This window comes from Silurus aristotelis (assembly GCF_946808225.1).
Source record: "Silurus aristotelis genome assembly, chromosome: 17".
In the NCBI taxonomy this organism is placed as follows: domain Eukaryota; kingdom Metazoa; phylum Chordata; class Actinopteri; order Siluriformes; family Siluridae; genus Silurus; species Silurus aristotelis.
The window spans coordinates 14,999,177-15,060,124 of NC_139590.1; the positions used below are offsets into that span (position 1 = coordinate 14,999,177).

The 60,948-nt window shown below is 39.3% G+C and overlaps 4 protein-coding genes across 4 annotated transcripts; all 4 read left to right on the forward strand.

The window, feature by feature from the left end:
- The first annotated feature begins 684 nt into the window (after positions 1–684).
- On the forward strand, positions 685–3,717 carry LOC310739689 (galectin-3-binding protein A-like). Its single transcript, XM_083565864.1, has 6 exons — positions 685–829; positions 951–1,037; positions 1,529–1,738; positions 1,858–1,989; positions 2,153–2,420; positions 2,497–3,717. Exons 2-6 carry the CDS (start codon positions 962–964, stop codon positions 3,533–3,535), a joined length of 1,725 nt encoding a protein of 574 aa, XP_083421990.1. The 5' UTR covers positions 685–829; positions 951–961; the 3' UTR covers positions 3,536–3,717.
- A 3,939-nt stretch (positions 3,718–7,656) lies between these two features.
- On the forward strand, positions 7,657–9,598 carry LOC310739932 (uncharacterized protein; the record flags this gene model as incomplete). Its single annotated transcript, XM_083566231.1, has 3 exons — positions 7,657–7,806; positions 8,181–8,276; positions 9,233–9,598. The coding sequence occupies 3 exons, from the start codon at positions 7,657–7,659 to the stop codon at positions 9,596–9,598; spliced, it is 612 nt and encodes a 203-aa protein (XP_083422357.1).
- Positions 9,599–24,346: 14,748 nt separating this feature from the next.
- On the forward strand, positions 24,347–30,629 carry timp2b (TIMP metallopeptidase inhibitor 2b). The gene is made up of 6 exons (XM_083566103.1): positions 24,347–24,481; positions 24,601–24,752; positions 29,087–29,187; positions 29,839–29,947; positions 30,046–30,170; positions 30,356–30,629. The coding sequence occupies exons 2-6, from the start codon at positions 24,626–24,628 to the stop codon at positions 30,551–30,553; spliced, it is 660 nt and encodes a 219-aa protein (XP_083422229.1). The 5' UTR covers positions 24,347–24,481; positions 24,601–24,625; the 3' UTR covers positions 30,554–30,629.
- Positions 30,630–32,681: 2,052 nt separating this feature from the next.
- On the forward strand, positions 32,682–56,216 carry usp36 (ubiquitin specific peptidase 36). Its single transcript, XM_083565781.1, has 21 exons — positions 32,682–32,823; positions 40,237–40,495; positions 40,735–40,956; positions 41,324–41,434; positions 41,899–42,001; positions 42,122–42,189; positions 43,735–43,805; positions 43,910–43,992; positions 44,089–44,200; positions 44,279–44,419; positions 44,957–45,057; positions 45,144–45,279; positions 45,485–45,823; positions 47,413–47,646; positions 48,755–48,927; positions 49,204–49,884; positions 49,977–50,164; positions 52,224–52,409; positions 53,284–53,399; positions 53,489–53,629; positions 54,591–56,216. Exons 2-20 carry the CDS (start codon positions 40,246–40,248, stop codon positions 53,618–53,620), a joined length of 3,447 nt encoding a protein of 1,148 aa, XP_083421907.1. The 5' UTR covers positions 32,682–32,823; positions 40,237–40,245; the 3' UTR covers positions 53,621–53,629; positions 54,591–56,216.
- The last annotated feature ends 4,732 nt before the right edge of the window (positions 56,217–60,948 follow it).

Below are 60,948 nucleotides of genomic sequence, written 5' to 3' on the forward strand. Positions count from 1 at the left end.
ACATAATTAAATCCCTAAACCCAGTAAAGTTTGAGTGCTCTGAATCTTGTACCGTGTTTTTACTGACTAGATGGCAGGTGGGTAAAGAGTCTATTACTGCAGTGGAAGAAGTCTTCAATGATGCTGGTGGCCGTTATGGATGCACTGGAGATTATAATAGAATGCAGTGATGGTAGCGTGACCACAGTGACCTTTTTTTTTATGTTAACACTATTCAATGTATGGTTTTGTGTCTAAAACTGTACAGCTCCCAAACCAGTGAGACAACTGGTCAAATGCTTTCTCTTGTACCCCTGATGTGGTAAGCATGCAATGATGGACATTAGCTCTTTTTAACCCCACAGGAAGTAGAGGCACTGCTGGTCTTATTGACATAGTAAATACATGTCAATAAGACCAGCAGTGCCTCTACTTCCTGTGGGGTTAAAAAGAGCTAATGTCCATCCTTGCATGGGAAATGGGAGAAAAAAAAATTCCCATTTCACCATGTGGTGGATTTTCTAAAATGCCATATAAACATATGCACTGCTCAACAATAAACCAAATGTTATTGTTGAAGGCATTTGCTTAGAAACTGAAAGTAATTTTTTTTTTATAGAAATACAAGTTCATACAAGTATTTTAGACCTGCCAACTTCCTCAACTTCCAAAATGAAGAATGTAATTTGATCTCAGCCCTTTATCTGAACATGCTAGACCACAATAAACCCGCCTTCTTCTGCATGTTTTTCGCTAAATCAAACTTACTGCAGCTCAGTGTACACAGGTTAACCTTTAAGTAAAATATTTGTTGACATAGGTTTCATTACTCTTCTCTATTCATCCCAAGGTAAGCTGTATTCCCCTTTCTCAGGAATAAACTCATATACAAATAGTTTTGTTTAGAATTGTATTACTTCTGTTGGATTTTTTTAAGGTTAAGTGATTGGTTTTGTGGTTTGTTTTTACAGTTTGTCGTAAAATGGTGTCATATAAAGTTTGCTTTCTCTGGACCCTACTGTCTCTTCATGTCTCAACCCATGGCTGGAATCTATTTGGTCAGTATTGTAAAAGCAGTATAACATTTTTTAGTGCATAAGTTTTTTTGTTGTAACAAATAGAACAAAAATCAAGGTTTTCTAAAAACATGTGTATGTCATACTTAATCAGAATCAGAATTAGAATCAGAATCAGGTTTATTGGCCAAGTGTGTTGACACACACAAGGAATTTGGTTCCAGCTGATAGTGACTCTCAAAGTTCAGACATAAATAAAAACTTTACATTCAGCTTGGACTATAAGACAAAACAGACAAGACAAGACAAAAACAGACTATAAAAGACAATACAGACAATGTGAGACAGTATAGACAGTGTGAATATTAAATAGGGATACAGGTTATATGACAGATCAGTAATGTACATATAGTTTGAGTGCATGGTAGTGCAAATGACAGTATTGTGCGACAGTAAAGTGTGAGTGCAGGGTAGTGCAAATGACAGTATTCTGACAGTATTCTAACAATAATTTGACATAATGTTATTTTCAGACATCCAGATAAAAGAAACACCCCAAGAAGGTGGATTGCGGTTGGTGGGGGGTGACCTGCGCAGTAATGGTCGTGTAGAGGTGTACCACAATGGCCAATGGGGGACAGTCTGTGATGACGATTGGGACCTGAATGAGGCCCAAATTGTTTGCCAGCAGCTTGGGTTCCCTGAAGCCATCTCAGCCGTAGCAGGAGGAAAATATGGAGAAGGCAAGTTATAAAAATTTATAGATTATAGAAATGTAAGTTAATTACATTTACTTCAACCCTGGTGAGGATAAATATAAATTCTGAATATATTTAATGATTGTAACGGAAATGCGCTTTAGGTTCTGGTCCTATTTGGCTTGATGATATGAAATGCAATGGGTACGAAAGCTTTTTGTCCAGCTGTCAATTTAAAGGCTGGGGTGTTACAGACTGTTCTCACAAAGAGGATGCAGGGGTGGTTTGTGAAAGTGGTAAGCCATCTCATAGTTAAATCTATCATATTTCTTCAGCATTCTGAGTTATGAAATAGATTTCTTCTATTACAAAAAATTGAATGCATTTTTTCTTTTTCTTTTTGCTCATTTAATGTTAGGGCTGCTTTGATTTGTTTTGAGTTGTTTCGAATAATTACAGCTAAAGATATGGACAACGGCCAAAAGTTCCAACTGGACCACAGCCTGGGCCTTTCTGAAGAGCTTGGGAGACTTTTTGATAGCAGGGACAACTGTGATCTCAGCGTTCAAGTTCGTGACCCCAGTGAAGCCCCAGCTGTATGGGAGACAATTTGTGCCCATAGGCTTATTTTCTATCTTTACCCTCAATTTAAAATCTCTAAAAGCTCCACCAATCTCACACTTGAAATTAGCCAAACCTGCCATCCTTATATCTCCAGTTTCTTGAGGTAAGTTCTACTGATTAAATGAACCCATCCAGTAAGATTCTTGATTTTAGGTCTCATAACTTGCAATTATTTGCAGGTATCTGTACACACGCAAGGTTGACGTCACCATCTCTTCAGCCCAGTGTCTACACCAGCTTTCCTTTACCTATGAGCTGCAGCATCTTTTGGAGGAGATCGGCAAAATCTTTACCTTGCTACTTCCTCAAGACAGTACTTTCCATAAGCAGGTGTCCCTGTTTGAGTATGGTTACCGTACAAACGACGTGCTGATTCTAGAAAATGTTCTCCAGTACCTCTCCTGGAACTTTAAATTTTTTGTTGATTCTCCAGCATGGAAAACTGTCCCCATGCATCTGTTGAAGGAGCTTATGTTTCGTTCAGACTTAGTAGTGGAGGATGAGTTTTCTGTACTTCAGGCCCTAGAAGAGGCCCTAGCAGAGAAAGGAGAGGCAGTTAGTTTAGAAGACAAGGTCAGTATACTGAGTCAAATTCGCTTCCCTATGATTCCTGTTGAAAAACTTTATGATATTCAATTTCACTCAGGCATGTATAAAAGCAATGAAGAATTTTACCGCAGTGCTTTGCTGAATGGATTTCAATTCAATACACTGAATTTCTCAAAGATCAGAGATCATTTTAATTACTTTGAAGACTATCTGCCCAGGATCTACACTGCTGAGCCATGGAGCATTGTAGTCAATGCCACTTTTGATAGTGGTTCTAGTCAAAACAGACAATATAACTATTATAGTCAAAGCTATAATTCTCGCTCATTTACCACCCCTGTCCATAACAGTGTGATTTACCAGGGCAAAACAATCAGTTGGCAAGCGCAGATTCTTCAAAACAGTTGGGAATGCTCTAACCAAGGTTTTGTATGTGACTCTTTGCCTCTTGCCAGACTTTATATCACATACAGCCTGAATACATATGCAAGCACTATTCGCTTCAACAACAAGCTGATTCTCTCATGCAAGGATGAAAATATTGTGTTTCATGTGCAAGATTTTAAAAATGACAAAGCGCTAATTCCAACCAACACCAGTATTGGTCTGGCCCATCCCTGCCCTGATGAGTATCGCTATACTTTTGTTGTGATTCCTGAGTATTTCTAATCACATTTTCCTGCACACTAATATGCTAATATGCTAAGATGCTTGCATTTCTTTTTTATATCTTCTTTTAAATGACTGACATTGATTTCTTTCAGTATTTCTGTAAACATTTCTCAGCTGTGAAATAATAAACATGATCAAATTCATCAAATGATCAAATTCAGATTGATGAATTATCCAAACATTGTGTGTCTGTTGACAAGTGTTTTCCATTATTGTGTTCTCACCGACCAGCTCTGCTGATTATGAGCAGAGAGCCACCTTTTCAGTTTAAAATGAAATAAAGTGTCAGTAAAGTACTGAAAATAAATAAATAAATAAATTATACATAAATAAATATCTTTATTTATTTATGTATAATTAATTTATTTATTTATTTTAATAACACTATACAAAAAAAAGAGGAAAAAAATAAATCTATTGATAAATGGATAAATAAAAGGTTTATTTGTACTCAGTGAACATAGTTCTCAGTGTACAGAAACTCAGTGTACATAGAATTATTAACATATAAACATAGACCTTATGTTGATAAAATATAAATATAAAAAAAAACATAAAAGGGGGTATTTAGCTAGGTTGAAATTGGGGGGGCTGGTCTTCTTTGTGAATCTTAAGCATTAGGACCATGCAATTAAAAAGAATAACTCGGTGCAAGACCTAACAGGTTTAAGAGTGTACAATGTAGTCACAGCCACAGCCACAGTCCCATTTTGTTGTTACATCAATTGCTCAGATAGCAGCTTTGAATTGATCTTAAACAGAAACAGCACGGTTTCTTTAAGGTCAGTACTGTATGAAAATGAGAGACATTTCTGAATTGCCTAAACTCCATCCTGTGTAAATAATTTGCATATTATATTTTAAGAATAGTGCTTAAGTTAGTTATATCTATGTGCACAATTCAATATTAAATCCTGACTCTGCATGTAATTCCACTCTAAATATAGGCTTTAGTAACTGTAGTTACAAATGAATTATTTACTGTACAGTATTGTTTTAATATTTCCAAACTAACAAAAAAGATAAAAATAATTTTTTTCTCTACAATACCTACTGTGTAATGGACCAGGCACTTGAAAGGTTTCATGTTGCATCTTAATTACTACTAGTAATCAAGACCGTAGTAATCAAGAAAAAAATTTTTTGGGAAACCTCTGTCTCGTCTTGGTCTCAGTCCCATTGGGACTTGGTCTTGTTTTGGTCTCAGACGAAGAGAACTCAGGATTTTATTTATACAAGTTCAGGGATTTCACTAGAATGCCAGTCTGTTTTTTTTTTTTTTTTTTAAACAATTGCAAACATAATATGCAAACTAAGAATACAAACTTTTAATAAACAAGAATTTAATATTAAGTGTCTTACATTTCAGACACAGTGTTAAAGTTCTGCAAAAAAATTAATTACAAACAAATACATACCAAACATGTTGTGAATTTTTTAAAACAACGTAAAATCTTGTCTGTAGATCACTCTTTCAACGACATGGTCATGACATTAATATTTCACATAGAGTATAATTACTACTATATTAATACTTCTATTATTATTATCATCCTATTATTGCTTTATTTTATGTTGACAGATTATTAATATATGTTGGTATTTACAGATTTCCTGCATTATAATTGTTAAATGTTTGGTATTGTTGCTTGCACAAAAATTGCAAAGTGTTAGATGGATGATAAAATGGAAAATAAGTATTTAATAAAGATGTTCATTTCAGTTTATTAGTGTTTGTGTTTGTTTGCTCATAATAACTGAAGAAATTTATTGCACATAAAATTCACCTTTGCAATGACATTTAATTATTATTTTATTATGTATTTAAAGGATTATGATTATACAGAACGTTCAGATAAATTTGAAAGTGCTGGTCTTGTCTTGTTCTTAGTCTTGACTTGGTCTCACATTTGCTTGGTGTTAATCTCTCAACCTCTCAAAGTCTTGATCTTGTCCTGGTCTGGACACACTCTGGTCTTGGACTTGACTTGGTTTTGATGTAGGTGGCCCTTGACTACATGTGGGAATAATCTATGTACATATATGTGTTTTGGATACAACCTTTGCTCTGAACATTAGGTTCTCATCTTTTGATACATACTGTAAGATATCCTTGATCACTAGCCTAGATTAGGTTGACTCAGAACACAGAACTCAGTTCTTGTCTTTATCCTTTTTTCCTACGCTTTATTGTGAGAAAACCCAAACTGTCGCCTTTTGGTATGGCTAACCTGCGTTTTGTTGTTCTCACAGTATGGTAATATGTATCTTGTTGCCATTAGTAGTTATAGTAATTTTGTTGTATGCTTCTAGAATAACCTTTTTGTATGCTTCTGTTGAGCATACCCTGAACTATCCTTTTGTGGCATTTGTTTTGCTCGTATACACACAGTGGTTCCTGTACTTCTGTTTTATCTTTTGCAGGCTCAACATGACCTTGTGGAGTTGTCTCTCCTAACTTTCTCTTCTGTTCACACACACACACACACACACACACACACACACACACACACACACACACACACACACACACACACCTGGAAGCCCTTCCTTTCTCTCTCCTTCTTTTTGGAAGTATATCTTCATGTGTGAGACAATAAACTTTGGAACTTCTCTCTGAGAGCTGCCTCGTGTGTTTTCATGGAGACTTCCCCAAGCACTTGTAGGAGAGCAGAGATCGAGAGGAAAGGCTGAATTCGGGGGTATCCTGTCTATACGACAGAAGGTGATCCTGTCCAGGGGGCAGATGATGAGATAATTCCTTACAGTTTTGGGGGCTCGTCCGGGATATCAGTATTCGGGTAAGTGCTGATTTGGTATCTTGTCATACCGTTCAAAGTGTAGGCACTTGCCTCGTGTGCTGATATCCGTATTTATGTCGTGCTGATTTGGTATCTTGTTATACCGTTCAAAGTGTAGGCACTGTTGTAAGAGAATTTGTTGTCGAGGTTGTACCGTCGACAGTAGCGCGCTAAAACGTCTCTATAGTCATAAGTAACTTGAAGACGTCAAAATTGTATTTAACCGCCTTATCTGTCTCGATTTCTGGCCTCCAACCTTTGTATTTAACATTGTCAGACAGTTGTACCTATATTGGATCATGGGTAATTCTTGAACAAAATATCCTAAACCAGGCCCTGAGGAAGCTCCTCGGGACTGGATGAATCGTTGTGGTCTCACCTTTTATATTACCCACTGGCTAGACAATTTAGCAGGGTGGACTGAGCCACAACCCCAATTTCTGACTTATCCTCATGGTGGTACCTTTAAACCTGAATATTTGACATCGGCTCATTCTCAGATTTATGCAGGGTAACCTTGATTTGTCTTAGGTAACAAATTGTAAGCAAGAAAACGGTGAAACCACGTCCAAATTCTTGAAACGGTTTAGAGAAACGTGGACATTATTGGGCGGACTGGAGTTAGATGAAAATACTTCTAAACTGTCGTCCAGAGGTGCAAAAGGTATTAAAATACCAACTCACTGACCGTAGCAATTCAGATAGTTAGAAAATCGCTTGCCTCACAGTAGCTGGAGGCGGTGGTGATCAAAGTGGATTTTACAAGAAAGGTCAGGGAAGGGGTCGGAGAAGAGGTCGGGGAAGAGGAAACATGCAGGGCGCTAATTCTTATCCCCGGAACCCCGGTGCCTGTCATTACTGTGGTAAGAACGGGCATTGGATAAAAGAATGTAGAACAGTCTATATGACGCATAGTGGCACCCACAGAGCGTAACTCCCACCATGCTGCATTGTACCTATGTGTCCCCACATGTTAACGAAAAGTCTTTTCTTGAACTATGTTTTGATGGCACAGTATATCCCTTTCTTTTTGATACAGGGCCTACAATGTCAGGGACCCATTTCTGGTCATTCTATTAGCTCTGTGGGTATTGAGGGGGTTGAGGGAGAAACACCATTTTCTTCGTCTGTACTCGTAACGTGTCCATCAGACACAAAAATCTTTCTGCATCACCATTTTGTTTTCATGCCTGATTGTCCTTTTATTCTCTTAGGCCGCGATCCAATAAATAGGCTGCATGTCTCTCTAACCTTTTCCGGTTATAAGCAGTTTCAGTTCCCGAATCTGCTCCGCTGTCATATCTGTCTGATTTATAAATGAATGACTGTTTTCTCTCTGCCACACAGAAATTACCACTTCCTTCTGCACTGGGAGAGTTGCCATCTCTTCTCTGGGCAGAGCCAAAGTTACAGGAAATAGACAAAATCTTGACCTCCCTGTTACAACAGAGAGTGGTCAAGCCGTGTGTAAGTTCATATAACACACCTGTTAATCCAGTCCCCAGACCGGACTGGCTAGCATTTGGCGCTTTACTCAAGACCTAAGAAAAATAATTGATGTTGTGGTTCCTGTCGCACCTGTTGTACATGACTTGGCCTCTATCATCACGTCCATTCTGTGCAATCATACGCACTTCTCTGTGATTGATTTGTGTTCTGCCTTTTTCAGTGTTCCCGTAGAAGAGCAGACGCAGCCTCTTTTTGCCTTCACGCACAGGGGACATCAGTACACGTGGACACGTCTGCCACAAGGATTCATTGACTCCCCTGCGGTCTTTTTCGCTGTGGTAAGGGATGCACTCCGTGATCTTGTTTTTCCCTCTGACTCTGTTTTCTTGCAGTATGCAGATGATCTCCTGGTCTTCGTGGCCTCTGAGGGCCTCTGTGAACAGGCTTCCCTCTGCCTTCTGCATCATCTGGCTAAAAAGGGATTCAAGGTATCCAGAACTAAACTCCCAGTTTTGTAGAACCACTGTAAATAAATCTAGCATTCAAACTTTTTTAAAGCAGCAAAAGGCTCCCTACAGATAGTGTACAAGTTGATCTTAACACACGGCGTCCCTCCACAAAGCATGCTCTCATAGCTTTCCTGGGACTGATCAACTACTGCCGACAATGGATACCTGATTGCTCTTACCACAACAAGCGTCTCTGCTCTGTGATCTTACACAACTATCCAATGCAGCACCCGTTAACGTGGACACCTGAGATGAATGAGGCGTATGAGGCTTTGCGGGTAGCTCTGTGTTCCGCTCCCGCTCTCGAACTTCCAAACTATCACAAGGTTTTTCACCTCTATGCGTTTGAACAGGACGGAACTGCCTCTGCTGTGTTGGCACGGGAGCATGGGGGGGCATGAGACCATGTGCGTTCCGGCCCAAAACACTTGACACCATGGCTCAGGGTTTACCTGCTTGTCTTTGGGCAGTGGCTGCCTGTGCTGTGATGGTACAAGATGCTGAAAAATTAGTGTTGTCTCATCCTATGATCTTGCACTCTCCGCATTAGGTGAAACAGGTCCTTCAGAACTTGCAAAACAAAACACATGACTGCTCAGAGAAAATCAGGATATGAAACTATCCTTTGTTCTACTAGTAACTTAGACATCAAAGGTACTTCCTCTTTCGACACTTTAGGTCATGCCCTTGTTTGCTTGATTTAAGCACAAGACGACACACTGCACAACAGCACACATGATTGCTGTTCTGAGATCATTCACCCGACTAGTATACGCCCAGATCTGTCTTTTACTCCTTTAGATAGGGGCGAGTCACTTTTTGTGGACGGCTCATGTTCAAAACCGTATGATGGTAAATTTCTGTGTGGTTATGCTGTCTGTTCCTTACCTGATGTCTCTGTTGAAGCTTATTCTTTGCCTTTTTCTTCTGTGCAGGCCACTGAACTCTTCGCCCTGACTCACGCATGTGTCCTTTCTGAAGGCAAAGATGTCATGATTTATGCCGACTCCCGATTCGCTTTTGGTATTGCGCATGATTTTGGCCGCATCTGGCAATCCCGTGGTTTCCGTTTGGCTGAAGGGAAACCCATCTCTCATTCGTCGTTAGTTCAAGATCTTATCACTGCCTGTCATCTTCCTCGGTCCCTGGATACCACTGAGGCTAAAGGCAATTCCTTGGCTGACCGAGTAGCTAAAAGTGTGGTGCAAGCTCAGGTGTTTTTCCCATCACTCAACGCTCCTATTAACACCTGTCTCCTTTCCTCCGCTCTCATTCCTGATTTACATTTACCGTCTGTCTAATCCTCAGCCACTCTCAATGATTCTGCCTTTTGGCAATCAAACAATGCCTATGTGGCCTCTGATGGCCTTTGGTACAGTGCAGATGGTCGCTTATGCCTTCCTTCTTACTGCGTCCCTTTCCTCGTGTGCAAGTTCCACGGTGTTACACATCGCGCTCGAAGAGGGGTGAAGGAGGATATGAACAGATTTTTTTTGTATAGCTAATTTAAACGGCATAAAAACATGAAAACCTCCCACTTTCATGAAACATGAAACATTAAAGCCTCCCACTGCCTACTGCTCCATTCTCTGAATAGCAGATTGACTTCTCACACAAATTAATTTATGGGCATCCATTTCCAACGCTTCGGAGAAAAGGTAAACCAGCAATAGGTACAACTGATCTGGATGTGCACATCGCTGAGCATTCTGCTGCCCTGATCGATACATTATCAAAACATTATAAACAAATTTCTGAATATACACCTGTCATTTCTCTAGCACCAACCGATACTTTTCAGGTGGGGGACATGGTTTTGATTAAATCTCTAAAACCTAAGCCATTGGGTGAATGTAAGTACCAAGGGCTAGCAGAAATAGTCGCGATCACACGCACAGGTGTGTTAACGGATCTTTTTCCACAGTAGAGCCACGCTACCAGAATCAAGAAATGTCCCATGGGAGGTGACCCCGTATCAAAAGAATGAATTTGCGTTCCTTGCATGTTACTATTTTTCTTTATGTTGCAGAAGCATAGCCTCTTTTGACCTCCTCATGAGTTCCTTAGGAGACATCTACCGGTTCCTGTTTCCTTCTATCAACGTGTTCTGTGACCCAGGAACGGCTCCTCAGACCCAGGGGTTCCCGCCCAGGCTCATCCACAAGACAACAACTTCTGGTTATATACTCTATTCGGTCATTGGGCGCCATACATTTCCTTGATAATCCCGATTGTCTTTGTTTTCCTGCTTTTTGGGACCATGTATTGTTCAATGTATCCATCATCATTTACCCGTATGCTTTCTGGTTAACAATCTGTCCCCCGTGTACCTGAATATTATCCTATTCCCATGCGACATGTTTGATTGGTTTAAATTGTGATTTATCCATTAATAGTTTATCATGGATAAAAGAGGGGAATTGTGGGAATAATCTTTGTACATATATGTGTTTTGGATACAACCTTTGCTCTGAACATTAGGGTTTCATCTTCTTAAACATACTGTAAGATATCCTTGATCACTAGTCCTAGATTAGGTTGACCCAGAACACTTAGTTCTTGTCTTTATCCTTTTTTCCTACGTTTCACTGTGAGAAAAACCAAACTGTCGCCTTTTGGTATGGCTAACATGCGTTTTGTTGTTCTCACAGTATGGTAATATGTATCTTGTTGCCATTATAGTAATTTTGTTGTATGCTTCTAGAATAACCTTTTTGTATGCTTCTGTTGAACATACCCTGAACTATCCTTTTGTGGCATTTGTTACTTTGCTCGTCACACACAGTGGTTCCTGCATTTCTTAAACAAGTATTAAACACAGGATATAATGTGTGTCTGCAATATAATTTAAAGAATGTAATGTTCTTTCCTCTGCTAATGTATTTTATAATTAGTCTTTAGTTTTTCTTACTGTCTAGACTATTTTGTGAGCAGGTTTTTGTTCCTTGTTTTGCAAATCGCTTAGTTTGAGAATCGTTTCCTCTGTCTGACTCCTATTTTACATGATTTAGCATTTCAAAGCAACAGTGCAAAACAACATACAAGCTGTTATTTATTCTATGAAAGCCCAATAGCTCCGGTCTTTCAAACAGTATACTATATACTATATAAACATTAAACATTTCCTATGTGGTCTAGTTTCTCGTAGCTGGTTTGGATAGAGATCTGGGTAATTTGGTGATCAAGTCAACATCATGAACGGTTCATTCTGTCGATTTCCTCAAACCATCCCTGAACCATTTTTGTACTGTAGTCATAGCGACATTTGTGTACAAAAACACTGTACCTGCTAACCTTGGCACAATTCATTCCAATTCACTTTATCTTTCTGGGTTAAAAAAATTATTCTTTAGAATCCTAAAGAAATCATAGTAAGTAGTACAGATCTACACCAATTAGGCACAACTTTATGGCCAGCGATCAGGTGTAACTTTATGACCACTTGTCTAATATTGTGTTGGTTCCGCTTTTGCTGGCAAAAAAAACAGTCCTAACCCATGAACAGCAATAACTTTTTCAGCAATTTAAGCTACAGTAACTCGTCTGTTGGATCGGACCACACGGGCCAGCCTTAGCTCCCCACCTGCATCAATGTGCCTTCGCTGTCCATGACCCTGTTGCCGGTTTATCACTGCTCCTTCCTTGTACCCCTTTTGATAGATACTGACCGCTGCAGACCGAGAACGAGTTGTCGGAGTTGTCCAGTTTTCCTGCTTCTAACACATCAACTTTAAGGACAAAATGTTCATTTGCTGCCTAATATATCCCACTAGATAGAACAGTGTAAGGAGATAATCATTGTTATTCGCTTCACCGTTCATAATGTTATAATGTCATAATGTTATGACTGATTGTTGAAAATCTGAATAAGAATCAGAATCAGGTTTATTGGCCAAGTGTGTTGACACACACAAGGAATTTGGTTCCAGCTGTTCATAAAACAGTCATAGTACATAATATTGTACAGTTCTATATAATATGAACCAAAAAATTACAATGAATTTACCATACTGTAAATAATATTACATCCATGTTCATTTTTCAGAATGCAGTACAAACTTTAGACACAAATAAATACAGTATTTCGTATAGTATTTTGTATGACTGAATCTTCTGTTCACACAAACTAATAAAAACCTATATTTTAGGTAAACATTTTCATAGAGTTTTTGCATATAATTTCTAAGAGCAGAGCTGTTTCCATTAGATGTTTCTATTTTATATAGTCAAAGTCAATTTTGAGTAATAGAAACATATTCATTCAGATTTCTTAACAAAAAAAGAAATTCCACTGTGCCATTTTATTTAGATCACTAATTTTTGAACTGAGCATGGTCAGGGTTAATGACATAATGAAAGACCCAGAGAGACTGTTGCGATACGACTGAGACACGATACTGAGATTGTGTGTTATCTGTCGGAATTCCCTGGAAATGTTTCACAAGTCCGGAGGGGAATAAACACTAAGTTTTGCATGCGTCAAAATTATAGGTTGCCCTCTGTGATATTGCAGCAATTGTTATAATACAAAATTGCACGTCTATTTGTTATTGCTACTGCTTGTTGCTACAATAAATGAAGCAGGACTTATCTGTGAGATTGCTTGGCCCTCTACTGGAGCAATACGGAGTTGCATCCTTCTGTGTGCTGTTAGCTAAACTTACTGTATATTGTACACGTATTTTACTTTCAGAATCAGACTACTCTCTAAAAATTAATCAATTAAACAAATAATTTGTTTTTATCTGACAATTTGGCTTTAACATTTATTATCCAGTAACACTCAGTAGTATAACTTGAGCCAGGACACTTTTGGACATAAAACTATTTCTTTATTTCTGTAATTATGCACAAAGTTTTAGTTCCCCCTAAGACAATTTAGTAGCAGAAGTCATAATAAAAATAAAAATCAAATCATGTGTTTTTATAATTGCTCATAAATAATTAATTTGTTTTAATTGTCAACCTGATGCACTGTACTCTACAGGAAAAGTGCTTATGATTTAAGGATCAACCTCTAAACATTTTGCTGGGTCACAGCTCACTTTGGGCAAGGTCGGAGTTGTGTAGTGAGAAGTTAATTCTGAAGTTGCACACATCAGATTTCAGACTTCAGATAACTTGCATTCGTTTTTTCTTGCACAATAACAGTTTGAGTACGTTACGGCCAAAAGTTTATACGTCCCTAAAGTTTTTCACAGCTCTACATGCCATGTTGCCATGCCTTTCTTGTGTTTTAAAATTAGGGGATCTACTTTTTTTCAAAATGATAGCTAAGAGACATCAGATATTTGGTGGGTCAAAAGTTGTATGGACAGGCCTTGAACTTGTTTGAACTTGCTTGAACATGAGTCAAATGCTGGATGTAGCCTTTCACATGTTTCTTACAATATGTTCTCTTCATTATTGTCTAATAATTTTGACAGTGTTACTCACTCTGGTATGTGGACCTCCTGGAAAAGCTTGGACTTGCTTTTTCGACACGTTCTGTAATATTTAGGTCAGGGCTTTGTATTGAGGGTGTCAGTACTTTTTGCTTTGTTGCTAAGACATTTTATTGTAATTCTGGAGCTGGTTAGGGCCATTGTCCCAATGAAAGACCCAGTTTTAATGCCTTGGCTAATGTTTGGGGGTGGTTCTGGATAATCTATATTATATACTATCTTCCTTAGACTGTCATCTTTTTTCTGAAGTGCGCCAGTCCCTTTTCCAGAATACTCAATAGCAGCATGATGCAATCCTCATGCTTCACAATGTCAATGGTCTCCTCCAATTTAAAAGCTTTGCTGCTTTTCCTCTATTTGGAGTTATCGATTATGGCCAAACAGTTGCAGTTTTGTTTCAACCGACTAAAGTTCAACACTCCAACACTCCTCCAAAAAAATCGAGAAAACTGTAAAACTCCACTCTGGCTTCTCCTTCACCACCCTCTTTTGTTGTTTTGGGGCTCAGTCGATCATTGGTCAGTGGTATATTCAGGCCTGAAGATTATTTTAATGATTTACATGGAAGAAAAAAATTTGTGGAATTTGACAGTATGATTTTCATCAATTTAATCAAATAAGATCAAAGGACAGAATCATATACATTACTATGTAAACGTTTTATCCACTTGTGAAAAAATGCTGTAAAAATAAAAATGCTTTCAAATATAAAATTGTTACTGTTTTATTATTTGGAAAAATGGAATAAACTAATAAATAAGCAAATAGAAGAAAAATCCCAATTAAATAATTTGGTGTGACCACCCTTTGCCTGCAAAACAGCATCAATCCTTCTAGTTACACTTGTGGAAAGTTTTTGAAGGAATTCGAAATTCAGGTGTGTTGTCCCAAACATCTTGAAGAACTAACCACCAATCTTCTGTGGATGAAGGCTGCCAAAGATCCTTCTGTCTCTTCATGTAATCCCATACAGGCTTGACACTGAGATCAGGTCTCTGTGGGGATCAAAACTATTATTTCCAGGACTCCTTGTTCATCTCTATGCTGAGAAGGTTCCTAATTATTGAATCAGACATCAATCAGACACTTCCCTGATGGTACAGCATTTAAAACACAATTAATCCTGACCAAATCTCCAATTTTATTTGAAGAAATGCAGCCCCCAACCTGCAAGGAACCTCCACCATGCTTCACTGTCACCTGCAAACATTCATTATTCTACCACTCTCAAGCCATTCTGCAAATACAACTTGCTTTCTGATACAGCCATTTCAGATATTGAATGATCAGTCCAAGCATTTGCTTCCATTTTCCTACACCCAATTTCCCATGTTTTTATGAATAGCCTTGCTTCCATGTCAGAGGAATGGCTTTTTCGCTGAAATTCACCACTTCTGGACAGAATTCTCCAGACAGGAAATTGATGTACCTGGGTTCCACTGGTTTCCATCAATTCTTCCAGAAGGAAAGTAAACACCCTAATATTGCCCATTTCTTTGTCATTTTTCAAAATAGCTTGAATGGCACATATTGAAATCCCAGTCTGCTTTGAAATCTTTGCCTGGGAAGACTCTTTGCTGATGCAGTATATCCACCGTGTGTCTTGTTGTTCTCAGACTTGCCATGGTGTATGACCTGTCACATGAAACTGTCTTCAACAACCTTACCTTGGTAGGAGTTTGGCTGTTCCTTACCATGTTCCAAGCCTCCATCACAGATGTTTCTGTTTCAGTCATTGACTGTAGTTCAACCTACATATGCAATCGATGATCATTAGCACCTGCTTGGTATAATTGGTTAATCATACACCTGACTGTACAAAGTGTGCAAAATTAAGAATTTTTTACAAGCTTTCTCACTTTACAGCATTTTTTCACAACTTCCTAAAACCTTTGCACAGGACTGTATACCTCGAGAAAACCTCTGTTTTAGACAAACTACATCCTACATGTGCATCTGGGCATGCAACTGTCTTTACTAGCACACAACTCTGCAATTATGTTTAAATGGAATCTATTATGTTAAATGGATTGTTTTGTGTACAATTAGCTTTTAACATTTTAAAGTACTTGATAACATTGGAAGATGCTTTGCCGAATCTTGTAAACAAGGTAAATAAGTAGGATTAACATTCATTCATTTTCTCCCGCTTATCCGTAATCCGGGTCGCAGGGGCAGCAGTCTAAGCAGGCCCCCGCCTTCGACTGCTGCCCAATCCTCACAGCACCGTCCCTTACGGTCCCTCCTGCAGGTGGTGAGCCCACGGGAAGGTGGCCCCACGTCACGGATCTTGATATTTCCCTCGTAAGGGACCCCCGGAGCATAGAGGGTTAAGGGCCTTGCTCAAGGGCCCAAGAGTGGCAGCTTGGCGATACCGGGGCTTGAACCCCAGACCTTCCGATCGGCAACCCAGCGCCTTAACCGCTAGAGCCACCACTCCCCCTTTACATTAACATTAACATTTACTGTTTAATTTAATGTTTTGCAGCCTGAAAATCTGTAAAAGTGTAAAGAAGAGGAAGAAGAAGAAGAAGAAGAAGAAGAGGAGGAGGAAATGTATGGACCACCTTCAGTTCCACTTGCAAAAAATGTGTTGTGCTTTGTGTCATGAGTCCTTTACTTTACCTTCTCCATACTATTCCCATTATTCTGGTGTAAGCTAAACTTGTTTTTTGTTTTGTTGAAAGAATCCTATTTCAGAACTGGGCAGGCTTTTCCATTCATTCTCTAGCAAAGTATAATTTTTCCTTTCTGTTCATGAGTGTAAGTAAAGTTTGTTTAAATATTAACACAATACATGTGCATGTACTAAATCGTCTTCTTTTGTTTAAATTATAATTACAAATACAAATTGAATGTAATTAAATGTAATATTATTAAACTTGTATGCTGAAAATTTCTGTTGTATTTTGTGCTTATTGGAATTTTGAGTATTTAGCAAATAACTATGAAATGCCATACAATCACATAAACTGGATAAACACATTTAAATTATTGTTTAGTTGTGACTCTCTCACACACACTCACCTTGAATCGACCCCCCCCCCCTCTCTCTCTTTCTCAATGTGGCAATTCCTTTCAGCAACAGTCTCATTTTCACACACAAATATGAAAGTAGAGTTTCCCATCATGAGCTGTTAGAAGCATTCAAACAACTTTAACCTCATTTCATTAGCATTTCTACCACATTTTGAATACTTTATTTCACACACATTGTGGTGGTGTGGAGAAGCAAGAATGTGGAAATTGGGTCACTGTACAGATATTTATGGTCTATATTGTTTATCACAGCTTTTAAAGCCAAATGTTTATTAAAACCAGTTCAATCCAGTTTTTGCTTTTGTTGACCTTGGATTTCTTTTTAATACAGTACTTCTCTTTTGGAGACAGTCTATAAATGTTAAAAAAACGTTTTTATTGATTTATTGATTGTTGATTATTATTAATCTAGTTGGGTGATGAGTATGTCTCATATTCGGTTTGCTTTGTTTTTTGATATGCAATTTAACGGTAAGATTTTTATTTTGACCAAACGGACAAATAAATGTACAGATGATCAACTTTATTTTCATTCAAAAATTGTTACTTAGAATAAAAAGATCTACACACTTTTGGTACCTGAACATTCTGTTTCACCAAATATTACGCTGAAATACTTGGTGATTTCTTTCTGAAGTTGCAATTCATTTCATTCCAGGGAATTTTAATATGATTTAGGTCCACTGACTGGGCAGACCATTCTATGATAGACACTCCAGCTGACTGTTTGCTCTCTAGATAACACCTAGAGAACTTGGACGTATGCTTTGGGGTCATCGTTTTGTTGTATAGTCCAGATGGAATCGCATGACATTGATGTATGGAATGTCAGTATTTTTTTCCCATTATAAGTCTCCAACCTTCACTGCTTCCCAAAACAATCCAAAACCATTATGTTTTTGTCTCCGTTTTGACTGTGGCATTTTCTCTCTTAATCATTGTCTTCTTATGTAAAACCAAAAATGTCCAATTTTGACCCATCTGTCCACAATTCTTGTGTAAAAGAATTTTGACAGGCACTGTATGTCTTCACCATACATTATGTTTCCTGAATATGGAAGGGAGCTAGAGACTTCTCTGACTCATGATTAACCCCTCCTACAACAAAAAGAAAGCCCTGTCATTTCCTTTTTCCGTTTTTGCCTTTTATAGTCAGTGAAAGAAATGTTTGGTAAATTATTAAAGGTTTGAAATGGAAATAAGTAATCTCTTTGATAGTTGCCTTATGATCACTGTAATATACAGTATAGGTCACATTTAATACTAATGAAAAAAATTTTTTAGAACCTTTAAATATTAAAATGTATAAAGACTTGTAGATTATAAGATTATAGTTGTATATTTTACAACTAAAACGTGCCACAATATCGTTTTCAGAATTAAAAAGTAATGTGGCCATGGCCTTGCTTAATATCCCCTTGATGTCTGTCCACATATGGTCCACATCTCTTTTGCTTCATCCGTGGCTTGAAGAAATTCAATGTGACCTGAATAACATTGAGTTGGGTTGAAACACACACACACACACACACACACACTGACCATCTCCTTTTTTTTGTCTTGACTTGCCTGATGTCTCATTGTGGTCATGTAAAATCTGTGGTGAAGTCATTCATCACTAAGAAGATACATACCATGATTGAATTCAGCTGCTCTTTTGCTGCCCTTTTACCTGAGGAAAACATTGTGGAATTAGTCCTGCTTTTACTATATACAACCATGACAATGAATAAGTCATGTCATCAGACAGTTCTTTCAGCTCAGACAATGTTTTTTCCAGAAAATGCTTTATTGGTTATTTGGTTTTTGTGAAAAGTCCAAGCTGTATCCTTAAACTTTTGGAATTATATGGGTGGGACATAGCAGGAAAAGCCCAAATAAAGCTAGGAAAACAATTAAAATGAGGGGTGGATTTGTATAAAAATATCCTCTGTTCCACTTTGTCATCACTAGTAATTAAAGAATGGCTCATTAAAGAGTATCAGATGCACGTCAGCACTTGAATGGGAAGTCTTGAAATTCCGGGATGCCAAATTATTGTTCATTTGTTCATGGAGTTATATTAAGTAAACAATCTATAAAGTAAGAAATGCATATATAGACGAGATACTGTATGTCTTAAGATTTTAAAATAATATCATGTCTTCATGAGAGAATAATCTTTGTTTCACCATTTTTGTATGAGTGGAATGGGCGGGATTTTTTTGTTGATTTTTATTTTTCACTTTCATCCCGAAACATTCTGAGAATTCTCTGCCAGGAAGTCTGCATCACATGATGATGATGTGGGAGTAAGCTAAACTCTCCAGAATCCTCTGGAATAGGAATTATAATGTCATGAGAAGTAGAATCAAAACCTTTGTCAAAGAAATCTGAGCCTGTTACACTCATCTTTAAGTTTACATTTTTAACATTGATGAGAATTAGTTTCAGAATTTTCCATGCGATAAAATCTGTCTGGCCATTGTAATATACAGTGGTTATCTCTCTGCGGGTTTTCTGATGATTGTCTTTTATCTCCTAAATATAGTCTAAATTTCCATATAGAACACATGACTATATTAACAACATAGCAAATGCCTGCTGTATTGTATGTGCCAATTTGTTATGTGCTCTGTTCTTATATGGTTTATGTAGTTTTCTTTTGTTGCCTACTTAAAAAAAGGATTTGTACCTTAATTTTAACTCCAAACACAATTTTAATTACTTATTTAACTCAGTGTGCTTGTCACATGTATCCAACACACTCCATCCAGTATTACCTGTATGAAAAGTGCATTATGATTGTTGCTATTGTTAATATTTACAACAAACTTAATAGTCCAGTATGATTTTCTCATGGACCGGTGGATAATAATAATAATAATCTTCTTCTTCTTCTTCTTCTTCTTCTTCTTTCAGCTGCTCCCATTAGGGGTCGCCACAGCGGATCATCCGTCTCCATACCACCCTGTCCTCTACATCTGCCTCTTTCACACCAACTACCTGCATGTCTTTCCTCACCACATCCATAAACCTCCGCCTTGGCCTTCCTCTTTTCCTCCTACCTGGTGGCTCCATCTTTAGCATTTTTCTACCAATATAATTCATGTCCCTTCTCTGCACATGTCCAAACCATCTCAATCTCGCCTCCCTCACCTTGTCACCAAAACATCCTACATGTGCTGTCCCTCTAATAAACTCATTTCTAATCTTGTCCATCCTCGCCACTCCCAATGAAAACCTTAACATCTTCAGCTCTGCTACCTCCAGTTCCACCTCCTGTCTTTTACTCAATGCCACTGTCTCTAATCCATACAACATCACAGGTCTCACCACAGTCCTATAAACTTTCGCTTTCATTCTTGCAGATACCCTACTATCACAAATCACTCCTGTCACTCTTCTCCACCCACTCCACCCTGCCTGCACTCTTTTCTTTACTTCTCTAACACACTCTCCATTACTTTGCACTGTTGACCCCAGGTACCTGAACTCCTCCACCTTCTCCACCTCTTCTCCCTGCAACCGCATCACTCCACTGCCCTCCCTCTCATTCACACACATGTACTCTGTCTTACTCCTACTGACTTTCATTCCCCTTCTCTCCAGCGCATATCTCCACCTCTCCAGGCTCTTCTCAACCTGCTCTCTACTCTCACCACAAAACACAATATCATCTGCAAACATCATAGTCCAGGGAGACTCCTGTCTGACCTCGTCCGTCAACCTGTCCATCACCACTGCAAACAGGAAAGGGCTCAGGGCCGATCCTTGATGCAGTCCAACCTTCACCCTGAACCAGTCTGTCGTACCTACTGCACACTTCACTGCCGTCACACTGTCCTCATACATGTCCTGCACCACCCTCACATACTTCTCTGACACACCAGACTTTCTCATACAATACCACAACTCCTCTCTCGGCACCCTGTCGTACGCTTTCTCTAAATCCACAAATACACAATGCAGCTCCTTCTGTCCTTCTCTATACTTCTCCATCAACATCCTTAAAGCAAATAAGGCATCTGTGGTGCTCTTCCTCGGCATGAAACCATACTGTTGCTCACAGATGGTCACCTCTTCTCTCAGCCTGGCTTCCACTACTCTCTCCCATAACTTCATGGTGTGACTGATCAACTTAATTCCCCTGTAGTTACTGCAGGTCTGCACATCTCCCTTATGCTTAAAGATCGGTACCAGCACACTCCATCTCCATTCCTCAGGCATCCTCTCCCCTTCCAGAATCCTGTTAAACAATCTGGTTAAAAACTCCACTGCCATCTCTCCTAAACATCTCCACGCTTCTACCGGTATGTCATCTGGTCCAACCGACTTTCCATTCTTCATCCTCTTAATCGCTGCTCTCACTTCCTCCTTACTAATCCTATCAACATCCTGCTTCACCAACTCCAGATCCTCCAACCTTCTCTCTCTCTGACTTTCCTCATTCATCAGCTGCTCAAAATACTCCCTCCATCTTCTCAACACACTCTCCTCACTAGTCAACACATTTCCCTCTCCATCCTTTATTGCTCTAACTTGCAGTACATCCTTCCCAGCTCGGTCCCTCTGCCTGGCCAATCGGTATAAATCCTTTTCTCCTTCCTTAGTGTCCAACCTCTTATACAGCTCCTCATATGCCTTTTCCTTGGCTTTCGCCACATCCCTTTTTACCTGCTTCCGCATCTCCTTGTACTCCTGCCTACTTTTCTCATCACTCTGTCGATCCCACTTCTGTTTTGCCAACCTCTTTCCCCTAATGCTCTCCTGCACTTCCTCATTCCACCACCACGTCTCCTTGTCTTGCTTTCTATTTCCAGATGTCACACCAAGTACTTTTCTAGCTGCCTCCCTCATCACTCCTGCAGTAGTTGCCCAATCATCCGGCACCTCTTCACCACCACCAAGCCCCTGTCTGACCTCTTCCATGAACCTCACACTACACTCTTCCTCTTTCAGTTTCCACCATCTTATTCTTCTTTCAATCCTTACTTTCCTCCTCTTCTTCTTCGCCTCCAAAACCATCCTACAGACCACCATCCGATGCTGTCTAGCTACACTGTCCCCCGCCAACACCTTACAGTCTCCAATCTCCTTCAGGTTGCATCTCCTACACAGAACATAATCCACCTGTGTGCACCTTCCTCCACTCTTATACGTCACCCTATGATCCTCCTTCTTCTTAAAATACGTGTTCACCACTGCCATTTCCATCCTTTTAGCAAAATCTACCACCATCTGCCCTTCCACATTCCTCTCCTTAAAACCATACCTACCCATCACCTCCTCATCACCTCTGTTCCCTTCACCTACATGCCCATTAAAGTCTGCCCCAATCACCAATCGTTCTTTCCTAGGTACACCATCTACCACTTCATCTAATTCACTTCAGAATGTTTCCTTCTCCTCCATCTCACAGCCAACTTGTGGAGCATAGGCACTGATGACATTTATCATCATCCCTTCAACTTCCACCTTCACGATCATCATCCTATCAGAAACTCTCTTCACCTCCACTACACTCTTACTGTACTCTTCCTTCAGAATCACCCCTACACCATTTCTCTTCCCATCCACACCATGATAAAACAGTTTAAACCCACCTCCAATGTTCCTGGCCTTACTCCCTTTCCACTTGGTCTCCTGAACACACAGCATATCTACCTTTCTCCTCTCCATTATATCAGCTACCTCTCTTCCTTTACCCGTCATAGTACCAACATTTAAAGTACCAACACGTACCTCTACTCTCCTACACTGCTCCTTTTCCTGCCGTCTCTGTAGACGTCTTCCTCCTCTCCTTCTCCTCCTTCGGCCAACAGTAGCCCAATTTCCACCGGTACCCTGTCGGCTAACGATACCTGTGGCGGTCGTTGGTAACCCGGGCCTCGACCGATCCGGTATGAAATTCTCATTTGTGATCTGCATATTTGATTTGGCACGTTTTACACTGGATGCCCTTCCTAACGCAACCCTCCCCATTTACCCGGGCTTGGGACCGGCACTAAGAGTGCACTGGCTTGTGCCCCCCTAATGGCTGGGTTAATAATAATAATAATAATAATAATAATAATAATAATAATAATAATAATAAGTTATTAATAGTTTTTAATTATTATAGAGATTTACCATTTAAATAATACAGCATTTCATTAGTAATCCGGTAAATCCTGGATTGGTCTTGGTTCAGACTGACACATTTTCTAGTCAATTCCATATACAGTATTTAATGCCATGAAGATGTGTTATGTTAAATGGCACAGTGCTAACACAATTATATATAATATGTTTTATGCCTATTATGGAACAGTTTAGTATCAATTATCAAAGTTGATAACATTGGAATTTTATTTTAATTAACCCCTTTGTTTCACAAAACCACTGAATTAAGCTTATAACTCTGATAATGACAAAACATGTTATAGTATTCTCCACTAACATCATGTAATTAAACACTTTATACCTGGTCTTTCTAAAAAATAATAATAAAAAACGTTCTATCTCTTACACATGAACAAATGTTAACTATTTAATGTAGTTAAAGATGTTAACTATTTAAACACTGCATTTAGTTTCTTTTTAGCATGTTCCATGCACAGAACCTAAACAATTTTAGTAGAAACATGTTTAGATTGTATTGTATGTGTTTTTTTTTTTTTTTATCAGATCATCTTTTATGTTTTACCCCACTTTAGCATTTTTTTCTTAAAATCCAAATATTCAGTGTTATCCGAGAGAAGTTCTAAGACCTTCAGCAGTGTAAATTACAACATTTTAAATATCTTAATATTGAAGTTGGCAAAACCAGTTAAGACTGAGCGTGCAATGTTATTGACTTTTCAGTTTATGAAATGAGTAATTAAAGTCTCGGTTTATTTAAACAATTAAAATTTTGTCAAATGTCCAGATAGTATGCAGTACTCAGCCCGAGCTCAGCAACCCCACAACGCCTGCGACTCAGACCCGGCCTGGGTGATACATGGCAATACCGAGTCTGAGCCGCAGATCTGGCACGGGTATTTTTGTTACGGCTGTAAAGCACCGGGCTAAGTCTGGATCGACGTTCCTCGCCCAGATCTGGCTGCAGAGTCTGGGCTACTTCTGGCAATGACTGCGTATTTTATTGACAATGTTTGCTTTCATAATACATGACAATGACATGCTTAACATAAAATTGACTTAATTTTCTGATCGTATCTGATGTTTTTGAATTCGAAAACAACAAAAATAGTCACACTATAGGACCCTAACCCTAAAGTGAGTCTCACGCATAATCATTGCATAATCATAGTTTTGTAATTCAGAAACAGGGAAATGCACTCCTTCAGTCAGACACATCTGCTATCCACATTTTACAGTTACACTCAAAGAATGACTCATAGTGGGAGGAAAAACGTAGTATGTGAGGCATGTGGCGGTGGGCTGCAGGCTGAAGAAGAAACGACCACTGTGACGTTACTTCCGGGCGGGAAATTGCATCGCGCTAATTAACTGAGTCTTTATTACAGCTAATGAGTTTTGCCCGGTTGCGCGCCTACGCGGGTTTTCCCGCAAAGGGGCGTGGCTGCAACATTTGCCAGCGGCGCGCCGGTCACCTGGGGGAGGGTCTGAGAGTATAAAACGGAGGCGCTGAGGCTGTGGAGGAAGCGCGTTCCCGAGAGTTGCCGCGAGATCTGCACTGCTTCAGGGGAAGATTTTGGACTCACACCGTGTGCTGTGGTGGGGCGCGTTCTTTCACTCAGTATTCTAGAGCGTGTAGCCTGTCCTGACTTGACCGGGTTCAACATTCATATTGTCTTTCGGTTTTCCTTTTCATCAATTTGAATTATTTTTTTTAGCCTTACATCGTTTTCAACTGCGAAAATGACCAAGCCGAGAAGTTTCTGCGCCCCGCTGCTGCTGTTCCTGGTGTGGCGCGCAGGGGAGCTGGCGGAAGCCTGCAGCTGTTCTCCTAAACATCCGCAACAGGCTTTCTGCAGCTCAGATGTCGGTAAGGTTTTTTTTTTATAATATTATTTCTCTCTCTGTATGCTAAAACTTGTTACGGGAACGTGTCGCTTTTCTCTTGTTAAATGTTTGTATTTCTAGTGAGCTTGTTTACAACTAGTGTAAACATCTCCTCTCTGGTCCAGCCGGTCGCTCAGGTTCAGAGAAGAAGCTTGCAAATTTACTGCTCTTATTACTTTTAGTTTTTACGCATTTCAGCCAACTTTTCGGTATCCCAGTCTGACTGGGGGTTTATTAGATGCGACACACTGCATCTTCTTTCTAGAAGTTTTCTGCTGGTCACTTTTGGGCCTAACAGCTATGAGTGACCCCGTGCAGCGTTCAAGTTCACACATTCGGTAAGTGTTGTAGGGTGGTGTTTAACAGAAAATGCACTAAAAAACAAATACTGTGTGGAGAAACACACACGCACTGTAACTCTATACTCGATGCATGTATCTTAATAACAATCAGGATTCCTTCTTTAAATAAAGTCGATCACTTTATTCATCCCACATAATTCTTGTTACAAATAGGGATGTGATCCACCGTTGACTATGAAATTTCATAGTATTTTGAAAAAGAAAAATGACAATATAAACATTTTTTGAAAGTATTTCTTTGGCCATGTTTAATTTTTTTTAAACAAAAAATGTATCCTGACTATCCTGGCCATCATCGAATATTATGATTAATGAAATGGGCAAAAAAAAAAAAAAAAAAACGAATGATTTTATTTTTTTGCAAATTAAAATGCTGGTGAAAATGAGTACTGATTCTTCACTGGTTTTGTAATCAAACCACAGGAAAGACTTGATTTTATTCTTGTGAACTACTTTTTAATGACAGTACTCTTGAAATAACTGGACTTTCCGCATGCTATATATCGATGTCTGATAAAACATTGATACTGTAGCAGGGCATTTGTTGTCGAATCCCAATTAGTTTTTTGGCATCTGTATCGGAACACTTTGCACAACAGGTATATACGAAATATCCTGTTTCACACTTGTTGTGCTACTCAACCATTTAATTTCCAACTACCACATTGCAGTTTCTCAAATTCTTCTTCTGCAATTATGAAATAATGGGTCCTTGTAAGTAAAGTGCTTAAAGCTGTGCTGCTAAACAGTAACATTTAAATGCAACACTGATTCAAATCAACACTTGAACACATCATTTACAGCATTAATATCCTGAAGAGGAATTTGGATGAATCCTGAAGTCGTTCTTTCTAAACCAAAGGAAAATACCTGCATAGTAGTTTGGATGACTGCAGTATTAAAATGCTTCTTTAAAAGCTGTAAAATCTTGTTGATGCTCTCATTTGTGTTTTTGCTGTTGAAATAATTTATCATGCTTTGGTGGATCAAGTCAGCACAGGTACCTGGTTCTGGTGATTTTAGTTTGAGGTTTGTGATGCTAATTAGGATTGTAAAACTTCAGAAATTACCATGTTGCACATAGTAGAAAACCATCAACAGGGAAATGCAAGGAAGAGTTTTTGTAACTTACGGTGGTTATACTTTTGTAGCGTATTAAAATATTTGTTGTGCAACTCTAAAGCCTTGCTTTAATACTACTGGGTGTTCTATCTTGAGTCCTTCTAACAACTCGAACAGTATTATGAAACTGCATCGTCTCAATCATGTGTTCAACCCCCTTTTTCTTTTTTCCCTTTCTCCCCATTCTGTCAATCAGTTGCCTGGTTAAATGATTCCTCCCCCCAGCCTTTTAGAACTATTCACCATCTGAAAAGCTTGATCATCAAGGAAGTTTGTCTAACAAACTGACCACTGGGGTTATTTTTAAGGAAAGAGATGAGATTTAAAATGATCTTCCCTGACCCACATGCCTCTGAGGTTTGTGTGATGAGAGCAGCCAGCCACTTGACTAAAAGCAGGATGAGGTGGTCTCATTTCAGCAGTGAGTCTTTATTTTTTTGACCATGCTAAATGCACTTCTAAACCTACGCACACTCGGGTTCCCGCATCCGCTGTCCCTGCAGTGACGAGGCGCTACGTGATCGCTACCATTTTGAAAGCTGCTTGTCATTGTCATTCGCCCAGACTCTCTGCTTATTGAAGTTCCAGAGATGGGAAAACATTGCTGCATTCCACTGGAACCTCCACCCGACCATCTGGCTACGCCACGTCATGCGGTTTTAATGTTCTAGCGTTCATGCACCACAGCGTGTAATGGTACTGGTGGAAGGGGTCTGCCACAGTCTCCATGCGCCCACCTGCATTCTGTCCGATTTAGTCACAATGGCTGGACTTTTGAGGATGAAAGCATTTTCCATAGGCCATGTAGCTGTGGCTTGGGAAAACCTGATACTGTAGCAAGGCATTTGTTGTGGTACCTTACAATTCTTACAACTAGCTTCTATAACAGGAACATGACTGTTCCATTAACATTTAATATTATTTGTAACAAATTATGGCATTGTTTTTATAGAAAATATAGAGGAAACAAGACCTTGGGAAATGCTCCTTTTGGGATAGAAATCAACAAGGATGGTAACTGTAACTCCTTGCTGCTGCTGCGGTAATCATTGATTTAATTTACTATTTATTACATAAATTTAACAGTTTCTGGTTCCTATACAGCAAATCTTAATCAAGGGGAGAAACTCATTCAGCAACATATCATATTTATAGATCTGCTTGGTGCATTGAGCTAAAGCTTCATTCCAGCCTTAGATTTGAGAGAATTCTTTCCATGATTCTTCTGATATCCTGTTTTACAATGGGAATAGGAAATGCCTGTAATAAATATATTCACCTCAGTTCAGGATTCTGGATTGGTGTCTCAATCTGGTCCGGAGTTCTTTCTGTTCCATCTCGAAGTCTAGAGCATTTTTTTTGCTTAGCTGTGCACACAGAGAATACTCACGTTTGGGTTTTCCCTTTAGACAAATGTGCAGCGTAGCGCCCACAAAGTACACAAAACCGATGCGACTCATCCGATGACGGCGAGCTAACCGTGCCAGTTAAATTTAACCACTCGTCACTCGTCTCAGAACGTGAGCCATGCAAATTCTCACAAATATGTATTTCTGGCACCACAGGATCTCCATGAAGAAGCCAGCAAAGTATATTCTGCTAAAGCCAATCCTCCTTGAAATTAAAGAATGTCAAATGTTCCCACTTCCAGTAAACATGGAGCCGAAAGAGGAATGGAATGATCGAGCAGAATAGAGGACCTGTGCCTGAACCTGGATGAAACATTGCAGCCCTGTATGCGTTCAGTCATTGATGAAAGTACCGAGTTTGGCTTGCCAAATGCGAACCTCCTGTGGGTGTAACTGGCATCCCGTGCTTGTGTGTGGCCCAAAGAAAAGCAGCTCTGTGTTCGGGAGCTGGTATAGGGGAGGGTATGTGTGGCCTCTTGAAGAACACACTCGGACGTGTGTGCTGTAAAGACAGAGAGGCCACTGAAGGCCATCGGGATTCACTCTGTGGGAATGTGGAATATGTTACATTTTGGATGCAGGAAGCTTAAAACATTTTTAGTAGTGATGGTGGTAGTCTTCAGATAAGAGTGCTAAATTCATATAGTAATCATTGACTTGCCTTATTGAGCTTGTGCCAGAAATCAAGAAATGTAGCCGTATGCACTTGAGCACACTTGGGTCTATTTTTGGTTGAAAGCAAGACAATGTGTGTTCTTCCTTGGTGCATGTCTCTTTCCTCTTTTAAAGGAAGCAGTTTGTCATTTTAAGAGCCCCTTTTTCTCCCTGCAAGCTGAACTGAACTTGCAGTGAAAATGCTGACAAGCCGCTGCCTTCTACAAAACCCACCCAGCTTTAACCCATTAAACTCTCTAATGCTGTCAGCAGGTCCAAAATAACACTCCTCATTCTTCTAACAGCACACCATTTTCCTTTTCATACTGATGTAGCTGGCGAATAAATAATCATAATAGAATGGCTATATTAACCTGGGGCTTATAGGTTAATGAATGAGGTGGAGCTGTGCAGCATTGCTAAGGGTGCAGTCTGAAACTAGAGTGTTATGACCGCTCAAAAAACAAAACTAGACATTTAACAAGGCAGAGTTTAAGTCAAAGTGTGAGAGATGATGTCTAGGAGATTAACGCCAAAATGATTAGTAAACAGCATGCTGTGGCGAAACCACTAGCCAACTCTGAGCCCTAGGCTTTTTTTTTTTTGCACCAGGCCCAGTGCATTCCTCCCTCAACACTAATCTAATTCTTCTTTTTTTTCCATATGCAGTTCACAGGAAGTAGATTTATTGAACGCAGGACTGCGGCGGTTACTTTCAGTCGATCTCTCTCTGGTCTGCTCAGTTGCTTTTCCTTTTGTTTTCCCTCTAGTCCTCCGAGCCAAAGTGGTTGGACGGCAAGTGATCGTCACAGGCAATGACCTCTACGGCTCTCCAATCAAGAGGATCCAGTATGACGTTAAACAGATGAAGGTATACGTCGACATTTCTCAGTTCATAAGACAAAGTTAAATGAAGGTTTGTCTGTTTAAAAGCATACCGTTGGTTGCTGAAATGCATTCAATCACCCCCTCAATATGCAGTGCATATTTATGGATTTAATTTTTTGAAAGGGCCACAATTCTCAGCATAAGTCTGAACTATAAAACAATTTATATTGAATTCATAATCATTTGGCATTGTAATTCCAGTCTTAACTATTTAAAAAAAAAAGTGAAATAAGGAAAAGGCTTATTAGGTGCGTCTCTGCTTTGCACTGGTGCTAATGGGAATTTGTATGCATTCACAGAATATACTTGGTATATTGTATATGGTATTGTTTGGTAAGGATACAGATTGTACCCATATAGTGGTAAAATCAGGGTCACATCCTCACATAGAAGAAAACGGCATTATTCTGGTTAATTGCGTTTCTATTCAGATACGGTTTATGAAAATGTATATGATCAGTCAGAATGGACACTTTGATATGATTGGTTTAAAAAAAAAAAAAAAGGCAATGCGAGTTGTTCACTGCAGATATTATGACTAATCTATACATATTTGTAAACTTTTAATTGATGTATATATCCAATGTAAACATGACTCATAACATAACCTTCCACTTCATTATCCATCCATTAGATGTTCAAAGGACCTGACCGTGAGATTGACGCTATCTTCACTGGCCCAACATCTGCTGTGTGTGGCGTGAACCTGGACATCAATGACAAAAAGGAATACCTGATTACAGGTACTGCACACTGGCCCTGATAAGCCTCACGGGTCAACTCTGTGCAGCAGAGCTTTTGAATTTATTTTATTTATATTTTCTTGTCTCTCTCTGTGCAGGTAAACTGGAGTCTGATGGCACGATGCATATGACACTGTGCGACTTCATCCAGCCATGGGAGTCCCTGACCGTTGCTCAGCGAAAGGGCATGGACTCACGCTACGAGATGGGTTGTCAGTGCAAAGTATGTATCAAATCGTTAGACATTTGTTATAATGGTATTCTATTAATATAAATGTATTACTCATCCCTCTAAGCTAAAAATCATCCTCGATTTGAATAGGGCCCCAGCTTTAGCAATCTTGTTACCCGAGTAATTGATGATACCCTGGTTAATTTTGTTCTCTCTCGTATTTTTGATTTGCACAGATCACCTACTGTGCCAGCGTTCCTTGTGCAATTAGTGATCCTGCTGAATGTCTATGGACTGACTGGCTTATGGAGAACTCCGTGCAGGGTCCCCAAGGTCGGCACTACACCTGCATAAAGAGGAATGACGATTCCTGCGCCTGGTACCGTGGAGCCGCGGCACCAAAGAAAGAGTTCCTGGACATCGAAGATCCATAAACCCGCAGTCTTCTGACTTTTATAGCCCCCTTTTAGAAAAATCTCTCTAACCCTGCTATGGACTTTTTTTTTTTTTTTTTTTTTTTAAAGAATAATCACTCTGTTATGTACTTACATTCTGTACTTTTATAACATGGTTCTGGTGACATGAAAATGAAATAGAATATGGCAGAGATGAGGTTCTCTGGTTTTTGTAAAGCACTTTGAGTCCCTAATAGCACCAAGATGCAACCATGCTGTTTAGGAAAAAAGTTTACTTGCTTTTCTTACCACTGTTTAAATTTTTTTGGGTGGAATTTAGATGACTAAAATATAGAACAATATGTTGATTAGATTATTGAAGTACATAAATTACATAAATTAAAAAAACTAATTTGTTATAGCATAAGTTTATTTTTATCTACCCCATGCCTTTGTGGTTTCTCTGAAATTCCACTTAATATAGGTACAGTGAAAAGTTACTTAGAAATAACCAAAGTGATTGGACTTGTGTACAACATGGACTTCTACAGTACAATAGATGTAAAATAAACTGCTTACTATACTATGCACAAAAGGCATCTTGTAATAATTTATGTATGTTGTAATATATATACATGTCTAATTTATGTCTAAACCTTAATTTTGGTTATTCATAAAACGATAAGGCTTTTCTTTGTTTTGTTTTTTGTTAAGCTTTGCCGCAAGGAATTTTAAGCAGGTTTAGGACGGTGCCATTTTTGTACATGTACAAGTTTCCAGTATATAAATTAATCCAGTATTTCAGTTATTCAACCAAAAAAGGTTTATGAAAGGTCACGAAGCCTAATTCAGTTATTTTGTATATCATGGTATTCTTTTTTTTTATTTTATTTTTAATTTTTTTTTTAAATATATACATTTCCATATGTGTTTGTTGGTTTCTTTTTTTTTATTCTTCAATGTCCTTTTTTATATATATATTGCAAGGAGAAGAGGTAGTGTGAGATTTCCGGTGCTGGAACCACTTGGGAAGACTGAGCGAGCTACCGTGTGCATGCTTTTCATACTCCTGTTCTTCATCTTTGGTGTAACAGTTCCATATTCATGAATAAAAGAAAAGAAAAAGCACCGACCTGATTTAACTCATTGTACACTGGGCTTTAATCTTTTTTTTTTTTTTCTCTTTCCTGCTGGAGGACCTGCTGCATGAAATATTCACCAACTAGTATGAGCGCTGAACAATTCTTGTAATGCCATTGCTCAGGAGGAATATATTTTATACAAAGGGTTTGTTCTGCCTTCTGTTGTTTAATAAAGCACTGATCATATTACACAACTTTCATTTTTCTTTAAAAGTTGGGAAAATACATTTTTGCCTGTGTGGAGTTTGGATTTTGTTTGAAGAGAAGGAAATTGTAGGTTGATTTAGTAACGGCTGTCTAGGATGGATGTTTCTTGGATCAGTCTTCTGGATATGTCATGAGTAATTTGCCATTTTCAAATACTAGCCATCTAATGATCGATTACGGTACAATGAACATTCTTATGTCTAGCTTTGTCATTTCTTAATCTACACACAGTCTTCTCTCATCAAATTTGTAATTGGGTAATACTGCTGTGAAACTATTAGAATCATCACTGATCAGAAGATCAGAGGTCCAGTATTGCCAAACTGCCACTATTGGACCCTTAAGCAAGGCCTTAACCCTGTGTAATCCAGGGGTGATGTATCAGCGCTGACTGCGCTCTGATCCCAGCTTCCTAACATAGTTGGGATATGCAAAGGAAGAATTTCACTGTGCTGTAATGTATATGTGACAAGAATAAAAGCCCCTCCATGTTGTAGGGTTCTTCATAGATCATTTAAGCCCCCGCCTCTCCTAATAGGTTTCTCCCCATCCAAAGAACCCTTCACTGATCTATTCATACTTATCTTTAAGTTTTAATAAGTATCTCTTCACATTTCTGTTTCATTTCCCTTTTCTTTAATCCCAACACTGCATTGACATGCTCAGAGTCTTAAACATGGCAGTTTCTTTCAGCCATAGTAAACAACATAACGCGATTAAAGCGCTTGGTAGAAAGACACCTTTCTCCTGCGTCCTGATTGGTCGCTTACCGTGTGAATGAAACGTGTCGTCAATGGTTCTCTTGTTTCTGATTGGCTCTCGGTTCCTGTCTATTACCCGTAGCCACGCCTTCCAGTAATGCAGCACGGGGAGAGAGAACGGAACAAAATGAAGGACTGCGCGGTAACCGAGGCACCTCAGTAGAGAACTAGATCGCAGGCTGCAGACAGTCACGCACGGGTATGTGTGGTACATGTTTATGTAACGTATGAGGTTGGATCTTAGGAGTGTCGTGTGCGGATTGTGTGTGAATCAGAGGAGTAGAGCTCAGGGCGGTGATGGTGCTGCAGCGGGGTGAAGCGAAACGAAGCGCAGCGCCTGATTTCCAGTGAGGTAGCAGGCCAGTGAGAAGGAGAATTGGGAAAGAGTGAGCTTCTGAACTTCTACACCGTCGCATTGTGTCGGTGCAGCAATCATCAATGTAGCGAATTTAAAAAAGAAAAAGCGAATCGAGCCTTTCTGGTGGTTTATAAATCCGATCCGGCTCGCGTTGGTGCCATGTCCGAACCCCGTCGGCGTGTCCCTTAGCCCGCGTCAACGAGCTGCACCGAGCACTTAACCATAATTAGCGATACATACTTTACTCAATCTGCATGCTGGATGAAATCGCGCTTTCTTTTACATCTTCAGACCTTTTTTGTTTCTTTAAAAAAACAACAAAAAAACCCGAACAACCAACATCAACATTGCCATGTGCTTAATCTGCTATCTCGTGTTAGCCGGTTAGCTTAGCGCGTGGCATACTGCGTGACTAACGTGCCCGCTAGTCAGCCTGCAAACGTCGTGTATACGTTACACTGTTTTCATGTTTATATCTGTTTATTTCTTAATAAAATGTTCTATTTATCTTAAGCAATCGTGTATTTATATTCACAATAATGATAGCTATGAATAAAAAGCTAACCAGAGCTGAGTGTTATGTAGCAGCACATGTTTCACTAGTGTGTGTGTGTGTGTGTGTTATCCCAAATAGGCATAAATACAAATTATTTAAAAAGGTTTTGACATAAGATGACGTAAAATATTAGGGTTTTTTTGGTATCTAGTTGTTTTCCTCGTTGTGTAGTATTGGAGGTAGACATGATTGAATGCTAGCAGAGCTACACACACACACACACACACACACACACACACACACGCGGTTCTGTCTCTACGTGGCCAAACTCGACCTTCAGCTACACAACGACTTAAAATTTTCTTTCTTTTATTCTTTCCAAGTTTTGCTCCAAATCTCATTTTAGAGATTGTATAAAGATCCCAGCTGTTCACGGCTGTGTTTTTTCCTCACACGTGCTCTTTATACAGTAACTATGGTGTCGGTAGTGGAGCTGACAAAAAAAAATCGATTTAAATCTGCATTACATCATTAATCTGAATTGAAAAATCTTTCATTTTCGTGTATTGGACTGTTTTAGGAGATAAAAAGCATTAAGGATTGACTATAGATATAAATGAAGGACATTGGTGATTAGATCTGGGCCATTTCATGAGAAGACAGAGATCCATCCATCCATCCATGTGCCTTTAGTTGTTTATTAAAGCACCAAGATCATACTACACAACTTCCCCTTCCTCTTTACGTGTTGTCGTCTTTGGGAAAGAAACACTTATTGAACACTCAGGTTTTATTTAGGGAAAACATTTAAAAACGAAGAGTGGGAGAGACATGTCATTCAGTAAAGGCTGTTTAGGATGAATGTCCCTGGATGTGTCTTCTCACACGGGTCATTAGTAAGTGGACTCGGAAAATGTGTAAACGAAGTAATTTGCCATTTTACAATAATAGCCACGCAACCATTGATATGTTGCGGTAGAATTATCGTTATGTCCAGCTCTTAGTCGTTTTGTAATCTACACACAGACTTGTCTTCTCTCTTTAGATTTGTAATCAGGTCAAATTGTGGTGTGAAGCTGCCCTACGAGCGCAAGCTCATTTCAAAGCTGATATCCATCCGTGTGCGATAGGAACACACTGGTGCACCCTCCATTGGTGCAAAAACTCAACTCGGTTGTCCATGATTTACATTGCCAAGTCATAAAGCAATTACAGGAGCGAAGACGTGAAAACATGGCTATGACAGTGAAAAGCGAAACCACTTCTTATGTGGCGTAGCATCATTTTCGTCGCTCATGTGGCGTAGCATCCTGTCTATAAGCTGTACTTTTGATCGTTTGGGTGTAATAGGAGAAGCAGCGACAGGCCCATTAGCTTAATTTTTTTCCAACAAATAAATGGATTCTTGGTGCATAAATTATTCACTGTTAACCATAACATTATTTTGAAATCCTTTAAAATGTAATAAATGCGTTTGAGGCGTGCAAGATTGAGGTTGAATTCCAGAAGCTGGTCGGGGTTTCCAAGAGAGCTAATTTGGCAGTGCTGTCTGGGTGAATGGGATGGCATATTCTCTCCACAATTTATAACAGTGGCATTAGAGATAGTGGGCATTTATGGGGTTGTGCATGCAATAGGTGGACAAAGTGCTTTTTTTCTGTGTGTGATGCTGGTCTGCGGTGGAAAGCTGGCTTTGAATGGCTCAGACGAGGAAGCACATAATGGTGGGTGTGAATTCGTGAAGACTAAAATAAGGGAGAAAATTGGAGGAAAGTACTTGGTACTTATGGAAAGTATTAGGGGTTATCCTTTACAGAGGAGTCGATTTAACGTTTAAAAGAAATTCCTGTAGTTTTAGCTCGGGTTCGCTTTTTTCTTATTTTAGTGTACGTGTATTATGCCAATATTTGCAATGATGGAAGCACCTTAACTCAAGGACTTGAATCTGCAGGCATACAGAATGTACAAATTCTTTTTGCACCCAAGTGCTCTTTATTGTTCAGCTATGTGATTATCTTTTCACTAGCTGAGTTTCCAGGGCCTATCATAGAAACTCTGGCACACAGCAGATATACACCACAGTCCATCTTGTAAATGTTTAATAAGTACGTCCTGATAAACTGGGAATTCCAAACTACAGCTGTTACAAACCTTTTCAAACACGAATGTCTTGAGGCTGATTACAAAGTTCTGGTTTATACCTCACATAGAAAGTGATCATGGGTAAGCAGGGCTCATGGAGGAAAATTGTACACCTCCCAGCATTTCATCAAGAAGTCCGTTCATGATAATGGTCTGTGCTTTTAAGGCAGTTGTTGGAGAGTTGAGCAGGCATGTTTTCGGTAGAACTACGTTTTGGTGCTGGCTGGTTTTACATGAATATGTGGATGTTCATCATTGCATGGCTGCAATAAACGATGTCAACATTCAAAAGTAATACAAACGCTTTTACTTGCTTAGCAGCGGAATGACTTCTATGCTTGTGGGTGTGTTTATAGTTCAAGTCATTAGTGTAGGTGTGTAAGTGCTACTTAATTTAAATGTCGATATATATATATATATATATATATATTATAATTTTTTAAACATTTTTCTGTTTAAGAATTTGCAGCATGCACGTAATTGTGTGTGTGTGTGTGTATGTGTATATATATATATATATATATATATATATATATATATATATATATATATATATATATATATATATATATATATATATAAATAAATCAGCATACTGGAACACAGAAATAGTATTATCCAAGTTATTAAAAACTTCATTTATTTAGCTGTTGTTTGTTGTACTTTTCGGCAAAAAGTAGTATGGAGCTGTCAGTAGAAAAAAGTTCAGATTCAAAATAGCGGGAAAAATCTGTTTTACATTATTTGTTTAATACGGACTGATGATTTTGTACCCCGTAGTCAAAAGTTGGCCAAAAATGTAAAAGCCAGTAAACAGAATGAACCTAAACTCAGTCGTTTGTGTGCTGTTGAGGTCTGTTTACCATTAAAGCATGAGGTTTTGTAATGTTCTGAAAAGGCAAGCGTGGTATACCTGTACTAAAAAAAAAATATTGTTATACATCATATTTCAAAGGTACGATATCATAATTTTGCTGAATTTATTTCCTACGCTGCTGTGCCCAAGTTCACCTCGTTGCTTCCCAAATTGCAGCGAAGCCGTTAAAAAATCTTTTCCTTTTTCTTCTTCAGAGTCAAAATGTATCCCTTGTTCCTGGCAGATTTTTTTGTTACATTTTGAGAAATTCTGATTTCATTTAAAAGATAAGATTTTAGTATTTTCATTGTATTATTTCAGTAATCCATATACTTTTTCCCCTCATATCAAAATGTAACATGTTCCTTGTAGTTTTTTTTTGTTACAGTTTTATACAAAGGTATTAAGATATGAATTCTATTTTTAAAATAATATTGTTTTTAATTCCTATATTTTGAGGCTGGCAATTAGTCACTTATGGTATCGGTTCCAATCACTCAAGGAATCATTTCGGCTCTTGTTCTGAATCAGCCTTTTACATTCAGATTTACCACTACCCCAAATAATCTGCTTTTATTGTTGACAAGATGAGAGTTATCCACCCAGAACTACTGTGTGTGCGTGCTTTGAGGGGGGACAAAAGAAGCAAGCACTGTTCAAAACAACATAATATGCAAAGGGTGGCACAGAAAAGTTTAGCTTGAAGCGGAACGTGGCAGATGAGCCATACAGTGAATATATGAAGCTGGGCTCAGCTGTACTATACCAAAAGCCACAGCAAGCCATGAACCCCCTAAAGTCATACATTTAAAATGTGTAAATTTTTGAAAAGAAGAGGCTGCTATTACAGTCAAGTAACGTGAAAAATACTGGGACATTGTGGTTATTTATTTCTGGCAAGTCTGCTGACAAACTGAAGAGAATTGAGTCTTAGTTGGTTGACACTGTAATATATTCAATTTCACTCGAGGTGGTGGTTAACAAAAAAATAACTAATTTGAAGCCATTTAGTGTAACCGTGCCAATAAAAAATGTATTGGAAGAATGTAATAATCCGAAAAGCCCCCAAACCAGTCAGCATTCTGTTCTCTCTGAACTCGAAGCAGATATTAAAATACTTTAAACGTCAGTGGTTTGTTTCCACTCACACAATTGCAGGCGGTCGGTCAAATTCCATTTATCTCTAAACAAATAAATCCATTACACACTGTTAAGATTGTTGTTTTAATGAACACATGGAATGAGGATTGATTTCTCTTGCAACAGGCGACTCGTACACCAGGAGCATTCAGCCTGAACGTGAACAGACTCGCCGGTGAAAAAGCCAATTAACCTGAATGGGGAAAGAAGCAGCATTGCATTAAAAAAAAACATCATTTGCTTCAAGCGGCGTATAATTTTTTTGTTCATGTCAAGTTCGCCAAGTAGCTTACACAAATTCACACGGTTTAGAAATGAGACAGAAAGTATGTCAATTTCATTTTTTTTTTTGTGGGGGGAAAGCATAGTGAGTCACATTTCGAGGAAATGCTGCCACAAATCAAACACAAATACTTTTGTAAACATGTCTCAGTCACATACAGCGTTTGAATTTTTGCAATCTACTTTAACTGTTGGAATTTGGTGCATTTCAAAAGTACTATAAACCAAGATATCGTTTTTCATATAAAATGTCTTGTGTGAGAATGTAAAAATAGCCTTTTTCTGTTCAAAGCTGTTGAAATGCATATGATCACAAAGTACATTAATTTATGAATCTTTGCAACCAGTAATTTAATCATGTGGCAGCTGGATAGTGCATAAAACCATACGGATATGGCTCGGGATGTTCAGTTTCATGTCATTTGTAATTGGGGAAATAGGGTTTTGTGGAACCAGATTGGCTTGTTTCATTATTATAATAGCTGCTTGTATTTCCACACACAGCAAGTAGTTGTTGACCGAATGGTGCAGAAACGATCCACTGAGCAGGTCTGTGGCCATGGAAAGACCGGTTTGATTTGAAAGCAATGCTGTGGTAACTCAAATAGCCACTCTTTTCAACCATGTTGTGCAGAAAAGCACAAGTTATCAACCCTTGGGGCACCTCTGCTTTCTCTCCTGCCTGCAAAGAACAAGAATCGGCAGCTACACTGGAGACGGGTTTACCTAAACCGAGCTCCGTTTTCCGGTTTTCTATATAATGAAAAATATATATACTTCACTTCTATATACGCTACAACACCCTCCTGCGATCATAGTGGAAATTCAGCTTTCGCCAGTCAAATATCGAGGTCTCTCTCTCTCTCTCTTTTTTTTTTCTTCCCGGGTCCTGATTTGCACCCTGTTTGGATTTAAAGTGTTCTGGTTCAGCCTTGATTTGTATTTGAGCTCATCAGCTGAAGCCAAATGCTGACAAAGACAAGAAAATGGCACTGACTTGTGGTCGTGTGCAGCAAAACCATGCATCTGGAGGAGTATGTGAAGGTTAGGCTGTCCTTGTGCGCTTTGATGCATGTGCGGCCTGCTTGTGTGCGTCAGCAGCACAGCTGATGATGAGTAAGCCTGTGTTTTCTAGCACACTGCAGATCACCCCTCTGTCCCCACAAGACTTTCAACTTGTTCCGTGTCGTTCGAGAGGACTAACTAATATAAAGTGCTTTCGAAACACGCATAATGCAGAGAGAGTGAGTGCCGGCTGACAGTTTGCATGTAAAGCCTGATTTGATCCGATTTTTCTTATTAGTTTTATCAACTATGAGACGACTGTCTTCTATTCCTGATCGATAGCTATTGAAATATGCACCACCTGGGCGCTCTGACGTAATCTTATTGCGTTTATCTCATCACGTGCTGACCACACTTCCTGCGTGCTTTGTGCGACACCGATCCAAAACGTTTGATTTGTAGCACCTTTTCTTTTACTAACTATCTCGAACAAGTTAACTAGAACAATGGCAGTGATGCAACATCCAGAAACAAGGATAAATTAGTTATTCTCACTCGCCTTCCACTAAATTGGAAAATGCCTTAGGGCTGGTTTATACTATTGGAAGCTTTTGGTTTCATAAAGCAGAGGATTATGGGTAAACGTGGCATGCAGACACAATAGATTTCTAAAAAGCACAAGACACTCAGCCTCTGCGTTATCTATTCTTGATGTGAACGCTGACTGGTCGGCAGAGTCGTGCGTTTCTAAAATGTGCACATGGTATTCTGCAGGATGAATCAGATTTAGAATCATTTCGTTGAATATTGAAGATTGTTTTTGTTTTTTTATCAAGCTTATTTTTCTTTCTCAATATTTTAGCTCGATACTACTGCCCTTGATTTGTTTTGTTTGGCTGTGGCTCCTGTCCGTCGCTGTGCTTTCACAAAGATAAAACAATAAAATGATGTATACATGCAGATATCGTGACTTCTTAACCCTCAACGAATTACCGTTAGAGTGGTCAGGGCGACTCACGGCAGATCACACGCATCACATTAAACTCTATAACTAGGTTCATGTTAGTTCTGATTCAGCTCATTGCTATCGCGGAGGATACCCACTGGCGAAGGCATAGTCTGACTTTACCATTTGCATTTTATGAGCGTTGGAGTCGACTGCTGAACCCCAGAATTATCACCAAGGACACCACTTGCGTCAAACGGGAATGAGGTCATCCAAATTACAAGGCCCAGTCTTAATTATTAGTGATTAAATGAAAGGCATTAGAGGTATTTTATTAGTCATAAAATTGGAAATGAGAAATTAACCTGTGAGCGTGTGATCTTTCAGTGATGCGCGATGCCCATAGTGGACAAACTGAAGGAGGCCCTGAAGCCGGGCCGCAAGGACTCTGCCGACGAGGGAGACCTGAACAAGCTGCTCTCCTCCTCAGCCAAGAAGGTGCTGCTGCAGAAGATCGAGTTCGAGCCAGCTTCTAAAGGCTTCAGCTACCAGCTGGAGTCGCTCAAGACCAAGTATGTGATTCTGAACCCTAAAACCGATGGCGGCATGCAGAGATCGGCCGAGCCCATGCCAATCAAGAGGCAAGGTGAGATCACGCCCCGTTCACAGTTCACCGTTTAACATGATCAGTGTGTGCACTCCAGCTGTAACTTGGACCAGCAAAATTTAGTCAATTAAAACATATTTCCGTATACAGCAATATCCACCATGTATGCTCGTAGATCTTGAATATATACTGCCACCGTGTCCGGGAACTGCCGTCATACAGTATGCGCTTTTTGTTTCTATAAACAGCATGCTCTTGTGTGTTGGGTGTTTCCGCAGGCTCTGAAAGCCTCAGTGGAGGTCAAGGTGATGGCATCCCAGCACCTCAGAAGCTGCTCTTTCCAGGGAACAAACTCTCCATGAAATGGGAACGAGTGTACCGGGTAGGAGCGGGCCTCCACAACCTGGGCAACACATGCTTTCTGAACTCCACCGTGCAGTGTCTCACATACACACCACCACTCGCCAACTACCTGCTGTCCAAAGAACACAGCCGCTCCTGTAAGTACAGGACAATACAAAGCCATTCATTTTATTGGGTGCGATGAACCCAATCTGTACATCTGTAAATTGGAGGTTTATATTAAAGTGATTTGTATATGTATGTGCCTAGCAACAATCCGATTATCAAAGTAATTTGTTCTACATAATGGATTGGACATGCACGCTAGATAGATAGATACAATAATAAACTGACCACATAGTTTTATAGACTTATTATTTATTTTTTTTATTCTATTCGTTACTGATGCGTCTTGTGGTTGATTTGGGCATGATTCTATTTACTCTGCAATATATATATATATAAAAAAAACAAGAATTCTAATTGTTGTCTAGGTGTTTATCTTTTTCTTTATTTCTTCACCAGGTCACCAGACAGGTTTCTGCATGATCTGCATCATGCAGAATCATATCATCCAAGCCTTCGCCAACACCGGCAACGCCATCAAGCCTGTATCATTTATCCGTGACTTGAAAAGTAAGACGTGTGACAGGGGCATGAGCTGTAAGCTGATGTTGCACTTGGGTTGCAAAAAAACCCAAACATGATTCACCTTAGTGACTCAGCTGTATCAAGAACGTGTGTGCACTTGCACGCAGAAGTCGGACAGTTCTCACTGACTAAGGGTTTAGTCATTAGCTTGAGCTCCTTTCTGAGATATTACGGTTTGGTGAGAAAGTCTGGATTGTTCCGGCTCTCTTTCACTCTCGCTCAGAGCATTGACTAATGTTATGCAAGAATCTTTCTCCTTTAAAAGCCTTTAATTCAATTCAGTTTTATTTGTATAGCGCTTTTACTAATGGACATTCTCATGCAGCTTTAAAGAGATAAATGCTTTGGTAATATTTAATTTTTTTTTTTAAAGCCATTGAGCCTTTTATTTTTTTATTGCTATTTCGTGAACCCGATTGTTTATTTGTGCAATGTGCATTTTCTTGAAGAAATTGCTCGTCACTTCCGGTTTGGCAGCCAGGAGGACGCCCATGAGTTTTTGCGCTACACCATCGATGCCATGCAGAAAGCCTGCCTTAACGGTTACCCAAAGTAAGATCCACACCAATCAATGTCCTCTCACTTGATCCTACCATTAAAAAAAAAATAAAAAAATCAAATCAGTTCATTTGTTCATGCACAGCAGTGAACTTGGTGTTCGTTGCTTGTCAGGTTGGACAGGCAGACGCAGGCCACCACACTGGTTCACCAGATCTTTGGGGGTTACCTGAGGTCAAGAGGTAAAACCTGACCAACCACACTCACAATTATTTCCAGTGTGATCATAAGGCGATGCTGATAAATATAGTGGAGTAGCATCTGATCCGTTCGAAGTGCATTGGAAGTAAACAACGAACGTCGCGTAATCATATCCATTCAACGATGAACCAGTTTAAGATCCTTTCTATTCAAAAGTCCCCATCTGTGGAATTATTTTAATATATGATTCTGTAAAGGCTCATCTTTACATCTCGATGTCCTCAAAATTATAGTCTGTATTTTCTCAGGTGCTTAACGATCATATAATAAATCCATTGTGTTTGAACTGTAATTAATATGATTATAGAGGAAATCTGCCTTTAATGCTTCATGCTGCCTAAAAGTGTAATGTGACAAAACACTCTTATCCCCACCCTGTTCAATTGACTAATTGTGTTGTGAAATATTGCTTCCCCCGAGTGGAACTCTCACTAGAAGCGGAAAATTCCTGTTTTTACCGGTAACAGGACTGCCTGATTGGCATCCGCATGCTGGAAGACAAGACTCATGCAAACATTAACACTGTGAATCATGTTGACTTTTAAAACTCAGTTTCATTCCGAAAGTACTTTCAAATTATTGTGTTAATACAAAAACCTGAGGTCAGGATAACTTTTTTAAAAATATTTTTTGCTATACTTATAATTTCTATACAATACTTAAATAGTCACAGATATTTAAGACCGCTCAGCTTTATCGTATCTGAATTCTGAGCTTTTGTTACAGCGAGTCCAAAACAGAAGTCTGCCTAAATGTAAACAAAATCCATAAAATACCATTACACTAAAAGTAATTAAAGATAAGGTATGCGAAAGATGCATGTGTGTGCTCGGTATGAATTATTTGTACATTATGATTTCTCGTACTGGTCACGCAGATATTATGACGTCTATTTGACTTGTGAATCTGCAAACTTGAGCCAATAGACAAGCAGAAGCGGGACAGTGGTCTCGACGCACCACAACTTTCTTATGAATGTAACTATTTTAAATATCAGTTCAGTCTGTATATGTTTCGCATTTATATATCAAGGTGTCCGATCCACTAGCATGCACCAGCATGGAGTTAAATTGCACTGTTGGCACACACACACTCTATATATATATATATATATATATATATATATATATATATATATATATATATATATATATATATATATATATATATATATATATATATATATATAATTTATTTACTTGGGGATATTTACATTTGTAATTTTTCCGAATGTGTATACATAAAATGTAAAATTAAACAGGGACGTGTGATTGAATTGTTCAGATGCATGCATTTGAAGCTGCACTGGCGCAGAATGTGTTAAAGCGTTGTTAATTTTTCCTTCATGAGGAAACCAGATTTTAATCCTAGCTGTATCCAATGTTCTAGTGTGGTAATTGCATGCAATCTTACCGCCGTATATTTTATTAAATACTTCAAAACGATGAATTAATGAATGCGTTTTTTTTTCTTTCTTTTTCTCCCCCTCCCATTTTCCCTTTATCTCTATCATTCGATCTTTTTAGTGAAGTGTTCCATTTGTAAAAGTGTATCAGACACCTATGACCCATACCTGGACATAGCTGTTGAGATTCGGGTGAGTTCCCTGTACATGTGCGTTTGTACGTGTGTAATAATGTGGTTATGAATTCTGGTTCGAAGCTCAATTCAAATTTTCTTTGTGCGTCTTTTCACCATCAGCAAGCAGCCAATATCGTTCGTGCGCTGGAGCTGTTTGTGAAGCCGGATGTTTTGAGTGGTGAGAACGCCTACATGTGTGCCAAGTAAGTCGTCTGTTCCGAATATTTTATATGTATTTTTTTTCTTAATATGTTTTAAAAAGAAATTCCTTTCTAAATTGGCATTTGGTGATTTTCTAGGTGTAAGAAGAAAGTGCCGGCAACAAAACGGTTCACAGTTCATCGGACATCAAACGTACTCACGCTTTCCCTCAAGCGCTTCGCCAACTTCAGCGGAGGAAAGATTACCAAGGTAAACAGCATTCTCTGAACAGATTTCGTTGGTCGTGTCTGTGGATTGCGATTTTAACCGATCATTTTCACCCCTCAGGATGTCGGTTACCCAGAGTTCCTGAACATTCGTCCATACATGTCTCAAAACTCAGGAGACCCTGTGATGTATGGGCTTTATGCAGTCCTGGTGCACTCTGGGTACAGCTGTCATGCTGGTCACTATTATTGTTATGTAAAGGTGAGTGTCTTATGGATTTGTAAATACATAAGCTGCAGTCTTTTCTCAGCTCTACTGAAAGCCAATTTACTAGCTTTTAAATCAAGTCATCATATGAATCATTTTGTGAGATGTACATTATTTGAGCAAATGTTTGTAGCTTTTTGAACATCTCATTCCACATTTAGTGCCTTTTTACTGTAGGAATAAACTCCTACTCATCTGGGAAGATTCAGCCACAAAGGTGTTAGTAATGTCAGGTACTCATTTAGGGTGAGGAGTCATGCTGATGAGTTACCTATGTAACCCAATTATCATGCTGAAACAGGGTTGGGTTTCCAAGTTTAAGTGAAGGGAAAAACGTTATTCTGCCACAGGCAAAGGCCCTATACAATCGTGTGCTTCCAACTGTGGGAACAGTTTGGTGTGCCAATACTTTTGTGTATATGTGTCTTTTCAGGCGAGTAATAGGTCACCATTCTTTGTCTTTTCTGTCACTATCTATCATACTTTCGAAGTCATTTTGACTAACCTTCATCTTCCATTCATTTTCCATAGGCCAGCAACGGGCAGTGGTACCAGATGAACGATTCAATGGTACATTCCAGTAACATCAAGGTTGTGCTTAATCAGCAGGCTTACGTCCTCTTTTACTTGAGGTAAAACAACAAAACGGAATAAAGTTCATCTTCGATTATGTGCTGACTGTAGAAGCGATGTTTAACCAAGAATCCCTGTGCTTTAGGATTCCTGAAAAGAAGAACACAGACAGTTTAAGTTTAAAGCAGAACTTGCTGCATTCTGGAAGGAGTAACATGACCCCTGAGCAGCTGAAGAAAATCCCACTCAATGGGCCTTTGTCCTCTCCACAGATCACCAAGGTACACAATCATCATGACCAGTAGGATATCGCACTATACAGTATGTAATATATAAGACCATATTACCTCCTTACCAACTCTACCCACTGTTGTATGGCGTAAAGACATTGGCATTGATTAAAAGGCAGGAGGTGGAATCAGCAGCAGCTTTCTTATCAATTCCTGGTCAAATGAATTTAGATTTTCTTCCGTCTGCTGTCTGCAGAAGGTGGACACCGCTCAGCTGAGGAAGATCCAGTCTGTGGACGGAGGACTGGGTATCCCAGTCTCCCGAAACGGCTCGGGCATCCAGTCACCCAAACTGGCTAACGGTACACCAAGAGTCCCAGGTGGCCCATCGCTCATTGAAGAGCCCATCAAGAAGCTGAAAAAGCCTCCTGCTCAGCCACAAAGCCGCACTAACCTTTCTCCCCCGTCCAATGGGGTCACTAAGTCTGACCAGGAAAAAGGGAGCAGCGGCGAGGGGCGGAGCCTGGCAGTGTCTACCTCACTCAAGTCCCTCGCGTCAGAGTCCTCGTCAGCGGACACTTCATCCGAGTCCAAGGTATTTTCATCTCTTTCTTGCTCCAAGTTCAAGATGTTAGGATTAAAACTGATTGCTTTGGCTTGCATTTTGCTGTTTGTACTTTGTGATATTGTGGCTTACGCATACCCACTGACTTGTTTTGATGGTTTCTGGAGCTGCATGGTTTGACTTTGTCATCAATGCAGTTCCCAGTTCCTCATTATTGGCAAGCAGATTATGATTCTGGGCGATTTCTTTTTAAATTTGTAGTAGGCTCAACTAATAAACTGCCGACTGGCAATTTTTTTCTTCTTTCTATACAGTAAAACCCCGTTGTACGAGCAACCTATAGTACGAGCAAACGGAGATACCTTGCTTTTTACCCTATTTCACGAGCAAATTTTGAAGGCACGAGCAAACCCACGCTGCCGGTTCCCCGCTTTCGGCGGAGGGTCGCATCAGTCTCTTAGTTGATGACGTATCACTCGGTCGCTCTCGTTGTTCAGTGCAGCAAAAACTTTACTTTTTTTAGTTTTATATTTTTATTTCACTAGAAATCTTGAAAAATGTCTCCCAAGAAAATCAGTGATGGTGCTGTGAAAACGAAAGTAAATAGAATTACCATGGAAACCGAGGAGGTTATGAGCGTGGTGTGTGTTTCACACTCGCAATCAACCACTATCACATGAGTAAGTGTTAAATAATTTTTACATTACGGTCATTTGCGGTTTATTTGTTTGTTAAAATAGGCTACAAATACTTTTTAAGTGCAGAAATAAGCGATCGAATGAGATCTCGGAACGGATTAAATCACTTTTACATTAATTACTATGGGGTAAATCAGTTCAAACGTACGAGCAAATGCACCTACGAGCAATTTTCGAGAACGAATTATGCTCGTACAACCGGGTTTTACTGTGTTTTATTGCCCATCACAAAAAACTGACTTTAATTTGATAGTTTGTTGTTGCTGGGGTTTTTTTTTTTTTTTTTTACTTAGTTCTGTGTTAAAACTCGTTTCTGAATTCTGCCACCTGCTGCATGACAAACATGAACCAAGGACATCTGGCGATCAGTAGGAGCTTTGTTTACTAGATGTATTAATTGGCTCGCACGGCGGCTAGACAATCGGGAATATGAACACAGCACACAGCGCGTTACATTTAAAGAGCCGTTAAGTGAAAACGATGATGCCAGCATGACTCCAGATTCACTTGCGAGGAGAGAACGCCACAACTCGAAGCTGAAAGATGTGCAGCTGTTCTTGTCAAAGGTGCAAACATGATATTTTTAACCAGGAGAGAATAAAACTGCAGGTACATGGGATCCTAAAAAACTGGGGAGAACAGGTTTTTTGTTGTTGTTTGTTTTTTTTTGTTGTTTTTTTTTATATAATTTGTGTTCATTTAAATAAGCTTTTGGAATACCTATTATTTCGTTTTCATTTCACCTTAAATGTTTCTTTAATATATGCTAATTTCACATATTGCGATGTGGTTTGCAGTAGGAAAGGTTTTTGAATTGTATTATCATAGGGGCATGTTGCTGTGGCAGCTGTGATCTCTAATTGGCAACAGCACAGCATTTATTCATTTATATATTTATTTACCCAAACTTTACTCCTCAAGTCTGATCGTCAGGATTCGATTGGCACCAGAAGTGCTCCCGCGGGAGACATGGCCACTGCCGCCAAGAGCATCGTAAACAGAACATCGTCTCCGGCTAAAAGCGCAGAGCGGCTCGCTGCTGAGGATCAGAAGTCGTCCAAGCTGAAACCTCCCGCCCTCAGCAATATTGCATCCGAACAAACCAGCACCATGTCGCCCCCTCCTGCCAAGAGACTGGCACTGTCTGCCAAGAAGGTGAATTCCAGTTCTCATTTCTCTCCCACAGTTAGATGTTTGGAATAGTTGGGGAATTGGCCCCGGCTAAACGATGTGGTCTGATAAATGATTAATGGCCAAAACTTATACAGTATGGAGGCACGTATTCCTGTTATCAAGCCTGGTGAATTTTGGTATCTTAGTAGCGTTTTTCTCTTTTGATAAATCCATATAATACATCTAGCAGTTTTTTATAAACAATCAGAGATATGCCAGCATGCGTGTACTTAGCTAATACTATCAAAATCCAATTTAAGCATTTCGAATAAAACACAAATGTGTACGTTTCTTCTATAGAGACGTATAGTTTTTTTTTTTTTTTTTTTTTCTTCGCTAGAATAAAATCTTGACTGAATATCTACACATCGTTAGCATGAGGCATTACAAAAGCATTTTGTAAAGCAGTTCAATGCTGCCAGAGAGTAATACTTAGTCCACCGGGGCTCCCCAGAACCAATGGATTAATTTCCGTCGATCTTAAAAAGATAAGCAAAAACATATTCACAAAAACATTATGCAGCAGTTGGGAAAAACCAGCACAAAAGTGTAAGGGTGAACAAATGCGAGTAATTCATAAATAAAGAATTTCATTTATGTAGATTGGGAGTCGTATGGTGACGGTGTTTCAGATCACACTATATCCTAGGATGTGTTCTGTATTTGTATTTGTTTTGTGCCTGCTGCCTGCCCCTTCATTTTTTTCCAGCATATATTTGTGACCGAGTTTTTCTGTTTGGTTGCGTTGCTGTGCAGCAGTAAATCTCTAAGTGTCTTCTCTTGTGTTGATACTCGTTGTCCAAGGTTGGCACTACTGTCCATTTTAGAATTTTGTTGTCTTCCTTTGATTTCAGATTCTTTCTTTCTAACCATTTGTAATTCTTCTCTGCCATCGCTCCCTCTTTTCAATCCCCCCCTCCCCCTTTCCAATTTTTGTTTGTGTTTTGCTTCTGATTTTTCGTCCATGGTTTTTTATACCTTTTATCTTCGTCACATTTGTTTGGCTATGGTTCATTTTTTTTTATTTATTTTCTTTAATTTGTTTCTTTTTTTTCCACCACCAAGTTTTTATTTATGTCAATAACTGCAGGCCAGTCCCAGTCCCAGCCCCAGCCGGAGCCCGAGCAGCAGCAGCAGCAACAACAACAGCAGCAGTCGCAGCACTGAGGCTCCGTCCTCTTCATTGCATCATCAGTCCCGTGACCCTTCGCATTCAGCTCTACTTCACCCTCTGACCCCCACCTTACCTTCCCAAAACCACAGGTATTATTATTTTGCCGTTTATATTCATCTACGCTACTTCATCATTCAGTGGTGTTTGGAGGAAGTGTATACAGCTGTGTGTTGTGCTGGATTCTATAGCATATTTACTGCTATTTATTGGAAATAGGCCACTGCATTTCATTGGCTGCGTACATGTACGTTGCACAATGACAAAGTTAAATCTGATCTAATATTTGAATTTGCGGTTTTGATGAAGGTGGTGCATTTTCTCCCCGTGTTATTGCACAATTAGAATTTTTTTTTGTCTTCTCCCAGGATTCCATTCCACTCTGCCACGCAGCCTCAGCATGTACCTCATCTCTTTAAAAATGCAAGTTTGCTTAAGGAGCCTTCCTCCTCCTCCTTTTCCTCCTCCTGCTCCCCCTTGACAAATCCCACACTTTCTTTACCTGTCAGCAAGCTTCTGTCCTGCCCTGCCAGCAAATGCGGACCAACCCAGAGCCAGAAAACCACAGAATCGGCTACAGGACTTGCCGATGGATTCCCCAGTCCATCCTTAAAGAAGAAGAAAAAGAAGCGGCGCCTTTCGGAAATGGAAAAGCCCACTGCTGAGCTTCCTGCCAAAACGCAGCAGTTCGTACCAGAGCTCACCGCTGAAACGAAAAAGGTAAAAAAGCGCAAGAAAAGGAAACGAGAGGAGGAGACCCAGAGCGCAACAGTTAAAAAAGAAGGCGTGCGGTCCCACCTGGAGCCATCAGGTCCGGATGAAGACTGGAGCCTCGGAGAGACGTGGAGAATAAACGCAGAGGGAAGTTCAAAAAGGCCAAAACAGCAAGTGACGCCAGAGCTGAAACCACCTCAACCCCAAGAACAAATTCAGCCAGTGTTGTGTAAGACTCCGGAAAGCCATCCTGACCACACTGTTAAAAAGAAGAAGAAGAAGAAAAAGCACAAAGAAAAGCTGGACATAAGCATCAAGCATGAGGTGTCTGAAAGGTTCGTGGTTTTCCAGTTTCACCACAGTAATTCCCATTTATTTCTCTAACCAGCAGATTTTCAACGCTTTCTTTCTCCTCTCCCCTTTATAGAAAGACTGAGATGACTCACCTACACACAGAGGCACTGGATGTGATTGTCTCAAAGAAAAAAGCCAAGAAGAGCAAAAGAGAAGCACACCAGAGAGCGGCTGAGGATGCTAATGGAGACAATGCTGGAGATGAACCACTCAGTCAGACCGACCATGCGGTGCTGGAGAAGACCTGCAAGCCCAGCACAGGTACCGATAATATAGCATCAGTATTGCTAAGAACCCCATGAATCGTTACAGCCCCAGTGATGACCATTTCCTGTAAAGTGCGAAACATGCAGTCTACATGAGTTTTGGTCGTGATGAGTCACATTGGGGGAGGAAATATAAACTAATTACTGATTTTATCTTATTATGATCTTATCTTATTGTCCTCTAGCCAAACACACAATAAACATTATAATTGATCACTAATTAATGGCACCAAGTAACTTCCCGAAGGTGCTGTTGTCCTGTTTCGTTAGCTCATACAGACAGCTACAGGCCTGCATTGTGCAACGCGGTGAAAAAAATATTTGTCAAAGAAATCTGGTTTGAACAGCAGCATATTTCTTCTGAGAAATGTGCCACCGACCAATTTGGTAAATTTGTCAAGTTTATTTGAATAGCGCCTTTCACAACAGACATTGTCTCAAAGCAGCTTCACCGAAATTTGTGTTTACCCAAAGGAACATTGGCGAAATAATTAAATATTCGAAGGTGCTTTAAAAGCAATCATGATTGAACATTAAGCCCCTGTATACTGGGGCAACTTACAAATAGCATGTCTGTTTGCTTTAATAGTACTAAGATGAACAATGGTCCTGTGAAGGCTGGCAAATGTTAGCAAGAGGTTTTTGTTTGTATATTATCATAAAGCACTAAAGTGGTAAACATTTTCTATTGTGTCGTATGAGTTGGGCACTGGGGGAGTGGTGGCTTCAGCGGTTAAGGCGCTGGGTTGCCGATCGGAAGGTCTGGGGTTCAAGCCCCGGTATCGCCAAGCTGCCACTCTTGGGCCCTTGAGCAAGGCCCTTAACCCTCTATGCTCCGGGGGTCCCTTACGAGGGAAATATCAAGGTCCGTGACGTCGGAGTGACGTGGGGCCGCCTTCCCGTGGGCTCACCACCTGCAGGAGGGACTGTAAGGGACGGTGCTGTGAGGATTGAGCAGCAGTCGAGGGCGGGGGCCTGCTTAGACTGCTGCCCCCGCGACCATTTATTATAAATTATTGTTATTTATTTGTTACCATTCATAGTATTGACAGACAGGCAGCGGTCAATTATTATTAGCAACGGGTCTGTTAAACGAAAATAATCGACCGCTGAACGTTTGGAAGCCCATTCAAGTGAATGGAAGGTTCTAATCTACAGCATTAAGAAAAACCGTGTAATAAAGAATATTATATTGTAATTATTATTATTTTCGGGATCCACGGGGAATGTTTCAAAGATCAACCAGTCGATCCACTGGAGACCACTGATCTAAGGCAATGAAATCCACAATTTTTTGTGTTATGCCTTTTGCCTTGGCACCATCACTGGAAAACTTTCCTGCCTTTTCAAAAACGTCCTCTACAGACGGAGTGCGCATGCTCGGATTTACTTTACTTTTCTGCGCCGCGTTCTTCTCATATTTAGAATGGCAATCGGGATGTTTGGATTTCAGGTGATAAATTAAACCCGACTTGGAGAAACTCTTTGCAGATACACCCCCTCTTGAAATTTCAGCATTGCATGTTTTGCAAATCGCTTTCCGCACACCGCAGACATGTTGCTCTTATCCAGATAACCGTGTGCTGCTGCGCTTTTTTATTGCGTCATTACAATTGTGTTTCTGCCGTGTTGTTTCGGTGATATAGGTATTTTGGGCGAAAATTTTCGGTGCATCCCTGTAATTTATGATTGGCCTCACACGGGCCAGACAGGGACGTACAAAGGGCCGGATGTGGCCCGCGGGCCGTAGTTTGAACAGGTCTGCTGTAATGAATTGTTTCGACATGCTAGTAATATCTAGTGAATGGTCTAAAAAAAAATTATTAATAATAATAATAATCTGGTTCATACATTTTGTGTGTTTGCCACACCTAATGCATATTTCATAGCCAGTGCTTTATTTTATGTTGGCATCTAACATGGAGAGGCGATTGTTATATTTAAACTGAGAATGTTAAATGAAGTATTAAGTGTATTAAGTGTGCATCTCTTGAATAGTTACTTTTGTATTTGGTAGTAATCCAACGCTACATGTTCCTGTTCTCTTGCTCCAGCTGCAGTGGTGGTGTGGGACAGCCATGTACAGGACGGTTATAAGCGCAGTAGGGACACTGCTGTTTCAGAGCAGGAGTCCGGGAAAGCGTCTCGTCCTTCTTCTGCAGCCTGGGACGGCAAGAAGAGCTCAAGTGTTGTCGAGGAACTGCTCAAGAACGCCGCCGATAAAGCGTACGGAACCGAAGGTGAGGTCAACACTCAGCCATGTTAAGTGCACGGGTTGTTTTTGTAGAACATCTTACTTGCTATACAGGTTCCAGAAATGTGATTGGAACTTGCATGAGGTAATCAGAAATTGAAAACCTCTTACTTCTGGCATTAATATGCTATTCACCTCAGTGCACTCTACTCGTTTAGAACCATGAACAAAATGTCAACTCAACCGTCGATCAGAAATATTAAATAACATTAAGTTCCCGATCGCAATGAAGCAACGAATTCCACTCAGCTTGTTAGCTACTATTAGATAGCATTAGGTAGATCGGTTCCTAGACTGTGGCAAGGAAAAACTCCTTAGATGAATGAGGAAGAAACCTTGAGAGGAACCAGTCTGAAAAGGGGAACCCATCCTCATTTGGGTGACATCAAGAGTCTGATTATAAATAATTAAACCAATACAAAACACCAGAGATTAAGAACCACCATGTCCTTTCTACAGTCTTAAACAGTCAGGAACCAGGAGCTCCTGAGCAACTCATAGAATAGTTCAACATTTTAGATCATCATAGATCCAACACCAACTCCTCCCTGCCAGAGCCTTTAAAAATTCGAAGATAAAGTCTTTAAATTATAAAAATGTAAAAATATTTTTTTTTTTGTTATATATTATATATTATAAATGCTGTGCTAAGTGTGTGGTAGATGCCCATCCTCACTCATAAACTGGAGGAGGGAAAAAAAAAATTTGTATATTGATGTATTAAAACAGGAATGTTTAAAAATAATGCAAAATCTTCAGCGCAAGGATGAGTTTTTACCGTAAATCCAAGAAACATAGCTGCGTTGTGTAGCACTGCCCTTACAGCTGCACAGCTTTTTACACACGTTGCTGTTTTTTAGTCTTCGGTTGGGATGGAGAGCGCTCGGTCATCAGTAGAGATGCCATGCAGGATGCACGTGATGCCAAACACGACACAGTAATTGACGAATGGGATGAAGAGTTTGACAGTGGAAAGGTGAGGTTTTTACCCGTAGTTTATCTACAGACAGCTTGATCAGTCGTGGGGTTTTGAAAGTGACAACCTATTTTAATACGTTTCAATAGGTAAAGAAGATAAAGAAGTTTAAAAAAGAGAGGAGAAGAAGTTATAACGTCTTCCAGAAGATCCAGGATCGGCGCAGCATGTGGTCCGTCACACCGGGAGGAAGAAGGAACAGTTTGAGCCATCGCTACTGACAAACTTGAGTGAGTGTTGTGGAGTCCAGACCTGGCCTAGCAAGCCTGCGTTTCACTCAGTGTTTGTTACCGGGCCGCAAAACTTAATGTATTTCGGAGCAAATGAATCAAATCCCCAAATCTGTCTCTTTTTGTGAAAGTGTTTATTTATTTTTAGCTACACTATATTGCCAAAAGTATTGGGCCACCTGGTCATAAGTATGGTATGTGATTTTTGAGCTTTGCATTTCGCATTTAGTCCTAATTTGCTCTTATAATTCCCTCCCCTCTTCTGGGAAGCTCTTCCACTATATGTTTTTTATAGTGTGCTTATGGATATTTGTGCTCATCATGCGTGTTTTACATTTAACATTTTATTTCGTAAAGATATGTTCAATTCCAGCATACTTCAACAAATTGGCTTTATTACTTCCATCCTTCAATTATTCACTCCCTCGATATGTGGAGTTGTCTGGATTTTCCCTTTTTTAGAGAAATTCTTGAAGCAAACCCAAAAGAATCGATATTGTGAGACTGCCGTAAAACCAGAAGTAATCGCGAATTCGCACATGCGCAAAACAACGCACTACAAATTGTATTTCCCGTACGGAGAACTGCGCTAACTAGTTTCTTTCTATTTTTATTGATTTATTTATTATTATTATTATTATTATCATCATCTCACTGGTTTCTTATTCTTAAGGTTACATATGAAATTGATTATCATTTGCACCTGCTTTCTGATTTATTAGTACAAACTTTGTTTTGAAATGTTACTCCGAACTTTTCGAGCCACTCGCGGCTTTTCGAGACTTCTCGCGAACTGTCAAATTTTCCGCCAGTTGAACAAAAGTAGCGAACGATCGAGGTCGCGAGTGTCAATGTCGCGAGTATTAAGGTCCCACTGTATTTCCCAATCAGGGCATATCTGAGAATAGAACATTTAAGGCTTTGATATATTTATAACCGGCTTTGTCTCTGTCTGTTACAGATTTGAGATAAGGATCCTGTTCAGAGTCAAACCGCCTCATTGGAAAAGAAAAAGCTGCGTGTTCTCTCTGCGAACGGTCCAGAAATGCACAAGGCTCATGTGGGAAGTGAATCAAGCTAAGAGACCAAAGCCATCTGCATGGGCTGCAGTCCAGTAAATTGGTTCTGGTTTTGAGCAGGGCGTGGCGTCAGGTTCAAACCGCCATAATAAACTGTTTTAGCCAAATATAACTGGAGTCCATGATGAAATGCTGTACTGTATCTTGCTGTGTCCAGGAAAGGAGGTAAATATTCCTTGGAAACTGATGGCGTGATGGTCAATGGTGCTGTTATTATTGGGGTATTGAAAATTGGGAATACACTACTGCCTATATTATTGACAAGAAAAACATTTTCTTAGAATGAATTTATCCTCCCATCTTACAAAATATTTATCAGATATGATATATTACGTAATCCCAATGGCCAGTTAAGTAAATCTGCCTCATGTTAGCATTCTAAGGCCAGCTTGTTTAATTTTTTTTTTATTATTATTGTTATAAAATTTGTCCCATCGAGTCCCCTCTGAATCCCGCTTGTTGCATCAAATATTGTTGAAACCGTGGTTGCCTCTTGTTTTATTTTAACCAATATCTATTACCTAGTGTAAAGAAAAATGACACGCTTGATGCACCGTTAATGTTTTACCCGTAGATGGAATGAATAATCTGTCCATGTATAACATAAAAGCCAGGCTGCTTTCATCTAAAAAAAAAAAACATATCCATCCATTTCATCGCTGAAGACGCTGTGTCAACAGTGCCCCTTCTCGAAGAAATCCGCATGGAAGGTTCTAGTGTGTTTCACATTTTACATGCCAATGTCACTGTTTCTACTCTCTATGCAAGTCAAGACAGGTCTTAAAAAAATGTTTCTTTCCATTCCTGTCCTACAGTATAAACATATCCCTTTCATCTCATTTTCACAGATCAATCGAAATCCAGAGTGAAATTTCTCTGGAATTGTACTATAATGCTTTAGAACAAAATAGATTTATTTTACTCCAGAGCCCTAGCCACAGATTAATAGCGAGTAAGATGTGAAGCTTTCTCGATTAGAACATTGTGTACAGTCCCACTTGTGCTCTTTGTGACTTCCTTAAACGTCCTTGTAGTCGAGAAATTAATTCCCCCAGATACTTCCATTTTAGAAAAAGGTTGCCTTGAATTAATAATAAAAAAGAAACTAATAGACGATCCTAAAAGAGATCTACTTTATCATTTAAGTGAGACGCATATTTATATGCGCATGTATTTCACAAGTGAAGCCTAATATATTAAAGGTTTTTTTTGGACTGTAACTGTAGAATTTTCTCAGCGGACAGACGTGGGAGTGCTGCTCAGAACCACCCGTCTGGAGGAACATAAGAACTGTGAGCACTGTTGAATGTGTTAGTGTTAGAAAATGTTACTTTGATCTTTTCAGTAGAGCCAATACTGAAGAATACACTGATCTTAAATTCATTATCATTTACACCACAGGTTCTGTACCTTTATGATGCCCTTTCAAGACTAAGAAGAAATGTTCAATATTGAGACTATATGAATATAAATATACAGGTGCAATAAAGTTGTGATTTTTATTTTAATTTTTTGTGAAGAAAAAAAAAAAACAAAGTTCCTTTGGCCTTGATTTTCAGGAAACTCATACTAATCTATTTGTGTAAAATATGACTGTTTGTTAACATTAGTTATTTTCTGTGTTTGGGCTTATATGCAGTGCATCCGGAATGTATTCACAGTGCTTCAGTTTTTCCAAATTTTGCTACGTTACAGCCTTATTCCAAAACGGATTCAATTCATTCTTTTGCTCAAGATTTTACAAACAATACCCCATACTGACGACGTGAAAGTAGTTTGTTTAAAATTTTGTTGACTGCCTTGTAAATCTGATGAGAGAATGTCATGAGTTTGCCAAGTTGTGATCAAAGCTAAATGTGTCTAATTCAGACAATCTGAAATATAAAACAGTTTTGGGAAGTTGATTTTTTACATAATTCCATACATTTTCTTTTATAGTTCGAATGCAGTCAGTATTTTTTTTGACTGGTGCTGTATATTTAAGAATGGATTTACATACTTGGAACATATACACTTAAGTACAAGTCATTTTCAGGTTAAAAAAACTTCAGTGAATCAGTCATTTGTCACTACAAACATGTTTAATAGGATTACTATACATAATGATTCATAATAGTAAGAATTTAGCTTTGCAATTTTATTAAAATCAAAATCGAGCTCAGGTGCATCTCGTTTTCACTGATCATCATTGAGATGTTTCTATCGTAACAAATCGTATCAAATCACAGATCCGGAGAAGCTCACAGCCAAGATGATAAAGGAGTGGCTACTGGACAAGTATGTGAATGTGAAAAGAGAACCCAGACTTGAACCTGATTAAGGTTTTGCAACAAAACCATTTGTGCCAATGTTGTTTTAACAAAGTATTGAGTAAAAGCTGTGACTAAATTTTCAAGATTGAAAACAAACTTCCTTCACATTGTCATTATGGGATCTTTGTTGTAGAATTTTGAGGCAAATTAATGAATTTAATCCATTTTGGAATAAGGCTGCTAACATAAAATGTAGAAAAAGCGATGCGCTGGGAATATTTCTGGATGCGCTGTAACATAGTTCAGGTGAAAAATACATTGGTAATAGTTGTATTCGTAATGTAACTATAAATCAGACATGCAAAAACTAAACTGTTAGTGGTTAAATTCAAAACAGCTCAACACTTGGTTGCAGCAGTGTGAAATGCAAGTTGTAATAAATATCATGGAAATCCTAATCACTGTAGTTTCCAGCACTAAAATGAAATTGAGCGCTGACTCGTATTCAGTTAAATACGTTTTCCTGACACAACTGACTCAGCTTATTTTAAGAATAAAAAACTTTTGTCAAGGATTTTGTTGAAATTTAAACCATAACATTTTTGCTCAAAATGACTTACACATCACACATATCCATTACAGTATCCAAGTTCCGATTATTAATGACATGCATAAACTTCTGCATATAAGTACAGTGCTTGGAAAAAGTATTTGCTCCCTTTCTGTTTTTTTTTATTATTGTTTTTGCATATTTATCACACTTGAATGATTTAGATCTTCAAGCTAATTTTAATATTACACAAGGATAAACCAAGTAAATACAAACTGCAGCTTTTAAATTATTTCATCTATTAAGAAAAAAGCGGACCAAATCTGCCTGGTCCTATGTGAAATAGTGTTTCCATAGACCTAATAACTGGTTATGCCACCCTTGGCGACAACAACTGCAACCAGACGTTTGGGATAACTGGCAATGATTCTTCTACATCTCTAGGAAAGAATTCTGGCCCACTTTTCTTTGAAGCCACATTGGAGCGTTTTCAAGCATGAACAGCCTATTTAAGGTTATGCCATAGCACCTCAATCGAGTTTAAGTCCGGATTTTGACTTGGCTACTCGATCATGGATGTTGCAAATTTAAATTCCTGCATGGTAATACTTCCTATGAAATATGATTTCCCAAAATTTTGTCCACTTTTTAAACAAGTAGAACTCAACTGTTAACAAGGAAGCCTTCAGCACCAAGTCTAGATCTTGTTACTAATTTGTATGCTCTTACTATATAAATAAAACCGAAAGGAAGCAATAAAAGAAAAAACATATTGGACCCTGACCTTGGTGGTGTTTAACACCATTTTATAATCTTTTCAATATCACAGGCTTTTCACAGTAATAATTACATATTAATCCTAAAATGTCATTCGACCACTAGTTCCTAAGATAACACCTTCTTGAATGGAGGTTCAGGTGAGTGCATACATAGACAACCAAAAACATAAAGGTGATGAAAGTCTAAAAATGGAGACCACTTGTTTGGAGATATACACAACAACTAACCTTTTCGGATGACTTATAATGTCAGCCCAGTCTCATCCACATCTGCAGCCTTGCCATGAAAACTGTCCTAGAGATGAACTTGTGTGTGTGATCTTGATTGCACCATTGCAGAACAACTTTGGAGTCTCGGGGGTTTGGGGCCAAGTAGTTTTCTATGGCTCCAATACACTCTCTTCATGCCTCTGCTTTTGGAACTGCAGTCCTTCTACCTTGCCTTTACCTTTCATCTGAACTAGGAAAGCCTTAAAAGCCTTTTTTTTCCATCAGGATTTAAACATAGTCCAAAGCTCCATACCGCCATCAATATATGAGAGAAGTTCTTTTATAATTGTGATTTTGGTCAATCTTCCACTGAAATACTCTGCAGCATGGATCATCTTGGTTTTCTATGTAGGTGGTAGCTCAGTGGTTGGGCATTGGGCTTTGGATTGGAAGGTCACAGGTTCAAATCCCTCCACCACCATGCTGCCGCTGCAAGGCTTTAAAACCCTTCCCTGTTCAGTTGTAATTCGGTCTGGATAATGACGTCTGCCAAATGCCATAAATGTAAATCTGGGCAATTCATCTTGTTTAATTAATTTTAATCATTTTGATAAATTCTGCCTTAATCTGGTAGTTTTTACAACAGTTGTAACAAAACAATAATTGTATTTTTTTAATTAATAATTAATTGAAAAACGTTTTGTCTTCTGAGAAACCCTGATGCTTTGTCAGAGAGCAATGTCGGAAATTTCACAGAGCACCCATTAAATGCATACTGCTGTTCAAGACCTTATAATAGCAGCTGTATTATAATCAATGTGGAATCACAACGTGGATTTACAACAATTATTGATCATTGACCATGGTGTTCTAGTTTCAAGTTCACATCAGTGTTTGTTATTGACAAACTGATAAAATGGACATTTCTATCCACCCAATACACCCCTCCTATTTTTCCACCATTTCCCACATGAGCATTGAAGTTTTTCAAGAACACTTTAGAGTAATTAGGAGGTATCATCTCTTCATCGCTTTACCGCTCAGTTCTGGTAGGAAATCTAAAGTAGAAGAGAGACAACACAAGGTTAGGATTTTTGTTAATCTTTGATGGCGTTATGATGGCAGCGCTGAGCTCTGCCATTCTTCTGTTTTCGTCTGTTTGTTCTGTGTTTAGTCATTGTCCATTTTTGCAGTTTTTGATTATTCAGACATTTTGTTGGACATTTTTGTCGGAGACTTTTAACAAAGCAAACTTTTCCCGTAAACTGCAGCACTTTACATGTCCTACCAGAGACAGTAATATATTGGATCACTATTACACCCCAATAAAGGATGCATATCACTCTGTCCCACAAGCAGCTTTAGGGCTGTCTGAACAACCTACAGGCAGAAACTGAAATCAGCTAAACCTGTACTAACGACTGTTAAAAGATGGACTAATAAATCAGAGCAGAATTTACAAGCCTGCTTCGACTGCACTGATTGGAGTGTTTTGAAGCAGCAGTCACCGATCTGGATGAGCTCACGGAGACTGTAACTTCATATATCAGTTTCTGTGACGATATGTGCATCCCTACCAGGTCATTCTTTTCATTCAATAATGATAAACTGTGGTTTACTGGGGGAACTCAAACAGCTTTGTCATGCCAAAGAGGATGCTTACAGAAGTGTGGATAAAATCTTCAATAACCAGGTAAGGAACAAAGGAGATTAGATTGGCAAAAAAAACTTATTAAAAACTGGTCTTAATGATGCCTGTTGCTCTCATGACTGTAATCATGAAGTAATTTGAAAGACTGCTCCTGGCCTACCTGAAGGACATCACTGAACCCTTGCTGGATACTCTTCAGTTTGCCTACTGAGCAAACTGCATTATATTTTGCAACATCTTGATAGACCTGGGACCTACGTAAGGATCTTGTTTATAATCTTTACTTCGGCCTTTAATACCATAATTCCTGACCTTCTCTAAGCCAAACTTGCCCAGCTTTCAGTGCCCACCCATCTGTCAGTGGATCACCAGCTTCCTGACAGACAGGCAGCAGATAGTGAGGCTGGGCAAACTCACATCCAGATCTCTCACTATCAGCACTGGTGCTCCCCAGGGTTGCATTCTCTCCACTGCTCTTGCTAAAAAGGAGTTGCTAAAACAGTTCTACTCGGCCATCATTGAGTCTGTCCTGTGTACATCCATAACTGTCTGGTTGGTTCAGCTACCAAATCAGACATCAAGAGGCTACAGCGGACGGTCAAGACTGTTGAGAGGATTATTGGTGCCCCACTGCTCATCCTTCAAGATCTTCACACCTCCAGAGTAAGGAAAAGGGCTAAGATAATCACCTCAGACCCCACACACCCCAATCTCTTTGAACGATTGCCTTCTGGTCGGCGCTACAGAACACCCTCCACCAGAACAGCCAGGCACAATTTTTTTTCCCCACAGGCAATA

What these genes read in the sequence shown, in the direction of transcription:
- LOC310739689 (XM_083565864.1), top strand. Translation starts at nt 962, where the DNA reads ATGGTGTCATATAAAGTTTGCTTTCTCTGGACCCTACTGTCTCTTCAT. An exon ending in CCATGGCTGGAATCTATTTG is followed by an intron (nt 1,038 to 1,528) that starts GTCAGTATTGTA and finishes TGTTATTTTCAG; the next exon opens with ACATCCAGATAAAAGAAACA. An exon ending in TATATCTCCAGTTTCTTGAG is followed by an intron (nt 2,421 to 2,496) that starts GTAAGTTCTACT and finishes AATTATTTGCAG; the next exon opens with GTATCTGTACACACGCAAGG.
- timp2b (XM_083566103.1), top strand. Translation starts at nt 24,626, where the DNA reads ATGACCAAGCCGAGAAGTTTCTGCGCCCCGCTGCTGCTGTTCCTGGTG. An exon ending in TTTCTGCAGCTCAGATGTCG is followed by an intron (nt 24,753 to 29,086) that starts GTAAGGTTTTTT and finishes TTTTCCCTCTAG; the next exon opens with TCCTCCGAGCCAAAGTGGTT. An exon ending in AAAGGAATACCTGATTACAG is followed by an intron (nt 29,948 to 30,045) that starts GTACTGCACACT and finishes CTCTCTGTGCAG; the next exon opens with GTAAACTGGAGTCTGATGGC.
- usp36 (XM_083565781.1), top strand. Translation starts at nt 40,246, where the DNA reads ATGCCCATAGTGGACAAACTGAAGGAGGCCCTGAAGCCGGGCCGCAAG. An exon ending in AACGCCTACATGTGTGCCAA is followed by an intron (nt 43,993 to 44,088) that starts GTAAGTCGTCTG and finishes GTGATTTTCTAG; the next exon opens with GTGTAAGAAGAAAGTGCCGG. An exon ending in TTACCTTCCCAAAACCACAG is followed by an intron (nt 48,928 to 49,203) that starts GTATTATTATTT and finishes GTCTTCTCCCAG; the next exon opens with GATTCCATTCCACTCTGCCA.